The 60948-nt window shown below is 34.9% G+C and overlaps 3 long non-coding RNA genes across 3 annotated transcripts; all 3 read left to right on the forward strand.

Moving 5' to 3' along the window:
* Positions 1-10821: 10821 nt before the first annotated feature.
* Positions 10822-12692, forward strand: LOC140252406 (uncharacterized). The gene is made up of 3 exons (XR_011903647.1): positions 10822-10901; positions 11696-11811; positions 12474-12692. It is a non-coding gene; the product is annotated as an uncharacterized lncRNA (long non-coding RNA).
* A 16634-nt stretch (positions 12693-29326) lies between these two features.
* Positions 29327-46574, forward strand: LOC140253250 (uncharacterized). Its single transcript, XR_011903807.1, has 5 exons — positions 29327-29360; positions 34552-34684; positions 36953-37286; positions 37985-38193; positions 46497-46574. It is a non-coding gene; the product is annotated as an uncharacterized lncRNA (long non-coding RNA).
* Positions 46575-49579: 3005 nt separating this feature from the next.
* Positions 49580-55920, forward strand: LOC140253251 (uncharacterized). The gene is made up of 3 exons (XR_011903808.1): positions 49580-49651; positions 55136-55269; positions 55354-55920. It is a non-coding gene; the product is annotated as an uncharacterized lncRNA (long non-coding RNA).
* The last annotated feature ends 5028 nt before the right edge of the window (positions 55921-60948 follow it).

Raw genomic sequence — 60948 nt, forward strand, 5'->3', positions numbered from 1 at the left:
CAATATTTTTTTACAGAGTGATGCTTTTATTGATAACCTGGATGAGGACAGTGGACCCTCAGTAAGTTTACAAATGACACCAAGTTGGGAGAAAGCATCAACTTACCTGAGGGTAGGAAGGCTGTACAGAGGCTGGGTGGCTGGGCTGAGGCCAATGGGGTCAGGTTCAACAAGTTCAAGTGCCAGATCCCATGCTTCAACCACAACAACAAGCAGCGCCACAGGCTTGGGGCAGAGTGGCTAGAAGAATGTGTAGAAGAAAGAGACCTAGAGATATTGGTCAAAACAGCGTACACAGGTGGCCAAGGTGACCAGTGGCATCCTGGCTTGTATCAGAAATATTGTTGCCAGAAGGAGCAGGGAAGTAATCATCTCATTTGTGCTCAGCCCTGGTGAGGCCACACCTTGAGTACTGTGTTTAGTTTTGTGCCCCTCTCAACAAGAAAGACATAAAGCCCTTGAGTATGTTCACAGAAGGGCAATGGAGTTGGTGAGGGGTCTGGGTCTTAAGAGGAGTCACTTGCTAAAACTACCTGAAAGGAGTCTGGAGTGAGATAGGAGTGATCTTCTTCTCTTACGTGACTAGTGATAGGACTAGAGGGAATGGCCTCAAGTTGCCCCAGGGGAGATTTGGGGTGGATGATAGGAAATACTACTTCTCTGAGAGAGTGGTCAGGAGCTGGAACAGGTTTCCCAGGGAACTGGTGAAGTCACTGTCCCTGGAAATGTTTGAGAAGTATTTAGATGTTGTATTGAGGAACACGATTATGTGGGAAATATTGGTGATAAGTGAATGATTGAACTGGATGATCTTAGAGGTCTTTTTGAACTTTGGTGATTCTATGAATTTGCATTTGAGTAAATAACGAAGAATAAAAGAAGTTCTGCAATATTTATTTATTGAACTATTGTTTATTTACTGAATTAAGTTGTCTAGCTATTCTGTCCTTTAAGACACTGGTTATTTCTGGATAACACACTTCCTTCCCTATTCAGCCATCTTGCATAAATATATGGCTTTATGGTTTTGTTCGGAAATATTTCCAGTGAACATCTTCTTTGTAGTAGCACAACAGTAAACTTGTCTTCAACATTTGAAAAGCCCTCTCTTTTTTTTTGACAGGTTCATGCAACCCTTAGCACATGGAGAAATCATTATCACACATATGTAGTAGTAATGCTAAGTCAGGGCTTGAAGCAGTGATTGAGCACCTGGTAGGAAGGTAGTCAGGTGCAAACAAGACACCTGTGTGACTGGAGGAGGTTGAGCCAGGATCCATCCCTTCCCAGATTTCATTTAAGGGTTGGCAGCAGTGTATCTTCTTTAGGGATCCCTGTCTTCCTTGAGGACTTTACAGTCTGACCTAAGGTAAGCTGCTTCTTTCCCTTACTTCTGTTACCATCACATCTGAATGGCTCTTTGCTCACTGAGGCCTGGAATCTTACTGCTCTACTATCTTGCACTTTCCATTGCGTTGCATGCATACCAGCATCATTACCAGACTTCGTTTTGTTTTCAAGACATAATTGCACATTTGTCACTGTAACCTTTGTTGAAACTTTCATTAATACTTTTAACTGTGAAGATCATGCAATTTATTTACTTTTTCTTTTTTTGAAACCTCTACAGCATTATGATAATGTCCTGATTATTTCTATTCTTTCTTAAGCTGACTGAAAAACCTTTTTTTGTTATTACTTGGCTTTTTTTTTTTTTCCTAGATCCCACGATGTGTCTCACGATTTACATATTTTATTAAAAATTATTAAAAATTCTAAATATTTCTGCACTTCTGTCTGCAGAACTGCAGTCCTCAGTGATCTTTTGGTACTAAACCATCTTTATCAGAGATACTTTATTAATATAGCTTTTCAGAGCATTACTACCCCTGTGTTCATTTTTCAGTATTAGTCATTGTTTTCTCTTTTTCTCATCTAACTTTGTTTTTAATCTTAGGTCATGTTATTTCTTCCTTATTATGATTTCTTTCTGTTTTGTTCCTTTAGATGTTTTCTTCTGTCTTTTCTATCTCCTAAATGTTATTCCAGTATTTGCAGTCAAGAAATACTGAACAATACATTTAAAAATAAAAATGAGAAAAGTATGTTCCTGAAACCAACGTTCACATGTTGTGCCACAGACTAGTACATATTTTCTATTTCTCATACAAAGGTATACATAACTGTTACCTTTTGACCTAATACTTCATTACATGAGTCTCCACAAAGCTGAATCAATTTCCAGAGTGGAACTCAATTTACTTGACTCTCTAGAGGGTGACCATTCCGCTAAATGTATCTATTGAGACTTTTCTACTACTGTAAGTAGAGAGAGCCCAGTAACTCCAGAAGCCAATTCATCTCAATAAATGCAAATGTTTAGGGCAGATGGAGCAATTCTTTCTCTGACTCTGTTTTCTGTGTGCTTGAATAATTATGATAATCAATTTGAGCTCTTTCCCAATTGTGAAATTTTGATCTGAAAGATTACTGTCCAAAGAGTGTAGACAAATATCACATTGCATTTCTCTTTATCTCCTTTGTCTTCTGGTTGTATATATTGGTATTTGATGAAATTTATTTATGTTCTTTATTACAAGACTTCAGAGACTTTCAGATATGCAAATAAGGGATCCAATCTATTTTCTTGAGGGTGTGAATCTCCTGAGCTTTAATTTTTTTATTTTATTTTTGGCAGATCAGTTACTTGTTTAAATGTTTCTCTTGGTACTGAACTGGCAAGCTGAAGTCTTGGGACTTGGTTTCTCTTGGCAGTGCCACAGATGTAGACAAAGAGTTCTGTGAAAGATACAACTACTTGCAAGTAGTATCCTAAGAATATTTTGTTGTTAACAAAAAACTTAATGTGAATAGTCTTATACACAAAGCAATGAGAGCCTTTTTGAATATCTACCTCATTACATTCTCATTATTTACTGATAAAGTGATCTGTATTAGCCTTGCATTTTTTTTCTACTTTTATCTTTTTCCATTATTCTTATCAGCAACAACTTTCTTAAGTGTTTGTATTTATACTCTGTATTCAATTAACTACTTAGCTTATAAAATAAATCAAAATGTGTTGATTAGGAAATAGGTTGTATTATTTAAATTATTTCCAGAATTTTAGCAGAAAAAGAATTCAAATTGTATAACAACAGCAACACATCTAAATGATGTAGAATTCAAAATATACCTCTTTTTACTCCGGTCATAACAGAATTAAGATTAGAAACAAAGCTCCTACAATCATCAGGAGCATATCCACTGAGCTGGGCTTGGATCAATTAGCTCATGCAGAAGGGCAGAAATTGGGTAAAATCAAAGCTCTTCTGTCTGTATTTATTATGCTTGTTAAAAATACATAAATAATAGTGAAGACAAATATATAAACCTTGAATAAGTCACTTTTTTAATGTTTATGTTACAAAGTGCTGGAAAAATGAAAAAGCACAAAAGAAGCATCTGCAAGGTTATATTCCACATACAGAAAATAATATGAGTTTTAAAAAAATGCTTTTTTTCATATTGGTGAGCAATAATTACTGCCCATGTTTACAACATGCAAACAAACCACAAGACAGATGATTATTGTCCAGTAAGAAAATATCAGGCATTTATTGAATTTTTTTTTTGTGAAGTCCCTCAAAGATTTGCTCTTCCAAGCTAATGGAGAAGTAATAGAAACAGCAGTAGTGTAATAGTAGCTTAACAAGAAGTAAGGAGCACAGTCAAGTAAACCTGGCCTCATCCAGACTGAGGAATTCTGATGTTACTATGCCCTTTTAGCCCTGATTTGTGTTTTGAATTCATCAAATGGGGTGTTCAAGACTAAGGCTAAGATTACCTGTGTACTAAAGGACCAAAAATCTGAAATCCAGAATTCATATTTCAGTGGTAACTCTATGGAAAATCACTACTTGCTTTTTGGATCTTTCTTTAACTCTTGGGCTTCAATAAGAGACCAATGGAGTTTCCAGTTCTTCTTATTTATTCTTCTTATTTATAAGACTTAAATTATCATTCAAGTTGTACAAATACATGAATTTTATTTAGGATTACTTTTCTTTCCCATTTGTCACAGTTTAACTAAACCTTCCATTAAATAAATTTAATTTTTCACTCAGGTAATGGCAGTACATTGAAAAAACTTATTTTTTTAAAGGAAAATTTGCTTTATGTGCAGCAAATACTTTACAATCATGCTACTTTCACTCATGTGTAAATATGTTCCAGAGTTCTATTTATTTTGAGTAAAAGCCACTAATGTAAATTAATATAACCCAAAGGTAGTTAAATTTTTGGAGTCATTCCAGTAGGCTTTGGGGACAGACCTATTTCCAGAGATCTGTAATTAACTTATTTGTGTCTGAAATTAGTCCTTGAATGTTTCAGGGTACATATCACCATTTTATCACATTAAACAGGCAAATAGCAATCGCAGAATAGTGGTCAAATTTAAAAACCCAATAGGTATTTTCAATTGTTTTTTAAATGACATTTTCATAAAAAGACATTGTCTTAGTAATTGGAAGTGCACTGACTGAACTTTTTTTATTTTTCTGAACATGATGAAATAACGACTAAAATTATGTATTGTGGTTTGGAGCACCCATGACCGATAGAAAGCTCTGTTATTTCCTTTCTTCCAGGAGAGGAATTTAATTTCTGGTAATATATTACCATATAAAATGAGAGAAGTATCTATAAAATGTAGATGAGTAGCTGTATTTAAGACAAAGATGTTGATACTCTTAGATTAAAAATATTTTTTTTTCCATGGACTCAATATGAATACCATGCCTTTAGGTAAAGAAAAAGAGTTATTTATTTGTCTTTAATGAGAATAATATTTCTGCTAATTTAATAATAATTCAAGTGTGTTCTAACAAGGCTTTCTAAAATACTGAGTTCTGGAGTCAGAAAAACTGGTTAAAAATTAAATGTCTTAAAAAATGTAGTCTTGTTTATTGATTTAAGATATTACTGAAGTGTGTTTTATTTAAGCAGCTATATCTGAATCCTGAAGGGTTTGACATAAATCAGTTTCTTTCCTTGTCACATACAGTAATTTCTGTCTGTACTTACAGAATTGTAGTAGTACTGGCCACATGTCTAAGACTTCTATAGATTGCCTAGTCCAACCAGCCTGCTGATAGCAGGATCAACTACAACAGGCATCCCAGGAGTGGATTCAGTTAAGTTTTTAATATCTCCAAGTATGACGACTCTACAATACATCTGGTCACCCTGAACTTGACCCACACACACTGGAAAGAATGTAGCACAATATCTTGGTTTCAGTTTGTGCCTGCTGCCTTTTCTCTTTTTCCTGGGTGGCACAGAGCAAGACTTAAATAAATTGATAAGGTTCCTGTCTGGCCCAAATAAGCAATGCTTTACTCATATGAGCAAAAAGACAAAAAATTTTTAGGAACTAGAATTTGGGGCAAGGGGAGCTATATTTGGCTGGATTTGCTACTGATATATCTTCAGAAATGTTTTTGAAACTGATAGACTGATCTTAAATAACAAATTATACAATTAAAAATATATAAAATATTTGTGGAGGGAGGTGAGGCACTGGAACAGGTTGCCCTGTTGTGGTTGTTGCCCTGTCCATGGCACTTTCAAGGTGAGGCTGGATAAGGCCAGCTGATCTAGCTGTGGTGTCCTTGTTCATTGCAGGGGAGTTGGAATAGATGACCTTCAGAAGTCCCTTCCAAGTCTATGGATGCTGTGACAACTAAATGTTTTGATTTTACTATCCATATGTACAAATGTTTCTGACTTCTTTTTGACTGCACTAGCTGTTAGTCTACAGGATCAAAAACATGTTATTGTTAATACACTTCTGCTTATCCGTAAATATGACAGCATATACTAACACAGTCCTTGAGATCTCAGGAAATATGCCAAAATTAAAAGATACGTATTTTGAAATATTTAAATGCTGAAATTGCTTCCATTGCAGATGGGAGACCTTTTTTAAAAAGGTTCTGACAGGTGGATTTCAGTTTGTCATTCATTCAGACTCACTTTATATAAAACAAAATGTTTGAGATGCATGAGGATATAACAATGTTGATTGATTTGCACTTTGCCTCTGATGCCCAGGGCAGCCCTTGGTATTTGCTCTGAATCCCACCTTGATTTGACCTTGCTGTTGGACAGCAGGGTTGTCCGTATGCTCCTTAACAACCTGACCCAAAATATGAAGTACTATCTGGTTCTGTGTTGGGAAGGTGGAACTGCTGCTGCAGAGGAAAGGTTGCCAAATGCTTCAGTGTTTTGTTTAAAGAAAGTTAGTGAATATGCATGTGACTACAGATTATATTTTCCCTTCTTGGCTGCAGTGGGAACTGTGTGTTCCTGAATTTTTACCTGTTTTTTCAGCTCACAGATTGGAGGGTGTAGAATCAACAGCATGCCCGCTAAAAATGTTGCCAAAAGAAAAGACAATTTTTTTCAGAAACATTAGGATTCAGTGATGAGAAATTGAGAGATTTGGCAGTGTTGCTTTTACATTCAGTGGAACATTCTCCTAAGTGATACCTAGGTTTAGCATTGTTTTTGGTCTCCATTCATAAAATGAAACAAAATATTTTCTTTGTTCTTTAGTACAATATGAAGAATAAATTTCAATTAACATGTTTATCTAAGACTAAATACTGTGATCAGTTTCTATTCTATACTTCTAATTATGTTATGCATTTGTCTGTGGTACTTTCAATAAAAAAACCCACATTTGAATCTTATATCTGTAAATAGCCTGTTATAAACCTGTTCTAGGTTTATAATCATACATTTCTATGAAGCAGTGTCAAGTTGAGTGAATTTTTTATTTTCTTATTTTTGAAGCTTTCTTTAAAGCATGTTTCTAAGGACTTTAATATCAGATCAATAGAAAATGAAAAGCATTGTTCCAAATTAGAAGCAATAAATACTAACAGAGTTTTCTATCGTTCTGTTGAAGAAATGACTGGGCAGTGCATCTTGTGGTGTTGCAGTTGTCCACGCTTTTACTGATTTATTAATATGAAGATTTCTTTAATGATTTATTTATTAATTGAGAAATTGCCATTTTCTCATTCACTTGAAGTTAGAGTTCAAATTGCTGAAATCAATCATCAAATTAAAAACCAGTCATACTACAAACTGTATACGTTTTAATGGAAAACAGCGATCTTGTAGATTGTAATTGAGAAAAGTTACAGAAATTAATTTAATAAGGATTAGTTCTTTACATTGCCGGGAAAAGTAATCCAATTTTTTAAATCTCTAATCTTGGAAAACAAGCATTAAAAGGTAGTGTAATGTGATCAATATACCGGAAAACCTTGATGAGTTCTATTTCCTTTTTTTTCTTGGTTATTCACCAGTTTTGTATGATTGAGTATTTGCACATATTTTTATTTTATTTATTTATTTATTTATTTTGCTACTCCATAAACTTTTATGGTCTGAAGCAAACCATTTCCATGACCCTAAATACATAGTTGCAGAGTGCTATGATAGGTTCTGGAAATTGTCAGTTTGAGCAAGAAGTGTTTCATTTTCATGTCTGTGCCAGGTATTTGGAGTCTATTCCTGTGTTTGCTCTTTTCTGAATGATTATCTCAAAGTTTGGTATTTCAGTCCAGGAGGAAAGGTGCTATTCACAGGTAAGAAAGAAAATTCTGAATTTACTTTCTACATCATATGAGCCCATAGAGTGAATTTTAACTTTGTTCTGTCTTCCCACTTACAGTCACTAGCTTTAGTAAATATTTGTTTCATTGGCTATCTATGATCACGTTAAGCAAAAATCTACGTCTCTATGGATTTTGATGTCTGAAATGAAAGTGTAGTAGTTGCCCTGTTCAGTAACAACTAATATTAATTAAATTTAATTTTATTTATTTATTTACAATCCACTGCAGTAAGTTGACGCTTACAGAAGCAAAACTAATTGGAATTAGCATCCCACTGCAGCTATGCTGTTCTTGATAGTTATGGGCAGTCGTTTAGTATTAATTCAGAAGTTTCTTCTCCAAATCTTTGTACTTGGCAGAGACATTTCCAAACATACTCATCAATAACAAGGACATGTGAGAATAGGAAATATTGGGAAGAGAAGGGTCCTTAAAAACATAAAGACTTCACGCTGGGGGGGTGGGGGGGGGAATGTCTTCAATTCGCTGCAAATTCTTAATTGACTTCTAAAATTTTCCTAGTCTTTATTTTTAATTGTTTCATCCTATCATTAAAGACTTTTCTCTCTTCACAAAGTGCTGATACATAGTTAATCTAGATCTATCACATTTTAATATCAAACACATTTACCTAGCCAAGTGGCAAAGTAGAAAGAAGTTATGATATTTTATCTTCTCCTACTGAAATGAAGGTTATTTGAAGTATCCTGATTACTTTTTCTACCCTGCTTCCACACTAGAACATGTCAATTGAAATCCTCACTAGATAAGATCCTGGATTCTATGCACTTTATCAAAGAGTTTTCAATCTTAGGCAAGAAATAATAGGTACTGTGTGATTTAATTTTACTAGATATACTATCATTAAGTTGAATAAAGATAAATAAAAAATATCTGTTAACCTTATGATAAATGTAGACATTTCCTGTCTGCAGTCTAGTTTAGCAGGCTTTGAATGTCTTAATAGAAAATGTATTTGAGTTTAAACAGATTTTAGTATTTTGGGCTTTTGAGCACATTATGACTCCTTGTATCATCACAGTCTTATTACCTCTTCACTGATATTATCCTGGTTGTTATTTTGACCTGACTGGCCTCTTATTGCACAGTAGTGATATAAATTACTGCACAAAATTTAATGTACTTGAGAGTTCAGTCTAGTCTGTAGCGCCACTTGTCTTCTCTATTCTGCTACTGCATATAAATCCAAAGTCAAGAACATTTTCTCAAACTGGTATTTCACAGTTATTTGGCAATACCAGGCCCAAGTAGAAAAGGTAGGATCTTCAGGTCCTTTCCCTATTCTTTCTTTATCCCTTCATAAATTGAAAAAGGGTTAGTTTTATTTCTGAAATTATTAAAATCATTAGAATATTTTGTAGCATTCAAACGCTGGCTTTCTCACTAGTTTGTTTTATTGACTCCCCCATATCATATATTAATTTCAGATTAACTCCCAATTTCATCTGAATGCTGCAATGCTGCATCATGCCTAGCAGCTGGCAAACAATTGGCCTGTGAAGTCCTCTTCCATACCCACTCTTCATGTTGGAATATGTTTTTGTTATAGAGAATTTCCTTCATCTATTGTATTACTTGGATGTTATATCTAGGAAGGATTATTCTATTTACTCTATATTTCTCAGAATTTCAAAGAGTGGTAGTGATCTAATATCAAAATAAATGATTTGAAGTGAGGTTAAAAGATTTACTGTATAGTCTGTATAGATCAACATTCTAAGCTAGATAATAAAACCTGAGAACAATTACAAAAAAGCAGAGGTCCTGTTTTCAGTCTATTGACTGGAGTAATTGCAAAGGCATCATATAGATTGTGTCATCCTTCTTCTCCCCTCAGTTAGTTCAGTCTTGCAGAAGCATAAATTTATTCTGAATACACAGTGGAAATTTTTTAAGTGTTATCAATATTTCATTAGATTGGCAAGTCGTTGAAAGTGAGAACGTGTTGCTCATCTTCAGTTACTTACCAGACTGCTCCTTGCAAGTGATATGCTTATTAAAAAATGCATTTTAAAATTTGCAAAGAGGCTTAATGAATTTAAGACATTTTTTCAGGATAGTGGCAACCTGTTGTTAATATATCCAGGCAGAGCAGACAAACATTTAATGAAAGTACTGAGGTACATTGAAAAATATTACTCCTAAGAAAGTGATCTACTGCTGAGACTTCATTTCTCTTACAGTAAATAATGCATGTAAATTTAATAATTTTCTCTAATGGATCTCAGTTGAGTAGAAAATAATTGCTTAATGTAATAGCAATTTATTAAAAAGCACTGTTGTTTTGGGTTACAGGAGCATGCTTGTTATATCATCCAACCAATCCAAGAATAACCTCATAAGGAATAACCTCATAAGGAAGAACACATTATAACTGATCAAAGAATCACTATTATGAGTGTTTAAAATCCAATTTTTTTGTGAAGAAAATATTGGTTTAGATTTCATTGTTATCAGCTTTTAATTAGAACTGCTCTAGTCACATATGCATTCAAAACTTCAAACACGTATCAGTACCCTGCTCACAGGTTTTGGCAGAATTACAGACACTGTGTAGTTAACCCATGCATGTAAGATTCCAGATCACACAAGAAGTCATGCTTAACTGATTAGTTATAAAAATAAGCTCTAAAGCTTTTTGAATATGCAGTTCTCAGTCACGTTCTTTTTAAATTATAGCTTATATATATATATATTTATATTAATATATATTTATATATAAATACATAAACAGAATGTTAAGGAAATTATATGCATACTGGTTTATTTTTTGAGGGAGTCATCTCTCTTCATAGCATGCTGGTATGTATGAGTTGTACACTTTGGATTTGTGACAAAAACAGCATTAATAATGAAAATTTTTCACAATTATTCATACATAAATAATCCTTGCCACACAAAAAAGACAGTTGTAGGTATGGTGTGGTTTTTTTTCCTAATAAATCCTTTAATATCATGGAGTCATGCTTTTCTGGAAATGGCTGAACACTTCTGATGCAAAGAGGTTATTGATTTCTTCATTTTACTTTGGTTTTGGTGTTCACACATCTTTATTAAGCTGTCTTTATCTAAACCCAAGAATTTTCTTGCTTTTACTCTTCCAGTTCTCTTCCCCATTTCATGGAGAGAGTGAGAAAATGACTGCATGGGGTTTGGCTTCCTGTCAATGTTAAACCACAGCAATAGGTAAGTTTGAACTATGAAATCAAACCAATTTGAGGCACTGAAATACTGCTTCTTAGCTGGTTCACAGATACTTAAAATTTGCTTTAAAACTGCATCTTAAACTTTCTCTTTGTTGGGGAACTCACTTGTTGTCACTCCATGTACTAGCATTTCAATTCTGGTTTGTAGTGCTGAGATTACAACTTATTACCAGTAACAATGAAATCCAGGAAACTGTCACCTTCAGCCTTGTATTGGTTCAAACTTGCATACAGGGGTCTTTCTAGAAAACATGGAATAAACTTAATGGTATTTCAATGCTGCCACTATCATTTCCAATGCATTGAAGCTAATATTTTGCTCTGTGCACAGTTCCCTGGTTGCAATCTGCCACTTCATGTGGATGAGCTGATGGAGGTACTCTTCTTTTCATGGTATGACAGCTATGCATTGCCATTCAGAACATGGCTTGCTTTCACATCACTGTTATCTCTGCAGAAATGTACTGCCTACCACCTGACCGTGCTCACACCCACTGTTTGGTCTCCATAAACATTCAGCAAGTGTCAATGAATGGCAATGGGTGAAATGTTTTTTTGCACAGAAGAATTCCACACATTTCCTTCATACTCTTTTCTGAAAACTTAGAAGCTGACTTTGAAACTGAAGGTGCGTGGCTTGGAAGCACACCCACACTTTCTGCCAGGCAATGCTCCTTGACAAGGAAACAACACCCTGTTTCCAAGGGAATTTTACAGTTGTTGACAAATGAAGAACCTAAGAATTCTAATATACTTCTTTTGTTGGTATGAAAGGTCACTTTTCTGCATCAGTGAAGCTGATCTCTGCCTTCTATGCAATATCAGACCTCAGTAGAATGAAATAGATAGAAGCAAGGAAACTCTGCCATCAAGAGAAAAGACGTGTCTTTGTAAGTATGAAACCTAGCCAGTGGTTCAGCCAGAAGGACTGTGGAAAAACTCGGGAGGAAGGGGTTTTCTTTGTGTCTTTTTTTTTCTTTGTTTTCCATTTTATTTTGTCTTTATCTCCTTAGTTCATTTTTTCTTAGGAAACCACTACCTTCCTATTCCTCCCTAGTCTCACTTCACTGCACTTGCAAACCACACCACTACCCAACCTCATCATGCAGTCTGTTCACCTTGTAACAAAATAGTATGTGCTTCAATAATTGTACTATATTCCCCTCTGACCAGTAGATCTTCTCACCAGCTTTTTGTGTACTTGAAGAGAAGTTGGGATGGAAAAAGGTCTGGATTTCAGCCCAGCATTTCTCAGTTTTTAGGAAAGCCAAAAATAATTAATAGCCAAACAAAACACAGTTACTCTCCATGCACAGAATTAGAAAGGTATTGAAAATAACTGTCAGTAATGGTAACAAAAAAATATCTTAGGTAATTAAGAGCAAGTATTATTTAAAGAGCAAGTATTACGTAAAATGTGTAAGAATTGAATGTTCCAGTAAAGTATGTGCACATGTGATTTTTCCTTATACTTTTGTATGTAAGAAGAAAAAGTTCTATTCTTCCTTCTCTCCCTGTTCTTTCTTTTGTGATTTCTCTTCTTTCTTTCTAGAGACTTCTGAAGCAAAGAGGACTTTATGACTTCACCTGAGCTTTGCACAGTACAATAATACCACAAATCAATGTCTGTGTTCTCTCCATCCTAGATAGGCAGGGGGGTTCATTGCATTTATAACTTGCTGCAATGTTTATTGTGGGAAAGAAAAAAGAAAAAGAAAAAAAAAAAAGAAAAAAAAAGAAAAAAAAAGGAAAATAATACATTTGTGACTAGAACAAGCGCAACAATGGATATCACATCATTTATTTAACACATTTTGCAGTACCTTTCAAAATCTAATATATATACATATACATATACATATATATATATATTTTATTTTTTTTTTTTATTTTTTTTCCTGAATGTCTCAGAGCTTTTGAAGAGCTAACAATCATTCAGTTTTTGGAAAAGTTATGGAACAAAGTAAAGCTAGCAAAATAATTCCAGACAAATAATTCTGATGCCTGGGAGTGAAAAAGGTAGCAAATAGGATAGCGATGGAGTTCACTGCAGGATGTAACAGTAACAGTGACTCTGGCTAAAGCCAGTGGTGTTTTACTGTAATTGCTGCTAGGTGATCTAACATATACTCTTCTACTATAATGTAGCCTTTGGTAAAGCCTGGCTATCACCTGACTTGCTTTAACCCCCTGAATGACAAAAATGTGCAATTTTAGAAGTGACATTACTGATCTATTTGCAGAACACATCACCTGCCACTTGCTACATTGCTTGGGAGGGGGATCCATCAAAAATAAGCTGCAGTACAGACATAAGGAGATTTTCTTTCTGCTCACTGGCTTCTTTTCATCTTCTCTTCTTATGTTTCAGTAGATTTTTTTCCCACTTCCAGGCTTCATGCTATAGCAGTGGTGCTGAATGCTGATGAGGGTCTGCTTAATACAGCTTCAGGCAATGCAGTACTTCTGATAGCAGTCTAAGCTTTCCATAGTCAGAGTATTTTCCTTGGATTTTAAAGAAACTCCAATTAGTGAACACGTAAACATAATAGCTAAAGGAAGAAAATATTTAATAAGCACTTAAAAGGAAAACTACTGAGGCAAAAATACTAACATAGTGTGATCACATATGAGGCATATGGCATGAGCTGTCTGAAAACTGTATCTAAGGTTAGTGTTTATTTTCTTGCATTTTAATGGCAGATTTTGCTCTTACTTTTCTTCCTATCTTTCTAATTACACTCAATCTATCCTGCATTTACTTGTAGTCTGTACTGTAACTGTATATTTTAGATTTAAAAAATCAAATTGTGTTACTCGTTAATCTCGCAATGCCATCGGGAGTCACAAACAAGTGTGTGGTCCAGTGCTGCATAGCTCTAAAAACAATTAGACTTTGACAAGCACAAATGGTATTTAAATTATAAATGGTCAGAACCTGCTAGGATTAAATCAAACCTGGTTGAAAAGTCATGTTTTAAATATAGAACATTGCCACGGAAAATAAATAAATAAATAAATTGGAAGTTCATTCTTTCTTTCCTAAATATTAATAAATATTGATTATTGCAGGCAGTACTTTCAAAATACAGAACTGATCATTTACACTATGTGGAACCAAAATGAAAATAATTTCTGAAACATTTCACAGAGAAGGACTCCACAGAATCCCTATATTTCATTTTGGAATACAAATATGGATCTGAATTTTGAAGCTCAAATGTGGGTTTCTTGAGGAGGAAATATCTCTCTTAACAAGAAAAGAGATTTTAAGGGAGAACATTTATCAATCTCATAATTAAATGAAATTTAGCATGTATAAGATGTAATGAGCATCCATAAGAACATCATATGAGCTTTATTATGCACATTTCTTTCTAAGCTAAATGAAGACATAGATGAGAATTGGTGCAGTTCAAATAACATTTCCACATAAACTTGAATTATAAATTTCTATCAGGTTTCCGGTCCAGACCTACCCAAATTCAAAATGGGAAAAATTCATTTTCAGTAGTATGAGCTTTAATAGTTTTCAAGCAGACTCAGAATTTTAGCTTTTGACCCATGATTGAAGTGCATGTTATTGTAAACCTACATAAGGACCCCTCAGGTGATACCACTACAGCAGGTGAATCTTTTAATCGAATTAGTCAGTCATATACCTCTTGTAGAGGCAGCAATCAAATTTCATGCCATCTGTTTTAGTATAAAGAAATACAAACAAGTAATAACATTGTATTCAGACACATTTATCTAAGAATCAGAAGGGTGTTGGGATTCAAACAAATTGTTAAAACTCATCTGAAATTACAAAACTAATTTCAAATGGATAAAAAGAATACTAAGAAATTAGATCTCAAGGGAAATATATTTCTGCATCCCTGATTATATGAAGACATATTTTCACCTTCACTTGTGCAAAAATACCAGTTGCAGTCAAAAGAATAATTCGCAATTATGGCCTTTTAAATACATGCATCATAGTTGTCAGCTCAGAAACATCTGTAAAATTGTGCCAAACAGTTCACTTGCTACATGGTTACTACTTCAGGGAAAATGACATTCTGTCCAACTGAATAAATTATTTATGAAAAATAAGGTGATAGATAGCTGAGTATTCTGCCTGAGTCTATTCCATGGGATAAATCTCACCTGGCTTGTTAATGTGGTGAAAACTATGAATCTCATTATTTTAAGCTCTGACTGCTGGACACAAGTTTTACTACAACAACTGCCGTGAGAAATACACACACACACACCCACACACACACACACATATACACACAGAGAGAGAGTACTAAAATCTGTAACTCCTACCTTGAGACAGGCTTACAGCAGTCATCTGTTCTTGACAGTTTTTCTCAATAACTACTGTGGGTTTAGAGCACCTCTTTGTGGTATTTTAGTAAGATGTTACTTAACAAAAGAAAGCGGGAGAATGTGTTTCTTACATAAATGCAGACAGCAACCTAAAGGATAAAATAAAACTATGAAAAATAAATTGAGATTCATCACTAAGAAAATGCTAGGGAATATTAGTGCAATTGATAAACAAGTAGTGGGAGAGTAACAGAAAACAGAAGAAAAGGAACAGCTTTCCTGTCATTCCTCTGTTGATTTTGCTCTAGTACATAAAATTCAATATACAACAATGTACCACAAAAATCTTCTAGAAGCGTTTTTATGTTAGAAATGATAATAATGCTGAAGGATATTGTTGTTTTAATAATACATATTACGTACATCTCAAAAGTCACAGGGAATAATATTCTCTGTGATCAGTGAGTCTAAATACAGTTGCAAAATGTAACTAGTAATACAAATAGTATATAATAAATGTTATGTTTAATGATGTTTCTTCATATTACCCACTCGGTTCTTCACTGGTTAAATTACCTGCAATTTTTTTCATTCATAGACGAATGCAAAAGAAAGCATGAATCAGTCTGGGAAGAAAGAGTGCACATCTTGCCTTCTCACAAGGGTCAAGATTTTCCTAGATTTTGAAGCACATCAGCTTCAAGGCAGCATGATTCTGGGATTTAAAGGTGAGATGTTCAGGTAGCAATATCTGTGCAGCATTTCAAGGAGTTATATTTAGTTGTACTGTACAAAAGTAGCAGCTATTTTTGAATCAATGATACATTTGGAAAGTGTTCCGTTACAGAAATTAGCATGGAAATGAAATGGAATTGAAGTGAGCTTGTGCAACTGATTTTTAAGATTGTTTTTCTAGGGGAGAATTTCCTATAGTGAACTGCTGTCAAACTTCTCCTTTAAAACAAATTATATGTTATCTTAAGAAAGTATAAACCTATGTTAGTTCTAGTGTTTTATTGCAGAGACTTAATAAATTCAGCTAAAGGAAGGGAACACGAAGTTAAAAACAGTGTATAAGCTCTTGCGACTATAGCTGAATTATAGCATCGTATGAAAGATCTCCCTAGTACTACAGTCATCACTAGCTAGTTACATCTGTTTGCAGTTATTCACCCATCAAGTACTGAGTTTGCTTTAAATATTCTAGTATAAACAATGTAAAAATTTTGGATGTAAGAATTCTCTGTCCTTGTGCTAGTAATACCCAGGGCAGTTTTCTATTTCAAGCATGCTCATGCTATCAAATAAACCAGTTCTTAGAAGCTGGAATTTTATACACTGTGAAACATTCACACTGGATATTCAAGCACATTTCAGTATAAATGAACATTTATCATTTCTTAATCTTAAAGAGCCTTAATTGTCCCCTAACCAGCATTTACGTATAATGCTTTTGTTATTATGTCAAGTCAGCCTTTAGACGTTTTTCTTATTATTGTAGAGGCTGCTCTTTTGAGGATTATAGCATATGATAAATATGGAAAGATAAGAGATTTTGGTATTTATTCTAAAGCTTAAGTCAGCTTTCCTACTTTTTAAGGCATCAGCTTCTATTTGAATTTTATCCAAATAGCCAGACATTGTCTTACTATGCAAATCTCTGTGAGATGACCATGGAATTTAGAGAGTATCTTCTAACCATTGGGAATTTGTAGAGAGAAAATGAATCTTAATTCAGTTCCAAGCAGTTATCTGAAATAGATTGTTCTGTAAGATGTGGAAGACATAGAAAGAATTCTAGAGTGATATTTATCTCAATTAACAAAGTAAATCTGATGTGAAGTTTTCAGCTACAATGAGTGATAAGACAGTGTTCTAGATCCTGAACCTTACATTATATAGATCATATTATTTGGGGGGTTGGACTCGATGATCTCTAGAGGTCCCTTCCAACCCCTATAATTCAGTGATTCTGTGATTCTGTGATTCTGTGTAATTTCTTTAAGAAACAGAAAGTTAAGTAATTATCTATTCCTAGGCCCACAGTTTTCTATGCAGTATTAAGCTGTCCAGTATCATAGATATATAGATTTTAAATGCAGCTGTAAATATCTTTCAAAGACTGGATGCAGACTTTAAGTCAGATACATTTCAGTGTTAGGAATCAACATTCAATAACACGTATCAATTGTGTTAGAAAGAGGACAAAGTAATCATAACAAATTTGTTTACTGATTTGTTTTGGTTCTTTTCCCCTTCAGAAATTATATATTTGCAATTGCAATTTGATTGCAGTTTTCTAGAATTTATCATTTGTGAAATAATATCTGCGAATTATTATTTGTCTGTATCTCATTCACAAATAGTTCATTGGAATAATTACACATTTACATTCCTTGGTTAGAGTAGAGATGTGTCTGCTGTTTGTGGATAAGGACAACTGCTAAAATTCACATGATGCAAAGAGGTTCCCAAACAGGCCCTAAATACCAGTTGTATAGCAACACATGCAGAAGACAGAAGACATAAATTTGACTTTGATGTCTATTCATAAATGTGTGTTTTGAAAGTCTGTAAGCTTTTTGAAATTTTTACATACAAAATGTTCTTTCGTCATACTCTTTCTGGCAAAATTATTTCTGAAAAAGGACAAAAAATGATGCAAATGCAGGCTGATCTAACTGTTGTGAAATATTAATGTTTCTTATTTGTATGTTACCAAACTGACTTAATTTGAAATATCTGCATCTGCTGCCTGCTAAGACTAAAGCTGATAACAGTAAGGATTGGGCTTTCAACAGAGATCTTTTCAGATATGTTGAAAATGAATCAAGAAACCAAACATGGAAAACCAAACAGCATTATCTATTCTGTCTTCACTGCATGTAACTGCTGTGTAATGATGGCCAAGAAAGTGCATACCATTAGATTCAACTATGATACGCCAGAGAAAAAGAAAAAGGAAAACTAACAATCAAACAAAAACAAACAAACAAACCTATTAACAGTGATCTATTCAGCGTTTCAGCAAACTCCTTGAAAGAAAGATCAAGTTAAATGAGTTATTCTCATATTGCTTGTGTTATTCTGCAATCCTTACAGAAGAGATTAGAGGTAACATAAAGGAGAAACACTGTCCAAAATGTTAAGAGAAACAGTATCTTAGGCAGTATCTTGGAGGTGGGCATTCTCCAGCAGTCATCATGTGCCCTGGACTGCCTGCACCCTTCTAGTAGTCCGTATAAATTTCTGAAGAGAAGTAGAACCAGATAGGTCTATAAGAGAGATAGATTTCAGTGATCTCTGTAACCTTGGATCAGGAACCAAGAGAGCCAGGAGACTGTCTATACTAAGCTTGAGCTAAACAAATCCTCAAAATGGAGAGCAAAACAACCATTTTCAAAACTGTGGCTAGATTCCAAATGGCAGTGCAATTACTTCAGTATTGGATCTAGAGAGTGTTTCTGAGGAAGATAAGTTTTCAAGCTTTAGTCAGCCTGTTTTCTGCAGTGCCTCAATAGTCCATAGAATTGCAATTAATGTGAATAAATAGGCACAAAAACAATAAAATATTTTTTTAAAAAAAGTTACATTTCAAATGAGTATTTATATGAAATTGCATGGTCATTTTATTTGCAGTGCTCTGACAAGTTTGTTTTTGTTGTTGTTGTTTTGTTTTTTGCTTTTTTTTTTTTCAAAAGAGAAAAAAATCTTACCTCCATATATATTGCCGTTAGAACTCAGAGGTTTTATCTTACATTTGTTTTGATTAAATGTAATGAGTTGTGTTCACATCAACATGTTGTGTGATATGGGAGATCCTTATGTGTTTCTTATGTGCATGGCTTTTTCCTGCATTTGAGACCTTTAAAATTACTGGGGAATAGAATCATTTTGCATATGTAAGAATAGTTGATTCAGCAGTCTTTAAAGACTTGGTTAATTTTAGTCTAATCAGTGTGTGCATATTCATTTATAAATGTATTAATTGAAAAGTGTTATTTATATTGTTTAGCTAACAAACAAATCACAGACTCTTCAGCGAGCACACAAACTCTTTCATCTTTTCTCTGTTTGTAACTTTGCACTTCCCCTCAAGGTCATGATACTCTCCACATCCATACTTAGCTGTATTTATTCTGGTTCAGACTGCCACTCTACTGCATTTGTTCTGGTTCTTTGAGCAGCAAGGGAGCTGTGACTGTAATCAGTGTATTTTTCCCTGGCCACAGCCTGTAGCCTTGTTTACCACTGCTTTTTCTCCCCCACTGTGTTTTCTCCATGTACTTCACATGCTTATATTCACTTTTGGCACGACTTTGTCTTTACAGGTGGTAATTTTACATAAAAGTGATTGCAAGGTTAAAATAGAAACAATGAGGAAGCCCTGATAGAAACAGAGTACAAGGATTATTATTCCTTCGGCATCCGAAAATTGAAAAGCAGTCACACGCTGCTTTCCTCTATAGGCACTAGATGGCAGCATCTGTCAGTGCTGTGTTGCATCAGGATTTTCATCATGGATTAATTCTCATTCCATTAAAGTAAGATGCAAAACTCTCAACACCTTTATAGAGAACTTTTGATGTCTATCACTGAATACGAATCCCACTTCTCCTCCAAACCAAAATGCATTCTACCTTAAAATCCATCAAGTATTCTTCCATGACAACTCATGGAAGTTTGTTCCTGACCCCTGTGTATAATAAAACTTCAATCTGCAAAATGCCCTTCTATTTGCTAAATGAATGAAAGTCTGGCAGGTGATCCTGTTTTTAAGTAAAGTAATTCAAAAATTCATAATGTTCCAAAATTTATAATTTACACATGTACTATCTTGTGTACTAAAATGAATATTCTTCTGAATATTCTTCCGAATATTCATTTGGATGTTTCTATATCTGCATCAGAGATGTCCAAAAGTTAAATAAATGCAGACAAAAATTTCAATAACTGTGATTTTAATATCTTTAAGACTGCCAAGTAATGATTTTACTTTATTTTCAGCATATGGTTATTTTTTCACTTATCTCAGCAACTCTGCCAGAAAAATACATTAAAAAAAAAAAAAAACAAACCAAAAACTAAGGAATATAATGGATTTATTTATTTTTTTTTTTCTTCACTCACTGTTTACGGTAAACAGAATTATAGGCAAACTATCAGAAAGCAACAATTTTGGGTAGGCTGCAATGGCTGATAACAGCTCAGAAATACTGAATAATCACAATGTGTAATCATAGGCGTAGCTGTCAGAACACAATGAAAGCAGATATCATACCTTCAGGTACAAACAAATTATCCATGTGGAATATTTCTGAGTAGTTCTGTAACACTGCTGTCATATAAGATCACTTCAAACAATACTAATATGAAGGAGTACTTGAAATAATTGCATTACAGATAGAATTTTCACTTATGCAACATTATGCCTATTTCTTTTGTCTAGTATTCTCGGGAATTAATTCCTGATTCTTTCTTTAGAACAGTATCATGGCTATTCCAATTCTTATTTTGGATTTAACTAATATAAAACAGCAATAGTGCAATGTTTTTCTTCAGACTTTTATTGATAATCACATATTTTGCTTTTGGCTGTTTTTGTTGCATTTTTCCTTCTTTGTTTGCTTGCTTGCTTGATTTTTTATTTTATTTTATTTTTTTCCATTAATGCTATGTGCAAAGATTCTCTCAAAAATTGTAAGAGTGAGTCATTGGGATAGATGAAAACTCAGTATGGATTAATTACTATGAGGGTTGCTCAAAAGTATTGTCACCCTATTTTATTATCACCACTGCAGGTGGAGATTTTATAAGCTTAGCATGCAGGCTCTTGATCATTGGTAAACGTGCATGGATAATAATGGTGACTATGTTGAAAATCATGTTTTGTAGCTGGTATCAAATGAAGCTCAAGTGCTCTTCATAGCTGTTGTAATTTCCATGGAAATAAATAGGGGGCATTATTTTCTGAGTAACCTGCTTACATATTTAAGTCAAGTAAAGGTATTAGAATACTTAAGAGCTCAGAACATTTGAGAGGTGATAAAAAATCTCTCTACAGTCACAACTGAGTTTGATTTGCAGAAGAAAATTAAGTGAAAGAAAAAAAGTGAAAGTGGAAATCATATACACTTTTGAAAACTGCAGTTTTAGAGAGTGTGATTATTTTATTTTCACTTAGTTTCACCTGCTGAAAAATCATCACCATCAGAGATGTGACAAAAGAACCGAGTTAATCTGATTTCAATACCATTCAACACTCTCTGTGAAAATATTTAGTCTTTGTGCAGAAATACAGTAAGAATGACAGAAGTGATTTTCATCTCAGTTGTCAGTGAAATGCATAGAACTTGGCTGACAAACATTCATAAAAAGAAAAAAAAAAAACAACAACTTTTTACTGGAAAATACTGTATCAGAATGTCAGATATCTCCAGTTGTTGACATCGGGAACCTCCTCTGTCACACAGTGCTGTTCAGTGTCCCCAGCTCTGTGATGGAGGGAGTCCATTACAAATGAAGAATCACTAAGTAGACTATGGAAAGATGTGGGGGAGCCACAGAGAAAAATGTGGTCATACAACTGAAAATGTATGTTGAAGAGAATAGTGTAGTACTCTAGGATCAAATATATTCACTTTAAATTTTGGTGTGCAACTGAGACCAAGTGTAATGCTCAGTGTCCTTCTTTGACTTCTGTTAGACTCTGCCTGTATCTAGAAAATTATTACAGGTTAAATATGCTTTTGTTGTCATCCCTGTCTCAAAATTCATCAATCCCTGTCAGTGGAGTAATATATCAGGAATAATCTTTTCACTGACTGGAATTTAACTGTTATGGGGGGGGAAAAAAAAAATAATAAAAAAAAAATTCATATGTTGAAAAGTTTTCTAAAAGACTTGCAGGAAGTACTTGCTATGTTGGATGCATGGATGATAAAATAGAGAGAGATTTCAGTTTAGATAAACTTGTTATTCATGGGAAAAAGAAAACCTATCAAACTGTATCCTTGCAACCATAAACTCCAAACAAGTTATTAACAGTCAGATAACAGATCTCAGAATTATGATAGGTCTTAACGAATATCATAACATCAATTCTCATCAGTAAATCGAAAAGGCAGCCTGAATGTTAGAAAGACAAGTCAGTAAAGAACAAAGCAAGAACATAATTATTATAGGCTAACCATGAACAGTATCATGCCTATTAAGAGCTATGAAACATAAAGACATAACTTCTCTCTTACTAAAGCATGGAACTGTAGCCTTACCTCCATCCCTAGGAATGTGATGGAACAACTCATTCTGGATATCATCTCTCAAATTGAAAGAAATCATCATGGGTTAGGAAATCATGCTTGACCAATCTGGTAGTCATCTATGACACTATATTAAACTGCTATTCTCATGATGGATAAAGCTGGCAAACAGACTATTCTGCTTTGCTGATTTGGGCCAGACAAACTTTAGCCTATGTTTAGTCCAGGTCCTCTGAATCTTGTAATAGGTATCTTTTTAGCAAATATTGAAACAGTGTGTATTTCAGTGCTATATGCACATTCTTTTTCAGTGAAATAATTTTTTTACAGTTTCATTCAAATGAAAATTCCATCAATTTCAATATTAGTTCCAACTAACCAGTAGATTTGATAATAAAATTGTAATCTGAATAATTTTAATTAAACATGAATCCCATCCCCTTTTCAAAAGAACTTAAGTTTATTTATCACTTGTGATTCCACTGTCTTTGAATAATCAGTTGCACAGTCGAATCATTGTAAGGATTAAGTACAAAACTGAAATGCATTCCCATTCACCTACATAAGCAGATACTTAGGCAGTATGTTAGTTTTAGTTGAATATATATAATGATTGCTAACATTTTTGTCAAGATGTTCTATACTTAAAAGGCTTTTAAAATTTGTTAGTTTGTTTGAATTTTTTTTTTAATTATTTTTATTTTTTGTAGAGATGTTTTGCCAGTATTTGTATTATTTGACACAATATGTGTTGTCTCTTAGGCTGTTAAATGCTTGGAGAAACAAAGGCATTTATCCACAAGAGGGGGCTAATACTCCTATTAAGAACTGAAGTTGCTAAGCTGTTTTTTACTTTTCCCATGCTGTGCTTGATAACTAGTCATCTATAGCTCAGCAATGAGTCAACACTTTGCCTCATGGATTTTATCATATGAAAATATATATTTAATTAAAATTTATAGTTTTCTTAGGGGTTTAACACAGAGAATATAGGCACGCAACCCTTACAAAAGTAAAGTCACAATGACTCTTACTTAAGGAAAAAGTGTGCAAAAGGATGTAAATAAAGCCAGGAGTTCAGGAGAGGTGAAGAAGATGGAGACAAAATAGAATGGAGTGACGCAATGTTGCAACACAAAATACTAGAACAAGTTGGGTCCTGGGTAGGGTAATACAAAATCTTGGAACAGAATCAACACTTGAAAGAAATATTTACAATCTTTGTAAGTACGGCCATGCTTTTAAGTTACACAATTGCTTAACAGCTCTGGCAACGTACCAGCAAAATGGACACGCCTTAGTAAATATTTGCATTATACATCCTTGGAGAGGTGCTCATTCCCCATATTAACTTGCACAGGCTCTACTTTCAAGTGAATGTTTCCCTAATGCACAATGGAAAATTTAAACATTTTTCAAATAGTGGGGAGAGCTCCAAGTTTATCTTCAAAATTCCATTGCGCTAGTTTCATTGCTAGGTTATATATTGAACGGGATACAAGACAACTGGGACTCATTTTCTTCCAGTACTTACATAAAGGCTGACTTTTGCCTTAAAGCTTTATGTTTCACTACAAGTTTTTGCCTTTTGTATAAAGTTATCATTTAATTTATGTATTTTTATAACAATGAAGCATTAGAAGGAAATTTGTTTGAGCTGGTTTAATCTGAAAATTGTAACTACTATCATTTGAATATACAGTTTCAAGAACCCTCTAATGTCAGCTGCTCAGGTAATGATTTTTATGGCTACATTTGAAGCTTTTCAGAACGCATTTAGCAAGAAGTAGCCTGTTGTGCAAATAGAACTGCTATGCATTTTTCTGCTTTGGCAGATCTGATAAATTATTATATCAGAGACATTGCAGGAACCAAATAATTTATAATAACTATCTATTAAAGTGATATTACATGGACTTTTAAAAAGCTGTGATATCACCATTTTCATCTAGCTGAGGATGCAACACCAAAGTTCATGCTTCTCAAATTCTGCTTTGTGCATAGTCTAATTGATGATTCTCTCTGAACTAAGTCAAATCCATATCCTCAAAGATGTTTAGATGACTAACATCCATCAATGTCATTCAGAACTTTGAAGATCTAGACTTGAATTTTTAGAGAAATTCTGTAAGGAATTAGAATGTGTTCTCCATGCAGTTGAGACAAATAAAAATCTACCATATAATACTGGACTCTTAGAATCACAGGACTGCTCAGGCTGGAAAAGACCTTAAAGATCATAAAGTCCTATTCCAGTGCTTGAGAACACTTTCTGTAAGGAAGTTTTTTTTTCTGATATCCAACCTAAATTTCCCCTGGTGCAATTTGAATACATTTCCACTCCTGTCATCTGTCACCAGTGAGAAGAGATCAATCCCACTCTCACTGCAATAACCTTTCAGGTAATTGAAGAGAGCAATGAGGTCTCCCCTCAGTGTCCTTTTCCCCAGACTAAACAGCCCCAGTTCCTCTAGCTGCTCCTCTTAGGGCATATTCCCCAAGACCTTCACAAGCCTTGTTGCCTATTTTTGGACCTGCTCCAGAACCTCAATGTCCTTCCTTAGTCCTGTTCACCACACCATTCCTGATACAAGCCAGGATGCCATTGGCCTTCTTGGCCACATGGGCACACTGTTGGCTCATATTCAGCTGATAGTCTATCAGTACACCAAAGTCCCTTTGCATCAGGCAGCTTTCCAGCCATTCCTCCCCAAGCCTGTAGGGCTGCTTGGGGTTGCTGTGGCCAAAACGCAGGACCTGACACTCAGCTGTATTGAAACTCATATGGTTTACCTTGGTTTATTGATCCAGTCTATCCAGGTTTCTCCTTAGTGCCTTTCTATGCTCCAGCATATCAACACTCCCTCCCAACTCAGTGTCATCTGCAAACTTCCTGAGGGTGCACTCAATCCTCTCATTGAAATAATCAATAAAGATGTTGAATAGGAGTGGCCCCAGTACTGAGTGAATGTCCACCAACTGCATGTAACTCCACTGACCACAACTCTTTGGGCCCAGCCATCCAGCTAGTGTTTCACCCAGCAGAACATATGCCTATGCAAACCACAGCCAACCTGCTCCTTCATGAGGATGCTGTGGAGGATGGTGTCAAAGGCTTCACTGAAGTCCAGGTAGAGTACATTGACAGCCTAACTTTCATCCATTAAGCAGGTCACCTCGTCATAGAAAAAATTCAGGTTTGTCAAGCAGGATCTACCATTCACGAACTCATGCTGACTAGGCCTAATTCCCTGGTTGACCTTTAATTGATCCATGATTACTTCAGAGATTATCCATTCCATGGCACCATGGTGAGACTGATAGGTCTCTTCTTCAGGTGAAATAATCTGCTTGCTCAAAAATAATGACCGGTCTGATCACTGTTTAAATTATTTTCCTGTTTTACAGTTATACAAAGCTGATTTATGAAACTACTTTGCCCATGTAATAAATAAAAAACTATTTTCAAGGTTGTTGTGACCTTGTGTTTCAAGCCTGTTGTGAATTTTAATGACCAGTTTTGAACTGACTTTGGTGATTTCTAATGAAAATGTTGAGAAACCATAACTTGCATCTTGTAAATATTTTCCCATAAATGTTCAAGTGCACTTGTCGTAAAATAAGATGCCTCCTGATTATTTATCCAATATAATTTCATTATTCTGCAAATAATGTTCTACAAACATGCTTTTAAAGAAGGTACTGCTCCACACCCCCTTAATCTGGGCTTAGTCCTGCCTATTTCTGTTACAAAAGATACTGTGCAGACATTGCAAAATACAGACTATTAAGTCAGTAAACCTAGAAGGAAAGAAAGAGGAGAGTGAGAAAAGGGAACTTGAAGAAAGATTCATTATGCCAGTCCGCACCTACTCTACTGTAAAAATTGTCTGTAAAAATACTGTCTGTTAAGTGACTGAGGCTTGGCGAACAGAAAGTTTATACAAGACTTATTGACCCTTTGTGCTGCATTTATTGCTTTCATGGATTGATGTGCACATTACATCACTCAATAACAACAAAAACTGCTAAAAATTCACTAGATGTAACAGCTACCAATCAAGAACAAATTTAAGCAAACTCTTTGAGGTAAGACATTCTTAACTAACACAGAGGTGTGATAAAGCACTTACATCAAAACAGAAACTGTTTGTAAATCACTTAAAAATTACGAGAACTGCTCTGAAAATACTGCCACCTATTTTATTAAGTAGATCCACATGGTCAGAGGTGGATGTTGGTGATATGGCAGTAGAAGTGGAACCTTCCCAACAATATTCCATCATATTTTATTGCTGTGTGACAAATGGCAGCAGAGGGGCAGTCTGACAAAATGGTGCCTGGCAGTTATAATGTGAAAATACTAAAGAAGAGGAGACGACTGTAGAAGCTGATCAGTCCTATGCATTGCTTACTTCCAAAGTTAGTAAGAAGTTTTTTAATCAGTCTCATCTGACATAGGTAGTATATTAATCAGATTTGTCTATGCTCCCAAAGAAATTGATTATCATTTATAGAACTATAATTTTCAGAATATAGAGAAGGTAGGTAGAAAACCTCTTACAAAAGAATTAATACATCAAAAAAAGAAAGAACATGGACTACTAGTAGTACACTTGCTTAAAGAAGGAGAAGTAATAATAGGAATTTGAATATTTCCAGTTCTTTCTTTTGTATTGTTCTTCCCATTCTTAAAAGCATTGCAAAGTACTGGGATACATTTTTCTTTTTTCATTTTTGAAAAATGACCTACCACACCATAGAAAAATCTAGAAACTGGTTTTCCTACACTGTGATAGCAGCTGTGGACTAGAAGAGGTATTACATGCTGAAAATGGAAGAATCTGCGTGTAATGTAGGATACCATTGATACCCTATGATAAATATCATTACTAATGCCACAGAAACACAGTGATTTGATACATATCTGAATTTTCCATCCAGTGTGTGAATACTTGAAATTAATAGAACAATGCTCTGAAATTAAAAAACAAAAACAACAAACAAAACAACAACAAAAACCAGTGTTTTCATCTTTATGTGGAGAAGTAAACTACAATTTACTTGCTGTTATATATTTTATAATGAGAAATATTTTCAGTAACATACCTCAGAAGACCTGTAGTACTTTCTAAAATACAGCAGTGTTTCCCTTAGTGACAATGAACTGATGCTTTCTTCACACCCAGGAGACAGATACCTGGAGTCTACTGTGGAGGGCAGGGGCATGTGGAAGATGGCCACAATTTTTCAGAAAGTTTATGTAAACACAATTACCTCTCCTTTTTAAACCATGTGTGAGCATTTTTTGAAAATGCCAGCTAGGAGGAAAGAAGAATAATCTGAGCCCTTTTCTTTAGTACTGAAAAAAAAGGAAAGACCAGAGAAAGAAAAGAAGCCTTACTGCTTCTGTTGAAGATTTGCAGTACTTATGTATTATTGGCTGTCTAAATGAATATGTAAGCTCTCATTTTAAAATCTTTTCTAGCTTCTGCAGCTGCCAAGATAAGCTAGAACATGCGACCTCAGTAAACCTGAGAGGCTCCCAGACAGGAAGGTAATTAAAATACCGTCTACTTCTACCAACTGTTTGCATCATTGTTTTTATGTTACAATTTTATGCCTTCTCATGATTTTTGCATCTTCTGATGTAATTGCTCCTGACTATACAAGATGTACCAGAGCAATTCTTTTTTCTAATGGTACAGCACTTCTCTGCACCACTGTCCACCACCTGCTGAGGACATTCCCAGATTCCAAAATAATTTTTGGCAAAAAACTGTGTCATCTCTTTGTGAGTGTAGTAAGGCATGAAGTACATCCATTCACACTCTGGTTTTTGCAGTAACAATTTGGGATAGGATGAGCAATGACCTTGTGCTTTTTTCCTGATGTATACTCTGATAGAAATTTTATACTGGCACTCATAGAGAGCCTGCCAGGACAGAGACACAAGTACCACTCTTGTAATCCTGAATCACAGTCCTTCAATCTAATGAATTTAACAGCTTTCTGGTTTGAAGCACATGCCTGGTAATGTTAGCAGTCAGACAGACAGGGAGGATTCACATAGATTTTCTTTGTGAAAATTCTTACCACTTGTTTCTCTAATAATCACTGTATTTGTAAATTCTGACACAGGAGCATCTTAAGTAGCTGCCTAAAACATATTTGCGGTTGTCTGGATTGTTTCTCCATGTTCCAATTGCAATCTTAATTGCTTGATGACTGTGCAGTTATAACCCATTTATAGGTCCTATCACTCATGTTGCTGATTATGGAAGGGTCCATTTCTACAACACAATTGATTTCTGTGTTGTTTTAATAGTAGCTTCATAGATGGAGAAGATAACTTCCATACAGTAGTGCAATAATATCAGTGGAAATTTCTCAGGGAAACTTCACATTGTCTGCAATTATAAACTCAATGGGATATTGCATTTTCAAAATGCTTTGTTAATTTGACATAGGAGGTCCTTTCTCCAGATGATGAGTTGCAATAGTTAAGACATACACTGGAAAGCAGATCAGCTAACAACCAGAGATCTGCAGGAGAACACAAACAGGTAATGATGGTAATAGAAATCTGATACTGAGAAACAGTCAAACCTTTTGGAAAGTTCAACAGAACTACTTTTTTGGGTGTAATAGAAACACTAAGTTATGGCTTGAAACACTGATTGAGCACCTGGTGGGAAGGAAGGTCCAACCCACGGGAGCTCAGGTGCAAGCAATACACGTGAGTGACCAGAAGGGGTGGAAACAGAATCCACCCCTTTCCAGACTTCATTTAAGGGTTTGCAGTGGAGGTTTAACTACTTTGCTGGAGATTCCTGTCTACTAGAGACTTTCCAAAGGTAAGCAGTTTTTTTCCTTTGGTTTTCAATCCTTGACTGCTGTATTTGGGGTTGTTCTCATCTGCTGCCAATTTGGACTTTTCCACCCCACTATTATTACTGTGTTTTCCATTACACTGTAGTATTACAGTTAGATTTGAGCCAGGTCACATGTGACGCTTACTTGCAAGGGAAAGTAGTTCGACTATTTTCACTTACTAGTTTTGGAGGAGAGATGCAGTTAGTTTAGATAATTTGATTATTGTTTCCAATGTTTATGTTTGGAAAAGACAACAGCGGCAATTCATGGCATCTAATACCTCTTTTCTGGAAATGATTGGTCCCTTTTTCAGGGTACAAAGAATTTTTTAAAAGTATGTTTTAAAAGATTAGCCAATAGCCACAAGGTTAATGGTGTTATTTGTACACAAGAGCCTAATAACTTCATTGAAATGTATATTTTAAGTCAAGAGAGTTAGGCAGGAGAGACATTTTAAAGGGCTAAAGGCATTTCTTTATTATTTATTTCATAGATAATTCTTTATCTTATTATTTTTCATGAACATTTAAATACTTCAAGAATTTTTTGTTTGTTTGAATTGCTATAGTAAACTTTATATTTCAGACCGTCTCTAATTTACCTGGAGACATTGAGGAGTTTCTGTCCTTGGAGATAACTAAAACCTATCTTGTGCTGATTCTGGGCTCCTTGTTCTAGCTGACCTCATTTAGTAGGCAGTTGGGCTATGTGTCACTATGTGACACCCCTTTCAATCTCACCTACTTTGTGACTGTTTGAAATCTACTTGGACTAAGTGACTGATAGGCTTCTGAACCTTGAAAAAGTTTATGCAAATGGATTCTTGCTGCTGAGAGAAATAAAATTTGCTTATTTAATGCTTTTTCCAGCTGGACAGAAAATCTAAATAGGTACCAAGTGCCTGATTGAGCTATATTAGTCAACTCACCTTTCTAAAGTTGACATTAAACGTATTCAGAAAGAATATCAGTTAATATTCATAATTACATGTCTAGCACTTCCTTGGAAGTGTCCAAGACCGGGTTGGATGGGCTTTTGAGCAATGTGGTTTAGTGGGAGGTGTTCTTGCCCACAGCAGGAGGCTGGAACTAGGTGGTCTTCATGGTCAGTTCTAACCCAAGCCAGTCTGTGATTCTGATTTCTCAGTGCATTATGTGAAATCATAGAAGTACATTCTAGTAGTGAAGGACAGAAATTTTATCTTGGTATTGTACTCTGTTTTGTAATTAAGTTGTGAGCAGCAGCAGATGTTTGAAACAGCCTGTCACTTTTATCTGTGTTTGCAGTGTTGTCAAAATGTTTTATATTCCCTCACTAGAGTACACAAGAATTTCAAATATGGTCACTGGGAGCGCAGGTGCTTTAAGTGTGTTAAAAATTTATTACTTCTAAGAGAAAATCCAGTTCTGATTAATGTCACCATTTAATGAAGAATGCAAATGTGCTAGTGATAAACTGCTCTCACTCATTTACTATTACTTACAACTCCATAAAGAAATAGTAACAAATTTAATATAAAGATGGCAGCAATATTATATATTCTTTTAAGAAAAATAAAAGTAAAACTTCATTTAAATTGACTACAGTGCGGTCAGGAAGAAATGTAAATCAGACAACTTTGTTGTTATTCTTAAGGCAGTGTGAACTGCTGAAGACAAATTATGTGTCACATTTTTTGTAATGGATGGAAAAATTAGGAACTAAGGAACTTAGGAACTAAGTGCCTACTAAACGTATTACTGCCGAAGGTAGGAATAATATGTAGAATACACTTTGAAACAGATCTACTTTTAGAGTATCAATCTCCAATGTACATGGATATTCATTTGTTCTGAAGTGTGTTGCCCAGCCATTCCTGGCATATCGCTCATAGGCTTTAGTGAAGTCTCTCTGATACAGTGCAGGTATATCTGCTTTTTCCCTACTGTAGGTGCCCCCTTCCTCTGAGTCTGCAGTTTGTATTCCCTGCCTGCGTTTGTGCCTCCCTGCTCACCTTGGCTTGTTGATATGAGCCTGTGATGGACTGGTGGTTCATACAGTGTGAATCAGGGCAGGATATTACTTTGGCACCTCTGTCTATCATTCTCTTTATATGCTTCTTTGTGAGTGTATAGACAGCTGTTTTCATGTAACCTCATTGGAAAAAAAGCAAGTGCACAAATATAAATAAAATTATACTTAAAAATACCCAGGGACTACTGTAATGTCAGTCCAGGATATTAATTGCAATCTAAAATCAGTCCTTACTGTCCTTACTGATTTTAGATTGCAATTAATCAGTCCTTACTGTCCTGATTATGTTTTCAGACTCTTGTTTTAAAAGAAGTTACTTTGATAAACTTGATGAGTGTATAGAAAATGTATACCAACAATGTATATTGCAGGATAAGTACATTTAGAATTCAAAATGTATCTAGTGTACTTATAAAGCTCACAGAATACAAGCAGAAATAGCGATAAGTAAGTGAAGAGGACATTGGCTTAGAACTCTTCTTTTATTGAGAAGAGCTGGTTATATCCATGGCAAGTCAGGAAAGGCTCTCATTGTCCACAAAATTGTGGTCTGTTTGCTCAGGAGCTGATTCAGATTTTTCCCCCTTCCTATCTGCACAACGCTTTTAATTCTTTCCTACTTCTGTCTCATTAGAGCTATTCAGAGACCTTCTTAATTAAAGATTTTAGTTCTGATAATACCTATTTTTATTAGGTTTAATTTCTTCTTTGATGTTTTGGTTCTCTGGAGGTTTAAATTTAATTTATTTTTATACTAGTAATCTCTGCAATCAGTGCCAGCATGTTTTGAATAGTCTAACCGTCGTTCCTAACTGATAAGATCCTGGGTTTTCAAACAATGTAATTAATGGAAGTAGTATGATGGTTCCCAGAAATAACTTTCTATTCAGCTTTCTTTTCAGTCTGATTCATTCCACTGTCTTCTGTGACCTACATTTTTTCCATGTATTAGGGCTTTAATAAACCCAGAAATCAGTTTAGTCCATTCTCTAACTGTTGAATTGCTTATAATTTCTCTAAACACTTCCTGAATTCCCACTATGACATTGAGTTATAATCTTAGATGTGCTTTTTTACTTATCTTGTCCTTGTCCTTTTTTCATTTATAAGGCTAATGAGGCTTGTGCTATTCTTTAAAAGTAATAAAAAAAATAAAAAATAAAAAGCCCTGCAGTGTGCAACTCAACAAGTTCATTTACGTTCGTGCTTTATTCTTATCCTCCCAAATATAAAAGCATTAGTTTCTTTGTTCAATGGTCCCTCTCTTCCCTTTCTCTTATTTTTAACTGACTCACTTCAAAAGCCCTGTTTGTTGTCCCTAAGATATTGAAGCAGACAGAATTACAACATCCTCCCATCTTCATGTGCATGTGCTCAGTGTGTTCAGTATGACAGTATGTTCACTGTCTTTGAAAAGTTGCTTTTCCTAATCTGTTAAGTGACCATAATTTTAAAGTGGGAGTGACTATAAATTATTTTTTTCTAGTTTCTTGTGTAGCCTCAAGTACTAAGCAGTCCAACATTTCTCTCAGTTAATCATGCTGAAAGGGTTGTAGAGGAATTTGCTGTTATAGGGGATAGTCTGCAGTGAAAAACACTCAAGAATACTGAAAGAAATGTGATTCACCATAATTAGGGAGAAATTACATGTAATCTCTTTGTTACAGATCCATTTCTTTCAGTCAAAGGCAGTTGAAGCATGTGAAAAATATTCACTGTAGGCTTACTTAAAATATTTGAAACAGCTTGCATTGATTCTGACTTTTAAACAGCACCCCTGGAGTTAGACAGCAAATGGCGTCTCTGGCAATAGATAACCAATAGTGACATTTTCTTGAAACCATATTAATGTCCTAACGCAGCCACTTCTGTGTTAAAATTTCATGAGTTTGATTGCAAGTATTCTTCACTGATAGTCTCAGTCTACAGTACACAATTGCTAAAAACAAGGCCTGCTCCAGACCTAAAAATCTAAAAATGTTATCAACTATGTTTGTTTTCTCATTTTTTGATACTGGAAGCATGGAAATATAGATGGAATATCCACTTGTAAGAAGGTTGCTAACTATATCACCATATGATTAAAAATGTTTCATGCTTATTTTATTCCTCACAGTCACCAAGTAAACAACAAAACCCCTAGACATCCTCTAAATTAGAAAATATATATATTCTGAGGAAAAACTGGGGGACAACAAAGGACAAATTGTACTCTCAGCCCAGAAGTTCATAAGCAAAGCCCATAGGGAGCAGATATCCCTTACTACTTTACATACTGCTGACCTGAAAAGGAAATGGTTTCTAGTCTTTCATGTAATGAGTTCAAGTGTGGAAGACCAGTTCATCCCTTCCTGTGGCATTTGACAAAATTTCCCTGCATTACTACAGGGTGCTAGTTCCTCGCTGGGAAAGAGAATCTGTATCCTACTGCTACTAGAACAACTTTTGAAACAATCACTATGAGCAAAGTTTAGAAGATGTTTCTGCAGCAATTCGGGTAATAATGGGTGCCCCAGCATTACTTGTTCAGCAAAAAGGACCTGTAGGTTGCTGACATACTTCATCCACTACTGATTCATTCATGTGAACCCTAATTTGAGAATTGAGTATAATTTTAAATGGTTAAAGACACCTCTGCAAAATCACTGTCATTTCATTGCCACACTTCTCACAGGTTGATATGAAGATAAAGATGATTTCTGCCACAAATTGTAAGCATGGTTAAAATATTTTACCTATTTAGCTCAATTTTGTTTCTGATTATTTTCATGTATTTTCACTAATACATACCAGAGAAATATCAATTCCTCCTAGAGGGTTATTTCCTGCGTTCTCTACATACTGTGCTAAGCCTTTTATTCCTTCCAAAGGAACCAAATTGGAAGAATTTAACCTTTTCTTATCTGGATGATTGAACATATATAAGTTCTCAGGGAAACTTCAAGAGAACAGTCCTAAGAAGTGGCCTTTTGAAATGCTGGTTTGTCTTGGTAGAGTTTTCATTCAGCCATTATATATTATGAGTTAGGATGGTGAGAAATTTAAGCTTCAGTTACCTTTATTCTCTTAATAATACTTTTTTTTAGTTAGTTTTGTGCCCACTAGACTTCAGACAATTTATTTGCATTTATTTATATCTTTTCTAAAAAAAACTTCCAGCAGGCTGCAACAACCTCTGTTGGCTGAGTTACGTTCCTACAAAGAGCCCGAACACTGGAAATCCCTCAACGAGTCACAACAGTGAAACAAGGAGACATTACAAACATACTTTTTCATGGAGCCTTGTATTTGTGTAGGTAGCTATTCTATATTTACTAGTTCAATTGTCTTGAGATTTGAATGAATTCTCATTTCAGAATTCTAATTTCCCAGTGTTGTGGGATGTTGTTCTTGCTTTCTACCTTACTATTTCGAAGATGTAAACACTTTTTGATAAGAGTTTTAATCTCTCTTAACTTTCCCCCTAAATGACTTCTTCGCAGTTGGCACACTCCAGCTATGTTTCTCTTCAAATTATTGTTAATAGTTTAATTCATGCAGATAGCCCTGGAAACAAAACCTTCTCTGGGTGGTGCTGCCCTATTACAATTCAGCCATCTTCTCGGCAAGTTCAACAATACAGAGGGGAAAGTGGAATCTTTTCAAGTGCCAAAGCCAGTGATTGCAGTACAAATGAAGAATGTCTATAAGAGGAAAAAGATATTTTTATGAGAGTCTATCAAGGGATAACAATGGATACTTAATTTTCAAAATATATCTCACTCTGAAGCTCTTCTGCAAAATAGGAATAATATTAAACTTATTTTACTTCTACAGCTTTAAATAAATAAAATAAAACATAAAATCAGGCTTCACACTTTATTCCCAGCCTGCTGAATTGAAACTTCTTGCTACAAAAAATCAAGCAATTCACATGGAACAATCTGCCTTTTATTTTCCTTTAGTAAGATAAAACCACCAGGTTCAATTCAGCAGAATTGTGTGTTTAGCTTCAAATATGGGACAGATGTACTAGTTGACCTTTCCACTGCTTGTTTTCTGCATTTATTTATCAATTGACAACAAGTCAATTGACAGTTCATTCCAACCACTGAAATCACAGTGGTGAGCATTTTGCTCTGTGTGCAGTTACAAACCTTGTTGACTGGGAGATTGGACATGGGAGATAACGTGGAGGAACAAGAGAAAGTAAGGGTTTTAAATTCAGTTGCTAAAGTTTTAAGACTGACTTTAAAAGATAGAAGTGTGATCTGAAATAAGCAGCATTGGATCACAGTGTGCCTGTTAGTAGTGCAGGGGAAGGAGGGATGTATAAATAGGGATACATATGTATCCAGAGAAACAATAGCTACAAGGAACTAGCAACACAGGTCAAACTGCATGTATACTCTACAAATTTTTATACAGTGTTAAGTACAATATACTTTCTGTATAACTTCTGTAAATCCATACAAGCATATACAATTTCTCTAAATGCACTAATTTTTTTTTTGTTACATTTTCTTTCAATCCCCAAATCAGAGATTATCCTATACATATACTATTACTACTCTGTTTATACTTATTTAAGCAATCTTATATTGCCCATAGTTTTGAAGATTTTGTCAAAATATCACTGAAATTATGTAACAACTTCTCAGTTCTTTTACAAACATATACCATGAAATGCATATTAGTGTCACTGACTCAGCAGGTGCTGAAGTACTTCATCTTGCAGAACCTTCCTGCCTCTTCCAATTACCCCCTTTTCAGTGTAGCTTTTGTTAGTCTGAGCATGTTGACTTTTTTATGCAGCCAAAATATCTTTTTTTGTTTTAGCCATTGAGCATTTCTGATTCAGAGGCTTTTCAGATGAATCAGTGAGCTATGATAAAACAAATCTTGAGAACTGCTAAGACAGAGCTGTATTTCCAGCGGTAACTGGCACACTCCCATGTGTGTTACCAACAGCCTTTCACTGGTTTCTCTTTTCTTTGGGCCTTATGCTTGCTTTGTGCAGATTTGAATGCTAACCCATTGCATTCATTTATTAAATCTTTTTTTTCATCACTCTGGCTCTTAGCCTTCCACTCCATTCATTTTTTTTCATCTCCTCAGAGGGTTTTCCTCTGTTTAAAATCCACATGGTGTAGAAGATCCTCTTCAAGATATTCTAGCTTAAAAACTAAACAAAGTATCTAAAGGTTGTGGGGTTTTTTTTGTTTGTTTTTTTTGTTGTTGTTGTTGTTGTTGTTTTTTGTTTTTTTTTGTTTTGTTTTGTTTTTTTAGAAAAAGTCATTGAACACAGAGTTAGATTTAGGAATATTTCTGAAAGGGGTGTGAAATAGCATGTGCATGACTATATTGTGCTGTGAGTGCTTTTTTTTTTTTTTTTCCTAGTTAAATACTTATTGTGAAGTACCCAACGTGTATTATTTATGTCTGTGTTAATTATGCTTTTCAAATGATACTGTTATAAGATTGTTCATAAAGCTGGGGAGAAATGTTTAAAAATAAGCCTGTATTTTTATGTTTTTTTTTTTTTTTTTTTTTTTTCATAAAACATCACGGATCATTTTAGACTTTTGACCCACTGCATCGGCAGTACAATTTTTGGACCATTCCACCGAGCTTCTCAGCATGAAAAACGTTGACTGTGAAAACTGAGACATCAGCCTAATTTGAGAAACAGCAACAGCAGCAGAAAAATAACAAGGACCAGCTAACCCCTTAGTCAAAAAAGATTAATACAGCAGCAGCAAATGCAGTCCCTGCTGTGAGAGAAGCCTTCTTGTGTCTTGTTTTTTTGACTCTCATTTCTGGAACAGATTTGTTAGACAGTGGAGTTACTCTGTATTAGATTTACAAAGAAAATAAAGTCAATAGAAATGAGCCAGCAGTTTACAGATCAACCAGTAGGTTTTGTTTCTTTTCTTTTTTTTTCTTTTTTAATGTTAATAATATAATTTATTTAACTAATTTTCCATACTGCCCCTCCTCAGAGGAGGTAGTGGGGAAATATGAAGAGAAAGGGAAAGGACAAGGTAGAAAAATGGCCTTTTAATTTTGGATGGTGAAGGAACAAGTTTTGCTACTGTTACAAGTACCAATGAATTATACTGGTCATATTTGCTTTTAATTCTTCTTTCTGGTCGGATAAATATATTGCATGGCACTGAACGCCTGAAGTTTATATTATTCCCCTGTCTACACAATTCCATTTGTTTACAACTGTCCTACTTCCAGATATTTTCTGAAGAACTTATAATCAGTTTTTGCATATTCAGACCCATATGCAAAATTGTATGAAAATTTAAGTCTTTTGTTTAAGAACAAAATAATGATAATATTTTCTCTATATATAGAGAGAGACACTGTCCTCACAGGTAAACTGACAATTTATTTTATTTTTGCACATGTAAACCTTCAGGAAAAAAAATACAATGTCAGATTTACAGGCATTTTCCATGGCAGGATCCTGTGTATGTGTGCGTAAGGGAAGACATTCAAGCATTTCTTTATAGCTAATAGGAAGAAATGTAGGAAATCCAGTTCAACTTCACAATTTCTTTAATCTTCATTACTATTTGTCAATTCTGTAAAATTCTTGCAGCAGAAATGCTAAGTCATGGCCTGAAACAGTGATTGACCAGCTGGTGGGAAGGCAGGGTCAACACAGAAGAGCTCAGGTGCAAGCAACACACCTGAGTGACTGGAAGAAATGGAGCCAGGATCCACCCCTTCCTAGACCACGTTTAAGGATTGGCAGTGGAGATGAAACTTATCTCACTGGAGATCCTTGCTACCTAAGGTCTTTGAAAGGTAAGTAGCTTTATTCCTTTGATTTTGCGTATGTGATTGTTGTCTTTGAGCTTGTCCTCATTCGCTATAGTTATGTGCTTTGCCACCCCTTTGTTGTCACTATACTTCCCATCACATTATAGTGCTATATTTCTTTAAGTGCATATTATGTTTTGTTGTTTGTTTTTTTTTTTTTTTTTTAATTTCTAAGCAGCAAGAACTGTCTTTGAGCTTACTGATGTTGCTTGTCACCTATATTGTTATGTGATGTAACATATTTCAGTGGTCTTAGGTTTTTTTTCTTGTTGATTTTCTTTTTTCTTTCTTTTTCTTTTATACCTTTCACTTCCTTGATTTTTTTTTTTTATTTTATTTTTTGGTGGTGGTGTGTTGGTTGTATGCTTTTATTTTTTAACATGTACTATTGTGAAAGGGAAGTTAATGCAACTGAAAATGAAACAGTGCACTAGTCTTATCCCAGACAAACATATTATATTGAAAGATGAATAGGTTCAAATAGTGCAGCACTAGAAATGAGAATATAAGTTTAATGTCAGAGAACATTTTCATCACAAAGAGCTGCTCTAGCATTTCTTTTATTTTAATACATGAACATGTGGACTGCCACTGTAACAGAGGCAAATCCACCTCTGCAAAGTGGAACCCATCCATTTTGGCACACCCTTAATCTTTTTTTGTGATTCAGAGTTAAATGGTATGCTATGGATTTAGTGCAATGAAAGTAATATGTAATAAAGAGATAGTACCTAACAAGCTAGTTTACTTTATTTTTAAACTGTCTCTTAAATTACCAATAGTCTTCTAGTCTAATCTGGCAAGCAGCTGAGCACCACAGTCACTTGCTCACTCCTCCTTTTTCCAGTGGGACAGGGGAGAGAATCAGGAGAACAAAATAAAACTCATGGATTCAGATAAAACTAGTTAAGCAGAGGAAAATGAAAAGGATAAGATTATAACTACACATACATATATATGAATGTATATAACAAGCTGTTGCTCGCTATTTTCAACTGATGTACAGCTAGACCTCTGAGCAGTAGAAGAGTCAGTTGAGTTCCTGCTACCTTTAAAACTCCTCCTGCTTGATGTCATGTGCTATGGAATATCACTTTGGTCAGTTTAAGTTAGCTGTCCTAGTTCTATTCCCTCCCAGCTCCTCCAGCCACTCATTGAGATTTGCTTGGGCTCTGCATAACACTGCTTAGCAGCAGCTAGAAACACCTGCGTGTTATCAACAGTGCTTTCCTCCTAGAAACAAAACACTGTATCATACCACATGTTCTGGAGAAAACAATTCCATACCAGCTGATATTCAGACAGTGTTTTAGTGCATCTATGTATCTATGTCTTTCCTAAACTTAGGGACATGGATGATATGTGTTGTTTTCATTCTCAGACTGAAGGTGAAGCAAAGTCTTCAGGAGGAAGTTACTTTGTAACAGGTTTTTCTCCTGTTTTCTAGCGAGCTACTAGCAATGCTCTTGTTTTGTATTGTTACTCTAGATGACTTCATTCTATGCAGTATTTTGGAGCAGTGGGAGAGGGGGAAAAGGGGAAGAGAGTAACATCTCAAGTCATGAGGATGCAAAAGCCTTCCCACTTTCACTATAAACTGTTACATAAAAATTACACCAACATAACTGTACTACACATCCAAACTCAGTCTTTCTATGCTGCACCCAACAACCATGTATAAAAACATCCAGCATTCATCTGTTGTGCTATGCTAGCCTCATACTTTCCTTACTGACTTTCTAAGAGAAGCCAGCACAAAGCATTACCACTCTTTCTATGATGATTCACTTCCATCATCAAGTTCTGATCTAAAAACCAGCAAAGCAATATTTTTCCATCGAGGAACCCCTATGCAAAACCTGTTACTTCATTCCTGGAGTATCTCTTGGAACTACTTAGATGTAAAGATACTCTATCCTCACAACAACAGCCAGCCCAGATACTGGTGTAATACTGAATTGATGGTGCACAGCATTTGTAGCAGCAAGGGTAAAGAAGAGCTGTTTGAAAGCTGCTGAACATACTTCATAGGGCTCATCTGGTATGGCATTTTACTGTGATACTTCTGCTTTCATTTGGAAAGAAATAGAGATATTTTTTTAAAGGTACAGAACTGAACTGTTACCTCATGCTTTGAAGATGAGAGTAGTTAATTTGTAGCATTGCTTTTTAGGGAATCTAGTCCACTGATTTCCACATCACTGCCTGTAGAAACCACCTCCAAAGCTTCTACAAAGAAGTGCTATTCTCCAAAGGCTTGACAGAAATTATAACAGTACCTCATATTTTCCTGGAGGAGTACTCTAAAAATATTCTGTTTCAATAGTTAATGAAGCAAAGGGAAATGTAAACAATTTCACAAGCATGTGAAGTAGTGGTCTCAGAATATTTCTTCTCGTTGCCTTTTCCATCATCACAGCATTTCTTGCCTTGTCCAAAAAAATGGAGGAGGAAATTCAAAATCCCCCCTGAAAATTTCCAGGCACTGGAAGTTGGTATGCAAAGACTGCACAGATCTCGGTGTGGCTGGCTTACAAGTTTTTTTAAAAATAACTATTTTTGAATAATACATATCTATCTCTTTATGAATCTATAACTGTTCATATTGAATGCAAGATGACAAAGTCCATTTTTCTAGTAAAAAAATAAAATAAAATTGTGCAAAGCACAAATGCATTATCTAGCATGTTATTTCCCCAAAGTTTGTGTGTGTCAGTTTTTTGTTGTTGTTTGTTTGTTTTGCTGTTTTGGTGTTTTTTGGTTTTTTTGTTGTTGTTGTTTTTTGTTTTGTTTTGTTTTTTGCCATGAGCTAATCTGGGTCTCACATGCTCCAAGCTCTTTCTCTGTAGCCAATTTTGACCTCTCAGATGGTAAGCAGCTGGAGTCTTTTCCTTTAAGGGAAAAAATGTCCTTTTTCTGCAAAGGCAAAGAATGTCAGTCTTTCACACTCCTCGGTGCCCTGTGTAACATCTCAACAGTTACAGTCTGTGTGATCAAATTCTTTAGTGTCAAGTTATAATCTTCTCTGGTGGCCTGTGCTTTGTGTTTCTCAGGAGAAAGCTATAAGTATTGATGGCAATTTTTTTTCATTAATGTTACTATCTTGTATGAACCAATTTCATGCTCTGTTCGCTTTCCAGGCTGCAATGCTGCCACGTACTCTTCACAAGTTGTCTAGCACGCATCTTTTTTTGTAGACTTCTGTTTAAATTTTTGTATGTTTATCTCCATGTGAGATGTGATATTGATCTATGAGAGTCTTTTAGAGCATCTATCATAAAAATTTCATTGGTTTGTAAGATTGTCCATCCTTAAATTCTCACTTTTCTGTCAATTGCAATTGCTAAAGCAAAACAAAACACACCACCAGATTACAATTATAGCACATATTTTAATCCATGCAAGGGGAATACCTGCTGATGTCTAAAAGCTTTCCCTTCCAACCTTAGTCTTACCTGAGCTACACAGTTTTTCTTTATGATTAGGACTTAAAAATAAGTAGACTGTACTGTTTAAAATTCAGCTGTTGTGATTAAGAAAGTCTTCCCCAGACAAGTCCAAACACACTAGGATCTATCTATTCAGACTGGATGTTAATTTGTGGGAGTATCTTACTTGCTCATTATTAAATGTTCTTAGCTGCCTAGCGGAAATGTTACTGTTGATGTCCAATGACTTAAGGTTAGATAAATAAGGCAGATTTTCTGTTCTGGTTAGAGGACAGGTGGAAGCTGGAAGGGTACAGGATGACTTAAAACAGTTGAGTGACAGAATCAAATTATAAGGAGGATAATCTCTTAATATGAACAGGAACACAGAGGTCAAACACATACAATTTCAAGCTTGACATCTAATCACACATGCAGAATGTGTGAACACAGAATCCGCAGTGCAAATGTAAGGACAGAAGTAGCACTCGGAATAACTGCAGCATTAAGAGGCTGCACAAGAATCATGATTCCACAGTAGACTTACCCATCTTTCTGTTAAAATGGTGTTGTATGTGTGAGTTTAAAATTAATCAGTTTTGTAGGAAACTTTTAGAAAGTGGGGACAGTGATTGGATTGAAAACTGATGGTCTGACAGAATGTTGAGTCATGGAAAAAATCAAGTTTAAAAATAGAACATGTTTCTACTACAACTGTGCTACCTTCTCTTATATTGACTACTTTTTCTGTAAGAAACACAAAATAGCCAATGACATTAAGAAATTGTTCTTAGACTGAGTAGCAGTGTAGCTGATTTGCTAATAATTAGTTCTTTGAAGATCAGTCAAAATTATAAACTATTTATAGTTTTTGCCTCAGGCTATGGAAATCCATGCTATTTTACAGTTTTCTAATGCTTTCTTTCCTTATGCTTTGGGACACTTCAAACAACATCAAACTGTATCTTAATTAGGTACTTGCTGGGGAAGCAATGCTGACTCATAACTGACACTATTGCTTTGCATGTACAAATACTTAATTTCTTTGGAAACGTTTAATTTTTCTAATTGATTAACAAATTATTGCATAATGAAGTAGTTTCTCAACTTTCGTTTTCACAACGGAAGTCTTGGACAGGCTCTATGTCCCACATTTAATGTATGTCTTTCCATTTGCAAAATACAGACCACTATTCAAGCAGCTATTCTTAATCAAGAATAAGATTTTTCTACTTCAGAACAGTGGATAACTTGCTTGCCTAATCCTAGTTTATCAGGAATAATTTGAATCAGGAAATAGAATGACCAGACCAATTTTTAGGAAAAGAGGCCTAAAGGATTCATATTACTATATGAATATAGTATATAGTATATATATTCATATATACTAATGTTGCAAGATTCTAAGTGCTATTCCTACTTTTCCTCTGATCTTTTATTCAATAACTAATTTATTAGTTCATTGCTAGATTATTGCTGCATTATGAGTACTCCACATATATTTTATCCCTCAGTAGGGTGTCATGGCTAAAGAGAATTGATCATGCACTACGCTTTCTAGCATGCAGAAGTTTTCTTCGATGTGATACTTCTTGTAAGACCTTTTTGCTATTTAGATAATCCAAATATGTAGGAATTATTCTTAAGAACAAGAGAGATCTTTAATTATCGACTTCTTGCATTCGTGTAGTCTGTCATTAATACACATTTCAATTTTTAAATGAAATGTAAGTTTTTAATAATAATGGCTAATTCATGTAGGCCTGTCAGAAATAGATGTCAAAATAATTTATATCCTACTAAGCAGAGAATTATGTAAAGGTGTAAAGGCAAGTGACCTGGTCAGTGACATACAACAAAAACATCCAATGCTATCTCATGTGACATACTTTCCTGTATCAAATACAAAAGAAAGAGAAATCCTGCTACTTTTTTCCACCCTCCACCCCTTCCACACCCCCCCCCCCCCCCCCCCCATGTTTATTGAAGGTCAGTATAAAGATTTCAGTAGTTGATTTGAAGTATAACCTTATTTTATTTATGCATTATGCATTTACATGCATAAATGAGACTTCCACCAAGTGCATAAGATCAAGCAGCAATAAACGATTGTTTTTCTTTGCTCTCTCAAATCAATATTCTTTTTCAAGAACTGTCTGTGCTCAGATATCAAACTAGAATATAAACCCTCTTCTGCTCAGCTTTCTCTTCAAGAACTCTCTTCAAACCAGAACATATTTCTTTGAAACAAAACATTATTTGTATATGTTGGAGAAACATATAAATCTGTGCAATAATGCTACAACTTAATTCTCACTGTAATATACAGCCAGCATTAGCAGCTCAATGTGTAAAATTTCATTCTCTCTACAAAAGAAATTCTCCAAGGAAGGTTACAGCAATATAAAATTCAGGCTATCCATGTTCAAATCTTATTTCTTGCTCTAATTGCAATTTATTAATCAACTTGTTTAGTATTTCAATAAATTCTCTAGGGAAAAATGTAATGAAGCTTGCAGCAGCCTGAGCTTTTGTTTCTCTGCTACATTTGTTGAGAAGTTTTATAAGGAACTGCAGTGAGTCAGATGGTCTCTCCAAAAAGAGTGGTTAGAAAAGTTGAAAACTGTATGTTAAATTAGTTTCACTGCAGTGGGTTTGCCTTGGCTAAGGGCCAAGCTACCACTGAGCTGCTTGCTCACTCCTCCTCCTCAGCAGAACAGGGAAAAAAAATAGAATAAGTCAAGATCAATACAGGGAAATAACTTACCAGTTACTGTCACTGACAAAACAGATTCTACTAGAAGGTAAGGAATTTTATTTACTGCCAGTTAAAATATATTTTGGTAGTAAGATCAAAGACAAAAAATAAAGCAAAAAACTACCTTCTTCACTTGCTCAACATCACACAAGATCCCGCCACCACTCAGAGAGTGGTGCGGGGTGGTGGGGAGAGAGGTTAAGTCAGTATATAGTAGTTTATTTCTGCTTCTCCTTCACTTTCATGCTTCTCCCCTGCTCCTCTCAAGCACCTCTTCCTCTGTTCTGGGGGCTTAACATGAGGCATCTCCTGTGTTCCTCCCACAGCAGCCACCCCTGGAGCCCCTTCACGTTGGCAAAATCTTGCCATATATGCCCAATACTTTCACTAGTGTGTAATTGTAGTTTTGTGGATATCTCCAGACTAAGGACGTCGTGACTAAAAATTATTTTGAAGATCAAGAACCAGAGCATAACATCTGACAGCAATTATAAGAACTTATCTGAGACAACCCTGAAGTGTACATTTCATTCATAGCTAATGTATACCATTGAAGAAATTATCCACAGGGCAAATAGAGTGCAGTTGCCCTCAGAAATGCACCATAAGCCAAAATTGGTGTAACAATATCGAAGGCCAAGTAAACAACCTTCTGTTTCCTTCCTTGATTGAGTCAAATGTGTCTCTTTGTTCTCTGTGTTAGATAAAGCAGGTCTTCTCTCATTTGACTACCCTGTGATATCTGTTGTTATTAAAAGACAAAAATCAATTAATAAGGTAGTCAGACTTGTACCAAAAAAAATCACACTTGAACTCTTTCTTCATTTTTTTAGAGAGAAGTAAAATTGAACTCTGTAACTGTTAAAAGTAACTCAGTTCAAAAAAAACAATTCTTACCATATAGCTTTTATGAATAGTATTGATTCTATTATGCATTTTCCTATATTTTCTTTTATCGCATGTCCTTTATTCCGGGAATAATGCATCAAACCTTAATAAATTCAACTTAACACTGAAATTTGTGTGCATAGCAATAGCAATAGCAGCAGTGAGTCAGAACTGTTCGTAACACTGTTTCTAGAGCCACCAAGATACAGAACTGAATGTCCTTATTAGTTGCACTGGTTAGCAGCAATTTGGTGTTTTTCTGGGTTTAATTATAGTAACGTGTCGGTTAAAGTATGCTTTTGTTATTTTATCTTTACATCTTTATTTAGCAGGGTTCACATGTTTTAGCTCTCCAGTCTTTATTAGTATTTATGTTAACTTGGAACTTCTGTATTTATGATGTAAAAAGCAGGGTCCTTGTTCTCATTTTTTCAGTAACAAACTTCAGAGTGACTTCAGAAAAGTTGAATTTAAAAGGAATGGGGGCAGCCCGATTTGTAACACAAACTAATTTGTAAGTCTATTAAGTATCTTTTGCAAGTCTTTGGTTGGCAATGCTGGATTCAAGCCTCCACTGTAGCAGCTGTTATTTTGTTTTCCTCTTTGCCTTTTTTCTTTCGTGAGGGTTGGGAGGAAAGGAGGGGTAATGACTTTGCTTGAATTAAGGTATTCGTTACATAGAAAAGAGCAAATGAATAGCCATTCAAAACATTAAATGAAATAATGATGCTGACTAAGCAGAAACTGCTTGAAAAGATGAGTAAGAAATGTATCTCTGGAACATTTATTCTCTAAGGAAGTTGAGTAGGTTATGCTAAGCTGAAAAGAAAACTTGCTTGAAAGAAAAAAAAAAAAAAAAGCTGTAGATGTAGAAACAAAAAGACTGCTAGTATAAAACAGAACAAATTATGAGTCGCACATTTTCTCTGATGTCAATTTTACATTAAAATATATGCTCTATATTCAGCTACAAGGTATCAATAATGTGCTTGTTAGATTTTATAATTTGTGAGTCTTTTGACCAAAATGTCCATGAAAATACACATAAGCATAAGGCCAAAGAGAAATAAATTAAATTGATTGGAGTCACCTAGGTGTTGGCTGTTGTTCAGTTAACACACTTAGTGAGTAGTAACTGGCACAGATATTGGGAAAAGCATATTTGGTCATCAATTAAAAGCTCTTAAACTCTTTCCTCCCATCTCTTACACCAGCACAAACCATCATGTGCTTATGTGGTAAATTGGATCAGAGACCTGGTCAGATAAAAATAGAAGAGAGGAAGAGAGAAGGGGAGAATAATTCTCTGTCAGGTGAGATCCTGCATCTTAGTCACTGCATGAACTACTTTCTGTCACAACTGAGTCATGAGAGCAAGCAGCATACAGGTAAAGAGTGAGCAGAAGTAATTACCTACAACTGCTGAAGTGATTAATGAAAATTACCAGACTAAGAAGAGCTAAATTCATCCTGTGGTATGAGTTTACTGTTTCAAATGTTTTATAAAATAATTGACATTCTGAATTGTTGTTATTGTCAATATTTATTTATTCAAGTATTATATACAAACATGTATGAATCTCCAGTAAGGATAAGAAAACATCTCTAGCTTAATGCTAGATCTTTTCATTCTACACTATTACATGTCACTCTCTTGCCCTATAGCCTGTCTTGCACTACATCAGTGTCTGTTTAGTGATACATTAAAATCTGAACTGGTAAGGTAATTTAAAACCTTCTATTTATCTTCTTATCTACATGTATTTACCTAGTCAGAATACCTAATGAACTCTGGCTTCTGCTAGGTCATGACATTTCTTTGTCTTTTGTACACCACTTTGAGTTTAATCTTGTGAGCAGTAAGCTAAAGTGAAAGTTTTTCAACTGATTTGTATCTAATAAAAATTGATGATCACTTTCTTGTAGATTCTAATGGATTGTTCAGCTGGCAACAATCTTACTGTGATTTGTTTGTTTGTTTTTCTTTCAGTTGCAGAAGCTGGAAGAATGTATCATGAAGTAAATTTCTTCTCCATGTATGGCTCTGAAATACAGGTCACTGTTTCTATCTAGGGAGAAATTTATTGGCTTTTCCTTTTCTTTCCCTCTTTCCCAGATTTTCAGTGCAAAATTCTTTTTTACCAAACTCAGCTCCAATGTAAAAAGAAAATTCTGCACCTTAGTGCACAATCTATTTTTTTTTTTTCAATTGAAAACTTCATTTTTCTTTTCTGTAGTTCAATCTGACTTGAGATCTTTGATTTATCAAAAAGTTGGGAAATTTTTTCAGATAGTAATTTTATACTGTTTATCATCTCCTTTGTCAAGTAAATTCTTATATAAATAAATTAACCATCTATATTTTGGTATTTATGTGCCAGAAACTGATGACAACACATAACATTGTGTTTGTCTTCTCAGATTTTCTGCTGCAGTGAAAAGGCAGAAAAATATAATTGAACTTCAGTGTAGTTCTGTATTGACTTTTGTACAAGATGGCAGAACTGGAACTGTCTGTCTAGTTCCACACCAGTACTTATTTGGGAGCCTTGCTTTTTTGTGTGGTAGAAAACAAGCTACAACATGGGAATACACAGGTCAGAAAATGCCAAATAAACAACTGGTGCATATGAACTATCATATCAGACTTCTTCAGATATTGTCCAAGTAACTTCATGCACAAGGTGACTTAGGGTAATATCTTTAACCTTTTCCTATTCAGGAATATGAAATGAACTATGGTGATATTTTGTATACTAATTTTTTTAACCAGAAGTAATAGTTTCCTTGCTTACTATGTCATACTCAAAATATCAAATGAAATGAATCCATGTTAGAGAGGTCTATCCTGGTTTTTGTGTCATAGGTTAATCCAGGGAAAGAATATTTCTGCATTAGTGCCAAGTCAGAGAACTTATGACCATGAGTACATGAAGAGGGAAACATTCTCAAAAATGCTATTTAGACTCTTAAGAAGAGTGATGTGCTTTTCCCTGTACAGTTTGCTTCATGATAATTTATAAAGACAAGGGAGAGAAGAATATCTGCCCTCTATGGCAGCGGAGAACCATCTTTTAAGATTCTCATATTTCAGATCTATTTTGTCAAGATTATGTCTGCATATTATCCAGTGATAAATGTTTCTTGCGTCTTTTTCTGCTCCTTGTTAACATCTATACAAGGACAGCAGCAGCTAACTCCCCTAGGAATCCTAGAGATTAACTACCCTCTGCTCATAGGGACAATCATATCAGCTGTAACAAAGATTTTACTGATCTGAAACTTAAATAGAGAATAAAATAGAGAATAAAAGTGCTGTGGCATAGGAGTGTTTATAGAGAGTGGGTGTAATTTTCAAGATAAGATGTGGGCAATTTGGTGCTTGCAATTAAAAATAATGTAAATAAGTATGTAGAACTTGCAAATCAAGTTTCTAATCTATCACAGAAATTGTCTTTCATCCAGGGAAAAATTAAAGCCTTGATAATGTCTCATTAATAACATTTTTAGAGAAAGAAATAGTGACAAGTTATTTAATTTATTTCTGTTTCACACATTTCTTCCAGAGATTATAAATGCCTTTTTCTGAACAATGGATGGATGCTAGGGTGGACAGCGACTCTGATACCAGGAGGCTCTATTTGTTCATCCAGATGTTTCCCTCCCAGACGGGGAAGCATCCCTCCACATCGTCCTTGTGGCTGCAGAAAAAAACTCCACTCTTATAGTATAGCCAGAACAGAGTTTTGGTTTATCGTCTTGCTCCAATCTGCAGCTGGAGCAAGACCTGTCCAGCTGGTATCACTACACATTTAATGACTATATATCTCATTTTACCTTTCTCCATTTTCCTGGCCCTAATTTTCTCCATCTGTGTTCTTCTCTTCTTCCTTTAAAGTAAGTATGTTCATTGCCTGAGTAATCTCAGCCTAATGTCACTACTGAGGTGCTGTTGGTCTTGCAAGATTTTACTCCTCTACAATTAGATGTGGTATTTGGATGTCTCTCACATCAAATCACAGAATAATCTAGTTGAAAAGGTACCTTCAGAGGTTGTCAGTTCCTACCCCACTGCTCAGAACAAACCTATCAAGTTTTCCTAGGCCAAGCCCAATCAAGTCAGCCATGAAGGCTGAAGATTCACAGTCTGTTCTTCATATTAAAAAAGTTTATTTATATCTAATGGGCTTTTCATGTTCCAGTCTGACTGTTGTGTTTCACCCCACTGCTAGAGCCAGATAAAACTTCCTCTTCATTCTCCCATCAGGGAGCTGTGAACAGCAGTAAGGACTCCCCAGAGGCTCTCTCTTCTCCAGGATGAACAAATGCATTTCTTTCAGTTTCTCTGAAACAAGCAGGTTTTGAGTAGGTAAGTTCTGTCCTCCCTGTTCCCTGACCAACCCTGCAAGAGCCAGTCCAAGGTGAGACATGGCAATACCTTGTCAGCTTCTGTCAATTCTGAACATAGGTGTCTGTCCCAGATGAAACCTAGTTGGCTGAAAATGTGGTTGGATGTATAGGAAGGAGAGTATTCAGACCTATGGTCTTTTGATATTTGAACTTCTCATTACAGTTAAGAAGAGAATTCTATGTGTATAAGAAAGGAAGATTAGTTACAAAACTATTTTTAAAATGGCACAGATCACATTTAAATTTATAATATCTCTTGGAATTAATGTATAAATATTTATGAGCTAATGTTATTAATTTCTGTGGGAAATTAAATTCTTGTTTAAATATTTCTGAAGTAAGACTATTTCCTAGTATAATAGAATACAAATGGTACTCATTTATAATAAATATCTAACAGGATAGTTTGCAAATAGTTCATTCCTTTGCTTTTTTTTTTTTTCTTATTACTAAAGTTACTAAACTATAATCCAAGTAATCTACCCTGAAAAGGATAATCTGTAGTAGGATAAAGTTATTCAAGTGATAAGCAAAGCCTTTAAATTATAGAAAATACTAGAGCAATTTTTTGACTGAAAAAATCAAGGGGCCTTCCTTCATAAATATACAATAAAATCAAAGGAGATATTTTCAAAACCTGATTTAGTTTGTTAATGTGCTGCCTTCCACAAATTAATTGCCATGGGACCTAACAAGGACACTTACTGAAATTAATGGCAAAATAATCTCTTAAATTTTTCTTTTTTCTTAATTATTTTTCTTCTTACGTAGGAAATTTGCAGAGACTTAAGAGCTAGTATCATCAATTTACAACTGATTAAATACTAGTTGATTACCACTTAATGATTGTTAGAAATTAGTTAATAGTGTATTAATCTTTATTCATGGATGATACCATTAAAGTATGTATAACCAGAAAGTTCACATTCACCAATATGGAAAACTGGTTTGACACTAGAGGATAAAATATAATTTATTTGAAGTCTTGCTATTTAACATGCTTGTGATGCATATATTGCATATGCTTGACAAAACTTCAGTACAAAGCAACAGTTTTGTACTGTAGTCAAAGCTTCCAAAATTTCTGTGCTAGGCTTCTCTTCTGTTTAGGTAAAATGAGAAAAAAGAATCAGATGTGAATGTGAACAGTCAATATTTCAATATTGATTTATTTATTTTTTTAATTAAATAATGTAAGTAGGGTATGCGCTTGCCCACATACACTAATATCCACATTTTCCCAGAAGACAGTGAAAAATGAACAAAACCAGGTAAAAATTTCCCAGCCCTGGATAAGTCCTGTTTCCTGTATAATTTTTGATAGGAATTTCCATCTATAGAAACTGTTCTTTTTACAGCTTCCTTTTTTACAGCTAAATCTAGGAAAATCTTGCCAGGCAGATACAAAAAACTGTGAAGAAGAGTGAGATATCCATTTTCTTCAAACACCCAGTATGACTGAGACATATTTTGAACATGAACATAGTGGTTCACAGGGTGGCACTGTACCCCCTGCTGAGTTTAAATGTTTGTGTGGTGAGCTGGAACAGGGGAAGCTGCTTCTAATGAAGTTTTCTTTCCTCTTCACTAATGTATATAACAAGGAAATGAAAAACAAAGCTTTGTGTCAATGTTTTGATTCTCATCTACTGATGTGAGTCAAGTACTATCATATCATAACTCAGTATCATTCAAGTATTTTCATTTTATGCTCTAAATATGTAAAATCACTTCAGCTCCTACAGGCAAAAGACTTTCAACTTGGAATATATATATATATATATGCATTTTATATATATATATATGCATTTTATATATATATATGCATTTTATATATATATATGCACTTTATATATGTATATATATTTGTGTGTGTGTATGTTTCTTTTCAGTCCTGGTCAGGCATATGTGATATTCTGTTAAGTTCGTTTTGTCCAAAAATATATATCAAACTCATTAAAGTGGATATTTTTTAATATCACCTCATACCTTACAGTTTTCAATAGTTTTCATAAAGGAAAGTGATTTACTTTCTAGCTGTAATGCAGTAAGTGAAAAGATGTAAAATAACAGATGTCAGTGCAGCTTGAATTTATTTTTTCCAATATGCTTTTAAATGAGTGGATGTGAAACTGTTATTACTTGTTGTTTCTCAGAAAGTTGGTTATATTTATATGGTTTTGATGTCTGTTTTAATGCTAGAACTGCAGTCACATATGTGGGAAGTAAATGATGTTTGGCAGTTTCTCAAGAGAATCTAGTTCTATGAGCTTGTCATTCAGGATGACATGCATCTTTTCTTCCCTATTTATTTTGTGATTTCATAAATCATTTTTTTTTTTTCCCACAGTTCAATACTGTATTATGAAATGTAGTACTTCTACTTGCATTAGAGCTTAATAGTCAGTCAAATTTTTTAGCTATATAAGGGAAGAACAACATGTTTTTACTAGAAGAAAGACATTCAATTTTACCAAAGCAGTCTTGTGTTGTTAAATACAGACACATTTTCTCTTTGATACAGATAAAGAAATAGATGCTGGTGAAATGCATGAAGGCAATTGGAAAATCTTCAGAGGTTACAGTCAGAAAAAATAACATTGTAAAGAGTGACACCCTATTACTCTGTATCTATATTCTGAATACTGTGAAGTCAAATATACTTAATGTCAGATGCACTTTTTTTTTTTTTTTCCAAAGAAGCTGAGCTGAACTGCAGTTTTCTTCCTACATCATCCAAATTGTCAGCTTACTTCTCTCTGCAGAATCCTCATTAGTAAGGGGAGCAGAAAGAAAGTACAGCTTGCTTTTTTCAGATCCCAGATGGAGTTTGTAAATCTGACAGGTGTGGAGGAAAAAAAAAAAAAAAAAAAAAAAAAAAGAGTGGGAAAGAAAAAATTTCATATGTTTTAAAAAAAGACAAAAATCTGTCTAAAGTCTTGAGCAAATGAATACTGGAAAAAGCTGTGCTGTGTATTATAGCTTTCCTGAGTGCAGTAATACTTGAGAATATAATAATACAAAAATAATTTTAACACTCAAGTAATTTGCAACTATAGAATCGCAGAATCACAAACTCATTAAGGTTGGAAAAGACTTCTAAGAATGTCTAGTCCAACTGTAAAGTCATCACCACAGTGCCAAATCATGTCCCTCAGTGCCACATCTATACAGTTCTTCAACACTTCTAGGGATGGTGACTCCACTGCTTCCCTGGACAGACTGTTCCAATACCTCACTACTCTTTCTGATAAGAATATTTTCCTGATAGCCAGTGTGAACTTCCCTTGATACAGCATAAGCCCATGATCTCTGTGTCACTGTGCTAAGCTCTCTATTACTTTACGGCATTTGAATCACAAAATTTTTTTGGTATTACTTATATTGAATCTCAGCAAGTTTACAGAAGTATTTCAAGATATTAAGAAAGAGTCAGGAAACTGACTGTCTGTTAGTCTGTCACTTTTGTATTACAGTACTGAACTGGAATTCGTTTTCAAAAAATTTTGTTATTTTACTGTTTTATATAACATTGGTCCATAATGTATGAGTATTATATTTTCTTCTTAAGAATTTTCTTATGCTGTGTTTCATATGAGTTTCATGGAGGAGCCAAATGCTTCTGTGTTTGGAATACCAAAATTGCAGAGGAAATCTGAAATACAAGGAATGTTACATGGGACCAGAACAAATGTCTGTTTAATCCCGGCAAAGGCTAGTAGCAAATGCATAAGGAAAGAGTAAGACCCAAGGCATTTATATAATGCTTCCCCATCTTGATTGACAGAATAAATGAGCTGGGTGTTTAAAAGTAAAAATTATTTCTTAATATCTACAAGTGCAATCATCTTGCAAAACTTTTATTCTCCTACTGTGTTTTAAAAGATGAAAAAGATTTGTGATTATTATTTACTCATCAATGTTTTCCCCTAATTATTAAAGATTGCATCATGATAACTGTGCTTTCCCCTCAAAAATGTGCCCTTCAGCTGTTTGTTCATAACTGGTGAAAGCACCTGGAAAAACTGATATGTAGGAAGGTATTTCTGTAGTTTGATATTGGCTCTTTGCAAAGCTTCAAAATTCAGATACAGTTTTATTTCTGACCAGAGAAAGACTGTTTCTGGGTCAAAGAAGAGCAAGTACTTTCAAGGAATACAAGATTCATGATTTTGATCTTAGTGGAATGCAAACTTCTACAGGCAAAATGCCTATAGCCCACATTCAGAAAGAACTCTTAGCCCATCATATTCACAGAGAAATGTTGGATTCTTAAGCACCTTCTGAGGGAAAAAATAAGCAAGCTGTGAAAATATGGGTCCTGCCTCTGACACTGGAAAGCATTACACTAATGTGTTTAGAAACTGTGGAAAAATCTTGGGGATTTGTTATGCTGTGTTAAATACAAATTCCACAGATTTTTATTATGTGTGGGTTTTGGGTTGTGTTATTTTTGTGTGTGTGGTTTTGTTGTTGTTTTGTTTGTTTGTTTTTCCCAGCAATTGGATTGAGACAACAAGTTTTTTAAGGTAGTGTTTCACACCTTGTTGTCCTCAAAGTGTGCAGAAGAAAAAGGAGATTTTCCTGGTTGACTCAAGGAATTCTAACTTCTATTCTCATATTACATCTTTTTCTTACTGTAATCTCTTTAGAAACAGTGATACTATGTATTCTTGAAGAGTCCCTTTATGGTAATTTATTAGCAGCGTGCTTCTAAATTTTTAGCTTTAATACACCATTGAAATGAGAAATGTCCTTATTGATTATAGATGTTGCTGCCTATGTAGCCATGGTAAAATGTCTTTTGTAAATCTGGAATTAAAAGACACTGTTTTTGGACACTGAACATATATGAAACATAGGTAGTAAGAATTAACACAGTTACACTTGTTTTGTTTCCAATCAAAAAATAGGTGTTCTAAAAGTATGCTTAAAATATTACTTGGGCAGCCTCTGAAGGAACTTGGCTTTATGTTAGTCATCAAATACTGTGAGATAATTATAGCACCATAGCACACTGGTGTGAGAAATAGTGGTTATCCCTACTGAAGCAAAGGCAATGTCTTGTTACGTGCCCTGAGAGGCTGTACTTTAGTTGTCAAAGTAAGAAAACTGCATCAGATTTTTTTTTATATATTACAATGGCATATTAAATATAATCCTTTTTAATATGTTAGGTCTCTCAGACTGAAGCCTGTCTGTTTCACTCTTTTTAAGCCTCAGTTTTCTTGATAAGGGTGCCATGCTCTTTTGTAGCACTAAGATGAAATTTGTTTTAGTCAAATCAATAATTATCTTACACCACTGGGCCAAAAATCCCAGATGTCCACATCAGCATGTTTTACTAGTGCTTCCTGGTTAGCTCATGTGCTTGCTTCAGTCTTCTGCAGCATTTGAAACCTAAGTGTGGTGTCCATCTGACAACAGTGTCTGTTTTCTGCAGAATTAACCACGGAACCTCAGAGCCCTCCCTTCCCTTTCCACTTCCTTCTGAACTAGACTTGTATGCACCAAAAAAGCTATACAGAAGAAGACTGAAGAACAACACTCTCCTTTTTGAAGCAAACCACATTTCAGGTATCTAGCAACTTGTCAGTCCCACACAAAAAATACAATTTCATATTTTTGTCTAAATCTCTCTTCTCTTCTTCCCACTTCCAGAATGGCCAAGACATGTCTACAAATTTGGCAGCAAGGAGAAATTCACCTACGTTTTTCTCAAAATGTTGCACGTGTTTGGGACAAACTGAGCTCTGTTTCTGTAGTATCCTTCATGTATTCTCCAAGTTGTTGGGCATAGTGGAACCTGGCATATGGAGAGGTATTTAACATTCAAAAAGAACACTGGGTAACATGGAGGTCTGGAAAAATGTATAACAGTGGGCAAAATCGGAGGTTCTCCTGCAGGGATGAGGAGCCAGCTGACAAAATCTGTCTACCTGTGCTGTGCAGACTCCCTCAGTATTTCAAAATCAAATGTGCTCAGAAAAAAAAGATATATATATATATGTGTGTGTGTGTGTGTGAGTGTATGTATGTCTTAACCTCAGAAAAGACAGCATGAGGTTATCTTTTTGTAATATTATGCACTATGGCAGCATATTCTTTGTTATCTTGGGGAGAAAGCTTTACTCTCACATGCACTTGCATTTGCACTCTTGCAGAGAAGATTAAAGACATCCAGATAAAAAAACACCAGTTGAAAAGAAAACACCTTTTGGATTTGGCTACAGGCTGTAAACTGTGGGGGTGATAGTTTTGAAATCTAAAGTATTTATGAAAAGTTTTGGTTCAACAACAATAGATGTTTTTTTCAAATCTTAGAAGTATTTTTCACTGCTACACAAAGAAAATTTTTACTTCATTAAAGGAAAATTAATAGAAAGTTTGAGGAAGACTGTTAGATGCAAAGATAATGTCGCTGTAACTGGCTAGCTACAAGTACCCAGTGAAATCAAAGTGCACCATTCAGTGCAAGGCCAGTATACCTTGCAGAATATTTATCATTGACATTGATGATGAACTAGACAAATGGCATCTAGCTTCAGTGACACGCTTATTCACATACTACTAGCTTACTAACTTAGAATTTGGATTTTAGCAAGAGCATATTATTTTATGACTTTCTGTTCTTCAACTGTTCTTTCCATTTTAGTAGTTTTTTGCCTGACTACTTTCTATTACTCCCATTGGTAGAAAACAAACTTTAACAGACAAGAACTGCTTAGTGGAGACAGTATTCTTTAACCTAAGGTGGGATGGCAGGGCTGTCTTTGCCTGCTATGCAGATTGTCAATAGCAAGGTAGTGAACCAAAACACATTATAACAATGTGACAGGTGACAATGAAATCATCTGAAAATGGAATAGAAATGAATTGCATGAACAATATCTTCTGGGATGCTCTCATTTTCTGCACACGTTCTCAGTTATTCTATAAAATAAATTAAGACCTGAAAGTAGAATGCCTGTTTATTCTATTGCATGAAATATTTATAATTAACATTAATAAAGTTATGAAAGAAAGTGAGATTGACTGTTGTCAAGGAATATTAACTTCTCAGAATGATATGCACTTTCAAATTAATCTTTGAGTATTCAGAGGAACGATATTCAAGTTCTTGAAATTTTATTTGGTATTGTATTAATAATATTTGTATTAATATTTGTGTTATTTGGTGATTTCAGGTCTAAAATAACAGGATCCATTAGACTTCAGATTTGAAAGAAATAAACTATCCACGTATTGCTTTATTTTTCTGTTCATAGCTGCTGATTTTGACAAGCATCATTTAACTAGTTCCTTCAGGGAATGGTGCCATCAATCAGCTAATAAAGGGTACAAAATTATTAGTTCTGTTCATTATCAGAATACGCAAATTCATTTCATCTACCTGCTTTTTAAATACTTAAAGGGACTGTGTGCTACACTATGTACAGCCTGAAATTTGATTTTTTTTTTTTTAAATATAAGATGAAACTTAAAATTTAAACTTAAAAAGATAACTTAAAAAGTTATTATGGTTGCTACTGCCCTTTCTGTACCCAATCAGGACTCTGAGATATTTCCAGTGCATGAGCTGACTGAACTCCGTAGTTCTCCTCTTAACTAAGGATCAAGCCCTGTTTCTCCTAATAGGTTATGTGGGTCACAGATAATGTGGCTGGAAAGTGCAACATTTTCAAAAATTTATTTTCAGTGCTTCCTCCAGCATGTAGCTTATTTTCAGTTCTCTATCTAAACTGTATTTATATAATCTCCTCCTCATCGCTATTATGAAGATACTTCAAATATAATCTTTAACTAGGAGAAAACATTTCATACACATTTTATATTTTAAATATGAAACAACAGAATGGTTTCTGCTTTAAACAATATCAAGGCCTACCATCAGTGCAATGATGAAAAATAAATTACTTGGCTTTCCGGGAGAAAAAAGATTTACAAAAACAATTGGAATTTATTTCATTCAGAGCAAGAAGTTGAGATGAATAAGAAAGCAGTTTCTAAGAAAGAAACATAATTGTATTTGTACACATCAAATAAAATAATCCCCAAGTGCTTTGTTCAACCATTGCAGTAAATTATCCATTTATGTCTGTTTTTAATCCACTTTACCATTAAAAAACTTACAACTGTCCATATTTTTAAATTAAGATTAATAAAGAATATTTCTAATGTTCTGAACTCCTTACATTTCATACTCATCCCAATGACCTTTAGCTCTGTTCTCCACACAGCAATGATACTGACTACTTAGAGATGATAAGTAGAAAGGCATGCCATGCAAATTATAGATAATTTTCTGTTGCATTCCTTGTACTGTATTACAAATCACAGCAGGATGTCTGTGGTCAAGTCATACATACTGTCAGGCCAGGCAGCATGTGTTGTCATGGCCATATGCTGTGCACTCCCCTAGTAATTATAACCATTACGCATAGATCTTATCTGCTGCTCAAAGAAAGCCTGCAATTAATGGCTAAGCCAATCAGACCTAATGAAATGCTAAGGCCTTCTATTCCTACAAGCAAGCACTAAGAACTAAGCAAGCACTTTTATAACTCCTAGTGCTGCCAGACCCACATTAATTATTTATTTTTAGTATTAAAGTGCATCTTGTTGAGAATGTTAAGAAAATGTCACAACTATTCCAAGACCTCCACTTTCCAAGGTTCACTTGTTCTTCCTACTGACTTGCTATGAGTCTGAAAGCTTCCTGAGGTGTCACTGGTCATGGAAGACAGTTCTCCATCTCATTTTTATAAATCTGTTTTTAAAGTGGTACATGCATACCCTGTGATAACAATTTCTAGTGCCTTTATCTGAGGAAGCTGGATAGTCCTTATCTATACTAATACCCCGAGATTCTGTTTTTACATGCACACACGGACAACCTTCTATGTATAATTTACTGGTATCTTAATTAGTTTTGAATTAATAGCTATTTATTTTGGATTTATTCTTAATTAAACACTGTAATTTTTAGTTGGAGATGAATTAAGGAAGACCTGAGTTTGAAGCTAAGGATATTATTTTTAATCTAAACAAGAAGAGAATAAATATCTGAAGGTAACAGTGAAGAAACTGCTTTTCTTGCAAACATTAGTAATTTCTATTAATTCTGTGCAGCAAGTTGTAGCAAATTTATTTTTGTTAAGCACCACTTGTTAATACTTAGTACTTTCAGAAGAAAATCGCACTCAATAAGGATGACAAAAAAGCTTAGTTTTATGTTAGAAACTTATTTCTACATTTTAAGAAATACAATATCCTGTCAATATACTTTCTTACTTACTCAAGCATTGTTTCATCATTAGACAAAGCAATGTTACTTATTTTGTCCTGAAGCAAAAATTAAAACTGAGCTACTGTCCTTCAAAGAACATACTGGGGATATAGCATAGGTCTGTATCTGCTCATCACAAGATGACTGGGTTCTGCCTTTATCTACTCCACATGGTCACCCTCTCCTGTTGTCCAGCTCCCAACTTCTAACTGCTCCAGCCTGTCTGCTTGCCCACAAGGTGATCGCAATGCCTCTAGGGCCTGCCTTTGCCATGCTCGTTGTCCTGACTCACTCTATTACTTCTAGTCACAGGTTTGGATTTGCCAAGTGGGCTTTTCTGATCTGAGGGCCATGACAATTAACAAATGTAGCACTGCAGCCTGAGAAAACCAAATGCCCAAGACAAAGCTCCCCTTCCCACACAGTTCATTGCATAGTTTGCTGTCTTATGACTTTTAACCATATTGAATCTGTCAAGTATTTTAACTGGCTAATGACTTTAGCTGTACACTTGAACACCATCACTTGTTTACAGCGGTATTTTTTATTTTATTTTATTTTATTTTATTTTTTCAGATTATACCTATCTTTAAATGTTCTGTTTGAGCATTTTCAACCTGCTCAGTTTCTCATGTAGTACTACAAGGTGACTGGCAGAACAAACTCTATAACCACAAAGTAGTTGTAGAGCAGGTGTTTTATTCATCTGGCTGCATGCATGGGGGATAACTCCTTCCTAGCTTTCACACCAAAAGCAGGTAAGCATCCAAATTTATAGAGGGAATACATGCATATTCATGGTACAAGGAGTGGTTATTACAATTAATTCTAGAAATTCATTACAATATTCCACACCTATTCTACACCCAAAACTCCACCCCTAACTAATGAACCCATATCATTCCCATTGTTCGTGCTCAACTACTCATACAATTTTAACAATTTAACAGATTAGCCATTTATTCAAAGGTGTCTCTTTCAGCCAACTAATAAACTGCAGAAATCTTGCTCATCACTCCTTTATCAAGCTACTAATCAGTGACAGTCCTAGGCATTCCAGTGGATCAGCTGCACAGCTGTAATAGATTTCCTGCTTCCAGGCCTGCATGACATTTAATTATCCTAAATTTAGAGGTAATATTTCAGGGAAGTAATCTATTATGTGAAATTTAATTTTAAGAATATTTCTTATCTTGGGCACAATACATTTCAACAGCCTCATCTACTGCTGGAGCAAAGGCTAAGATTTGTGTTTGAATACTTGGATGAGCCTTGGAAAACCAGATAGCCACCAGGATGTCATATTTCTATTTCCACAGAATTTCAGAGTTTGGACCTCCCTTCTGAGCCCACATTGCAGCGTCTGAGGCATAGACTGATATTGCAGATTCTAACATCCCTTATGTACATATCAAGCACCCACCTGTAACTTTCCATACCTCTCCCCCTTCATCCCCATCAAATGTCCACACAACACTTAACAGGCCTTGTTCCTTTGTAAGCACTAACTGCCCATGCAAGTAGTCAGCCAATCAAAGCCACAAGTTACTTCTATTCACTGGCTTCTTCTTCAGTCAGGATCCTCATCACAGGGATTATGCTTCTCACTTGACTTCTGCTATTGTCTCCTGGAGACACCCTTTGTTCTCAGTGTCTTTTCCACACCTTGTCATACTTGTTTTCAGCCTCTATTCTGAATGTTGTCTTGAACCCCAGTACCACGAAACTACAGATTGTACAGAGAAGCTCAGCATTTCTGTCTGAAATTTCAACTCTGCAAGTCCTTGTGGCTCTGAAGAGTAGAATAATTTGGAATGGTTGAAGACAGCATTGCTTTCCAGGTTTAAGCTCTGTCTCCTGGCCAGAGATTGCTGCAAGGGGAGTTTAGGACAGATGTGAGGTCAATCTGTAGCAAGGTTGCATTCTTTGTGTAGGAGAGGCACAAATTTGTGTAGGATTTATGTAGG

Source organism: Excalfactoria chinensis, chromosome 5, assembly GCF_039878825.1.
Source record: "Excalfactoria chinensis isolate bCotChi1 chromosome 5, bCotChi1.hap2, whole genome shotgun sequence".
Lineage (NCBI taxonomy): Eukaryota > Metazoa > Chordata > Aves > Galliformes > Phasianidae > Excalfactoria > Excalfactoria chinensis.